Source organism: Drosophila tropicalis, unplaced genomic scaffold, assembly GCF_018151085.1.
Source record: "Drosophila tropicalis isolate 14030-0801.00 unplaced genomic scaffold, ASM1815108v1 contig_859, whole genome shotgun sequence".
NCBI classification, from domain to species: domain Eukaryota; kingdom Metazoa; phylum Arthropoda; class Insecta; order Diptera; family Drosophilidae; genus Drosophila; species Drosophila tropicalis.
In genome coordinates, this window is record NW_027173353.1 from 4,883,474 (window position 1) to 4,938,925 (window position 55,452).

Here is a 55,452-nt window from a genome sequence, read left to right on the forward strand (position 1 = left end):
TAAGGATTTAACGCATTCCTGCCTATCGTGTCCTAGCATATTTATGATATTCGTAGGATATATACGCAGTTTGATTTGTGAAGATTCTGTTTTTCAGATATTTATATTATCTTTTTAACCTTGGATTTAATAATGTCTTTTTTGGACGTGAGTGAGTTTGGGGATATAAGGATTTAACGCATTCCTGCCTATCGTGTCCTAGCATATTTATGATATTCGTAGGATATATACGCAGTTTGATTTGTGAAGATTCTGTTTTTCAGATATTTATATTATCTTTTTAACCTTGGATTTAATAATGTCTTTTTTGGACGTGAGTGAGTTTGGGGATATAAGGATTTAACGCATTCCTGCCTATCGTGTCCTAGCATATTTATGATATTCGTAGGATATATACGCAGTTTGATTTGTGAAGATTCTGTTTTCCAGATATTTATATATTCATTTTAACCTTGGATTTAATAATGTCTTTTTTGGACGTGAGTGAGTTTGGGGATATAAGGATTTAACGCATTCCTGTCTATCGTGTCCTAGCATATTTATGATATTCGTAGGATATATACGCAGTTTGATTTGTGAAGATTCTGTTTTTCAGATATTTATATTATCTTTTTAACCTTGGATTTAATAATGTCTTTTTTGGACGTGAGTGAGTTTGGGGATATAAGGATTTAACGCATTCCTGCCCATCCTGTCCTAGCATTTTTATGATATTCGTAGGATATATACGCAGTTTGATTTGTGAAGATTCTGTTTTTCAGATATTTATATATTCATTTTAATCTTGGATTTAATAATGTCTTTTTTGGACGTGAGTGAGTTTGGGGATATAAGGATTTAACGCATTCCTGCCCATCCTGTCCTAGCATTTTTATGATATTCGTAGGATATATACGCAGTTTGATTTGTGAAGATTCTGTTTTCCAGATATTTATATATTCATTTTAACCTTGGATTTAATAATGTCTTTTTTGGACGTGAGTGAGTTTGGGGATGTAAGGATTTAACGCATTCCTGCCTATCGTGTCCTAGCATATTTATGATATTCGTAGGATATATACGCAGTTTGATTTGTGAAGATTCTGTTTTCCAGATATTTATATATTCATTTTAACCTTGGATTTAATAATGTCTTTTTTGGACGTGAGTGAGTTTGGGGATATAAGGATTTAACGCATTCCTGCCTATCGTGTCCTAGCATATTTATGATATTCGTAGGATATATACGCAGTTTGATTTGTGAAGATTCTGTTTTCCAGATATTTATATATTCATTTTAACCTTGGATTTAATAATGTCTTTTTTGGACGTGAGTGAGATTGGGGATATAAGGATTTAACGCATTCCTGCCTATCGTGACCTAGCATTTTCATTGTAATCGAAGGATATATACGCAGATATTTATTAATTCATTTCAACCTTGGATTTAATAATGTCTTTTTTGGACGTGAGTGAGATTGGGGATATAAGGATTTAACGCATTCCTGCCCATCCTGTCCTAGCATTTTTATGATATTCGTAGGATATATACGCAGTTTGATTTGTGAAGATTCTGTTTTCCAGATATTTATATATTCATTTTAACCTTGGATTTAATAATGTCTTTTTTGGACGTGAGTGAGATTGGGGATATAAGGATTTAACGCATTCCTGCCTATCGTGACCTAGCATTTTCATTGTAATCGAAGGATATATACGCAGATATTTATTAATTCATTTCAACCTTGGATTTAATAATGTCTTTTTTGGACGTGAGTGAGATTGGGGATATAAGGATTTAACGCATTCCTGCCCATCCTGTCCTAGCATTTTTATGATATTCGTAGGATATATACGCAGTTTGATTTGTGAAGATTCTGTTTTCCAGATATTTATATATTCATTTTAACCTTGGATTTAATAATGTCTTTTTTGGACGTGAGTGAGTTTGGGGATATAAGGATTTAACGCATTCCTGCCCATCCTGTCCTAGCATTTTTATGATATTCGTAGGATATATACGCAGTTTGATTTGTGAAGATTCTGTTTTCCAGATATTTATATATTCATTTTAACCTTGGATTTAATAATGTCTTTTTTGGACGTGAGTGAGATTGGGGATGTAAGGATTTAACGAATTCCTGCCCATCCTGTCCTAGCATTTTTATGATATTCGTAGGATATATACGCAGTTTGATTTGTGAAGATTCTGTTTTCCAGATATTTATATATTCATTTTAACCTTGGATTTAATAATGTCTTTTTTGGACGTGAGTGAGATTGGGGATGTAAGGATTTAACGCATTCCTGCCCATCCTGTCCTAGCATTTTTATGATATTCGTAGGATATATACGCAGTTTGATTTGTGAAGATTCTGTTTTCCACATATTTATATATTCATTTTAACCTTGGATTTAATAATGTCTTTTTTGGACGTGAGTGAGTTTGGGGATATAAGGATTTAACGCATTCCTGCCTATCGTGACCTAGCATTTTCATTGTAATCGAAGGATATATACGCAGATATTTATAAATTCATTTCAACCTTGGATTTAATAATGTCTTTTTTGGACGTGAGTGAGTTTGGGGATATAAGGATTTAACGCATTCCTGCCCATCCTGTCCTAGCATTTTTATGATATTCGTAGGATATATACGCAGTTTGATTTGTGAAGATTCTGTTTTCCAGATATTTATATATTCATTTTAACCTTGGATTTAATAATGTCTTTTTTGGACGTGAGTGAGTTTGGGGATGTAAGGATTTAACGCATTCCTGCCTATCGTGTCCTAGCATATTTATGATATTCGTAGGATATATACGCAGTTTGATTTGTGAAGATTCTGTTTTCCAGATATTTATATATTCATTTTAACCTTGGATTTAATAATGTCTTTTTTGGACGTGAGTGAGTTTGGGGATATAAGGATTTAACGCATTCCTGCCTATCGTGACCTAGCATTTTCATTGTAATCGAAGGATATATACGCAGATATTTATAAATTCATTTCAACCTTGGATTTAATAATGTCTTTTTTGGACGTGAGTGAGTTTGGGGATATAAGGATTTAACGAATTCCTGCCCATCCTGTCCTAGCATTTTTATGATATTCGTAGGATATATACGCAGTTTGATTTGTGAAGATTCTGTTTTCCAGATATTTATATATTCATTTTAACCTTGGATTTAATAATGTCTTTTTTGGACGTGAGTGAGTTTGGGGATGTAAGGATTTAACGCATTCCTGCCTATCGTGTCCTAGCATATTTATGATATTCGTAGGATATATACGCAGTTTGATTTGTGAAGATTCTGTTTTCCAGATATTTATATATTCATTTTAACCTTGGATTTAATATTGTCTTTTTTGGACGTGAGTGAGTTTGGGGATATAAGGATTTAACGCATTCCTGCCTATCGTGACCTAGCATTTTCATTGTAATCGAAGGATATATACGCAGATATTTATAAATTCATTTCAACCTTGGATTTAATAATGTCTTTTTTGGACGTGAGTGAGTTTGGGGATATAAGGATTTAACGCATTCCTGCCCATCCTGTCCTAGCATTTTTATGATATTCGTAGGATATATACGCAGTTTGATTTGTGAAGATTCTGTTTTCCAGATATTTATATATTCATTTTAACCTTGGATTTAATAATGTCTTTTTTGGACGTGAGTGAGATTGGGGATGTAAGGATTTAACGCATTCCTGCCCATCCTGTCCTAGCATTTTTATGATATTCGTAGGATATATACGCAGTTTGATTTGTGAAGATTCTGTTTTCCACATATTTATATATTCATTTTAACCTTGGATTTAATAATGTCTTTTTTGGACGTGAGTGAGTTTGGGGATATAAGGATTTAACGCATTCCTGCCCATCCTGTCCTAGCATTTTTATGATATTCGTAGGATATATACGCAGTTTGATTTGTGAAGATTCTGTTTTCCAGATATTTATATATTCATTTTAACCTTGGATGTAATAATGTCTTTTTTGGACGTGAGTGAGTTTGGGGATATAAGGATTTAACGCATTCCTGCCCATCCTGTCCTAGCATTTTTATGATATTCGTAGGATATATACGCAGTTTGATTTGTGAAGATTCTGTTTTCCAGATATTTATATATTCATTTTAACCTTGGATTTAATAATGTCTTTTTTGGACGTGAGTGAGTTTGGGGATATAAGGATTTAACGCCTGCCTGCCTATCGTGACCTAGCATTTTCATTGTAATCGAAGGATATATACGCAGATATTTATTAATTCATTTCAACCTTGGATTTAATAATGTCTTTTTTGGACGTGAGTGAGATTGGCCTGCCTATCGTGTCCTAGCATATTTATGATATTCGTAGGATATATACGCAGTTTGATTTGTGAAGACTCTGTTTTCCAGATATTTATATATTCATTTTAACCTTGGATTTAATAATGTCTTATTTGGACGTGAGTGAGATTGGGGATGTAAGGATTTAACGCATTCCTGCCCATCCTGTCCTAGCATTTTTATGATATTCGTAGGATATATACGCAGTTTGATTTGTGAAGATTCTGTTTTCCAGATATTTATATATTCATTTTAACCTTGGATTTAATAATGTCTTTTTTGGACGTGAGTGAGATTGGGGATGTAAGGATTTAACGCATTCCTGCCCATCCTGTCCTAGCATTTTTATGATATTCGTAGGATATATACGCAGTTTGATTTGTGAAGATTCTGTTTTCCACATATTTATATATTCATTTAAACCTTGGATTTAATAATGTCTTTTTTGGACGTGAGTGAGATTGGGGATATAAGGATTTAACGCATTCCTGCCTATCGTGTCCTAGCATATTTATGATATTCGTAGGATATATACGCAGTTTGATTTGTGAAGACTCTGTTTTTCAGATATTTATATATTCATTTTAACCTTGGATTTAATAATGTCTTTTTTGGACGTGAGTGAGTTTGGGGATATAAGGATTTAACGCATTCCTGCCTATCGTGTCCTAGCATATTTATGATATTCGTAGGATATATACGCAGTTTGATTTGTGAAGATTCTGTTTTCCAGATATTTATATGTATATTCATTTTAACCTTGGATTTAATAATGTCTTTTTTGGAGGTGAGTGAGATTGGGGATGTAAGGATTTAACGCATTCCTGCCCATCCTGTCCTAGCATTTTTATGATATTCGTAGGATATATACGCAGTTTGATTTGTGAAGATTCTGTTTTTCAGATATTTATATTATCTTTTTAACCTTGGATTTAATAATGTCTTTTTTGGACGTGAGTGAGATAGGGGATGTAAGGATTTAACGCATTCCTGCCTATCGTGACCTAGCATTTTCATTGTAATCGAAGGATATATACGCAGTTTGATTTGTGAAGATTCTGTTTTCCAGATATTTATATATTCATTTTAACCTTGGATTTAATAATGTCTTTTTTGGACGTGAGTGAGTTTGGGGATATAAGGATTTAACGCATTCCTGCCTATCGTGACCTAGCATTTTCATTGTAATCGAAGGATATATACGCAGATATTTATAAATTCATTTCAACCATGGATTTAATAATGTCTTTTTTGGACGTGAGTGAGTTTGGGGATATAAGGATTTATCGCATTCCTGCCTATCGTGTCCTAGCATATTTATGATATTCGTAGGATATATACGCAGTTTGATTTGTGAAGACTCTGTTTTTCAGATATTTATATATTCATTTTAATCTTGGATTTAATAATGTCTTTTTTGGACGTGAGTGAGTTTGGGGATATAAGGATTTAACGCATTCCTGCCTATCGTGTCCTAGCATATTTATGATATTCGTAGGATATATACGCAGTTTGATTTGTGAAGATTCTGTTTTCCAGATATTTATATGTATATTCATTTTAACCTTGGATTTAATAATGTCTTTTTTGGAGGTGAGTGAGATTGGGGATGAAAGGATTTAACGCATTCCTGCCCATCCTGTCCTAGCATTTTTATGATATTCGTAGGATATATACGCAGTTTGATTTGTGAAGATTCTGTTTTTCAGATATTTATATTATCTTTTTAACCTTGGATTTAATAATGTCTTTTTTGGACGTGAGTGAGATAGGGGATGTAAGGATTTAACGCATTCCTGCCTATCGTGACCTAGCATTTTCATTGTAATCGAAGGATATATACGCAGTTTGATTTGTGAAGATTCTGTTTTCCAGATATTTATATATTCATTTTAACCTTGGATTTAATAATGTCTTTTTTGGACGTGAGTGAGTTTGGGGATATAAGGATTTAACGCATTCCTGCCTATCGTGACCTAGCATTTTCATTGTAATCGAAGGATATATACGCAGATATTTATAAATTCATTTCAACCTTGGATTTAATAATGTCTTTTTTGGACGTGAGTGAGTTTGGGGATATAAGGATTTATCGCATTCCTGCCTATCGTGTCCTAGCATATTTATGATATTCGTAGGATATATACGCAGTTTGATTTGTGAAGACTCTGTTTTTCAGATATTTATATATTCATTTTAACCTTGGATTTAATAATGTCTTTTTTGGACGTGAGTGAGTTTGGGGATATAAGGATTTAACGCATTCCTGCCTATCGTGTCCTAGCATATTTATGATATTCGTAGGATATATACGCAGTTTGATTTGTGAAGACTCTGTTTTTCAGATATTCATATATTCATTTTAATCTTGGATTTAATAATGTCTTTTTTGGACGTGAGTGAGTTTGGGGATATAAGGATTTAACGCATTCCTGCCTACCGTGTCCTAGCATTTTTATGATATTCGTAGGATATATACGCAGTTTGATTTGTGAAGATTCTGTTTTCCAGATATTTATATATTCATTTTAACCTTGGATTTAATAATGTCTTTTTTGGACGTGAGTGAGTTTGGGGATATAAGGATTTAACGCATTCCTGCCCATCCTGTCCTAGCATATTTATGATATTCGTAGGATATATACGCAGTTTGATTTGTGAAGATTCTGTTTTCCAGATATTTATATATCCATTTTAATCTTGGATTTAATAATGTCTTTTTTGGACGTGAGTGAGTTTGGGGATATAAGGATTTAACGCATTCCTGCCTATCGTGACCTAGCATTTTCATTGTAATCGAAGGATATATACGCAGTTTGATTTGTGAAGATTCTGTTTTTCAGATATTTATATATTCATTTTAACCTTGGATTTAATAATGTCTTTTTTGGACGTGAGTGAGTTTGGGGATATAAGGATTTAACGCATTCCTGCCTATCGTGACCTAGCATTTTCATTGTAATCGAAGGATATATACGCAGATATTTATAAATTCATTTCAACCTTGGATTTAATAATGTCTTTTTTGGACGTGAGTGAGTTTGGGGATATAAGGATTTAACGCATTCCTGCCTATCGTGTCCTAGCATATTTATGATTTTCGTAGGATATATACGCAGTTTGATTTGTGAAGACTCTGTTTTTCAGATATTTATATATTCATTTTAACCTTGGATTTAATAATGTCTTTTTTGGACGTGAGTGAGTTTGGGGATATAAGGATTTAACGCATTCCTGCCTATCGTGTCCTAGCATATTTATGATATTCGTAGGATATATACGCAGTTTGATTTGTGAAGACTCTGTTTTTCAGATATTTATATATTCATTTTAATCTTGGATTTAATAATGTCTTTTTTGGACGTGAGTGAGTTTGGGGATATAAGGATTTAACGCATTCCTGCCTATCGTGTCCTAGCATTTTTATGATATTCGTAGGATATATACGCAGTTTGATTTGTGAAGATTCTGTTTTTCAGATATTTATATTATCTTTTTAACCTTGGATTTAATCATGTCCTTTTTGGACGTGAGTGAGATAGGGGATGTAAGGATTTAACGCATTCCTGCCTATCGTGTCCTAGCATATTTATGATATTCGTAGGATATATACGCAGTTTGATTTGTGAAGATTCTGTTTTTCAGATATTTATATATTCATTTTAACCTTGGATTTAATAATGTCTTTTTTGGACGTGAGTGAGATTGGATATATTAGGATTTAACGCATTCCTGCCTATCAAGTCCTATAATTTTTAGGATATTCGTAGGATATGTGAGATTTGGGTTTTTAGATAATTCAATATTCATTTTAACCTTTGATTTTTTAAAGCATTTTCATGGTATTCGTAGATCATGATTGCTCTTATTTTGATAAATTTTAAATTAATTATGGGACAATGTATACAAAAATCAAAAAAGAGATATATATTGATTGTACTGTGATTATGTTTTGCGGTCAATAATATAATTTGTTTGATGCGGATCATTCAGGTAGCTGTAAAGTGTATGATATGAACAAGTTTTATATATGTGGAGCACTCAAATCAATATCCTTTTCTTTTGGTGACACTTTTCGTTGAATATTTTTGATATGGTACTGACGTTTTTCAAATCGCTGGCCCTTCCTTGGTGTGTGGCTGTTCGAAAAGTTTTACCGATTATTTGTTGATCTAACTGAAATTGAATTGTAGCTTAGAATAAAAAGTATGACGACGAGAAAATGTTTCGAGATTTATTTTTGGAATATATTTTCTTTTAGTACTTTTTTTCATGTTTCTTTTCTATGGTCAGCTTTTTGTTATCTTTTTCTGTTTTCTTTTCTCTTTTTTTTTTGCTTTTCCATTTCCTTTTTTTCAGTATCGACAAGTAAAATTTACAATTTGTGTAATTCTTAAAAGTTTTAGCAACTTTCGCTAGATAAGAACACAAGATGACAAAGTGTTGTTGGTATTGGTTTAAAGTTTTGTGTATATAACAAAGAAAAAAATAAAAATTCAATGCATTTTTAGATATTTATATATAAATATAACCATCTACCGTCTATGCCTCAACATGGAATCGTTCAGTTTTTACTCCAGATATATTGATGGTAGATAAAAGGACAGTTTCAACGCTGGGCAAACTCAACCGATTGATGCGAAAACAGAGAATATGTATATAAATCTGTTTGGTACACCGATCTTTCGTTTGTTATATCTCAACTGAAGGCCACACGTGAGAGACTCTTAGTGGAGCAGAGAAGTCGATACACCAGTGTTCCTACAATCAATCCGTCAGAAATGATGTAACCTGCACGCCGCCCATGACAACGATAATATTAATAACAGTATCATCGCTGGCAAACTCGAACCCCACGCGGCAAATCGGACTTGACTGAAATGTGCTAAATTGCCATTAGCCATCATTTCAAAGACCCATGGCATTTGCGATTGCCATTGCCATTGCGTGGGAGTTTGCGCTTAATTCTTGGATCGATCGCGCGTATCAACTTTCAACGCCCAACTATAAAGTTTAGAGAAAGAAATACATATTGCTTGGTTAACGTGTAAAAGAATGAGATTTGCAAATACTATAATAGAGATTAACAGCTAAATGTTATAAACAACAATACAACTTATACATAGAAGGAAAAAACAAAAACAGTTTTATGCCAATTTAAACGATCGAGAAAGCAGAGAAAAATATTCGCCTAACAATCAGACACAGGGGGGTGAAAGAGAAAAGATTACTGAGTGTTCAGGTAGGTAAGAAAGAGAAGAGAAACAAAGAACGTGGGAGAACAGAACGTATTAACGTCACTTTTTGTGAGTGTGTGTGTGTATGGATGTCGATTGCAATCGTATCTCGCAAGTGGAAGCGAGATGAAGCTACATTTACATGTAGAAAAACAACAACTGTTATTTTTAGAGCAGCAGCAGCAGCAACTGCTGGCCTCAAGACACAAAGGTTCTGTGTGTGAGAGGAGAGAGAGAGAGCAACGGGGCGTATGGATTTCGAGAATTTTCGACAACGCGTTGCTTTGTAAGGGGTGGAAAATTTTTACAATCGAAATGACATTACGCCATTACATGTAATTATTAATGCAAATTTGAAAGAAGATGTTTACTTTTACATTTAAAAACTTGTATAATGAGTTTTTTTTTTTTTAAATTACGCCTTAAACTTTAATTTTTGCTTACGACTTAAAAGAAGCCTAGTTAGCGCTTGCTGTGTGTGTATACCTGGCCAATCCTAATCCACAATTTAACAAATCCGCAGTCACCTCGAACTAGCTACAAGAGTTTCGGACAGCTGCCTCAACATCCTGGATTTGCCTCAGCCTGCCTAGGAACGAGTTATGCCTGTATGTACTTTCTAGCCATATCGGGAGACTCTGTGTCGTCAACTGGTTTTCGTATTGCGAAATTCCCCATAACTCTTGACAGATGGATGACGTCGACCCGCTTTCTTTTCCTCAACTGTGTGGGGTTTCTTTGTTTCAATTTCAGTGCCCATTTTTCATCCTATGCAACTGCTACGTTGGATTTTCTGCCATACTGGTTACAATGCTGCTTCTGCTTTGACTTTTTACACTTTTCCATAACGTATGACTCATTCTATATGCACAAATAAAAATTCACTCTTAAATATCACACTGTTTCTTTTTTACACTTTGATGTTCACTGTAACACTATAATTTTTCGAATGACATTGCTTGGTATGTGCGGCCCTATTTATACCTGAGCGTTCCCCTCATGGAAATTTCGTGAAACATCTGTCTCGTTCGAGTATTTGCTTCCTTATTTGTGGTTGGTGCGAGCGAGCACATAGTATATTAATGTCTACGTGACTCACTGCTTGTTTCACAAACGTTTACAAACGTTGTCGCTCTAGAAACAGGAGCGGAATACATACTTGAGTTGGTTTTTTTTCTCAAACGAGTTAAAAAACGTATAAAAGAATTACTCTAGGTTTATCTACTGTTTCAGACTTAAACACTATTCTTCCATATATTGTTTGTGTAACACAAATAGTGGGATATTATATCTTTAATTGCATTTCAGTTCCAAATGAAATTGCTTATAGTTTCAAAGTATCTTTTTTGAATTGTTCCATATTTGGTATTAATAAGTTGCGTACACAGCGCAGATGTTTTCGAAACTGATCTCTCTAGGGCTACTAATGAATACTTTTATAAAAATATTTTAAAACTGAAATATGCAACTATATACATATATGTATAATACATATTTCGGCGACATAAGACCTCCACATAATTGGATGCGGTCCTTATTGTGCAAGCGAGATGACTAGAAAATTGTGGATGTTTCTACCACATTCTGGGCGCGCGTTTAAAAATAAAGCCAAAAATCTCAATTTTAGCTATGCCGCCAAATTTAAAAACTGCGAAAAACAAAGCAGTTGACGTAAATACTTGTGTCTAATAATGAAGATAAAATGTTCAACTAAAACGTCATCGTCAAGTGTGTGCTGGTAAAAAAGATATGTCTACATTTATAGTTTTCTGATTCATGAATCAAAGACTGTACTGAAAATAAATTTCAGACATAAATTTAAACCAGTTCAAAAATATATCATTTAAACAAGTTTTCCTGAAATTTTTTGAAACTACTTTTTTATTTCTTAAACCCAAAACCTATTAAAACCGGAAATTTTCCCCTAAATTTGTTCAGTGTATGGAATGTTTGTGAATGTTGAACCAAGCACAAGGTTTTTGAACCTTTGGCTTTTGGCCGAGCAGGAAAGCAGCTGTTGCCAACGCGCGCGCATCCTGTACTCATAAAAGGATATATGGGGGGTGAGTTTTGGGTTCAAGCATGAGAATGGGTTGAGTGGAAAATTGAGTGAGACTGAGTGCATATCCTTGAGCCGTGACGGGTGACAAGTAACGGTGGTGGAGCGCCTATTTCTGAGCGAGTTCAAATGCTAACGAGTTTCACTGCGAAAAACTTGAAAACTGTCATTAAACTTCAAAACAAAAAATATGCTAAAATGATGGACCAAAACTTTTGATTATTGTTTTGGGGCGACAGAGGTTTAATTGCACACCCAGCTTAACATGGATGATATCTAAGTTGACGGAACGGTTGTTAGAGCCATTATGTCTTCATCAGGAAACGGAACAATGAAACTCTGTGACTCTGTGACTAAAAGTACGCAGAGCCATGAAACACGAAACAGCAACGAAAATCTGGCGACAGCAGCCACGCAATTCCATATAATAATACCAAACAATGCGGAAATTGCCGAGACGCGTGTGTGTCTGCAATGATACATATTCAACAATCACAGCATGAAACAATAACAATTGAGGGAAAAGCCCTCTCTTTATGCCATTTGACTCTTACGAGCATATGTATCCCGTGGCTGGGAGCTAGCCGAATAGGCAAATAGTAAATGGCATAATAAACGCATTTATATGTATGTTAGGGATCCAACATCAACATATTTTATGAGCATCAATTTCAGAGCTCGATTTCGAGGATAAGTTTTCTGACAATGAGTAAAGAGTGTTTTTTTTCACGCGATGCTGCACAGCCGCCACAGCTTCTTGTAAATTTTCCCTGACATTTTGCAGTTTTGACCTTGCTTATTGCCAAATGTGGTCCTTCAGTTTTAAGCCTACAAAGTTGTATGCTAAGCCTGTGTGAAGTCCTCGCAACGTCTGCCCACCCGAGTGGGAAACGAAAACTCAGAGGAAGAGGGAAAATAAACATATAGCACAACTCTGTCATTGCATTTGAGGGACATTGGTTCAGCGCTCAACGAGTGAGCATATAGAAGGTAGGTGGGTAGGTAGGTGGATAGGTGGGCAGGTTGGTAGGTAGGTGAGAGCGGGTGGTTAACATAGGTAGTACATAGCCAGTTGACAAGGACGAGTGAGCGACCGATGTGGATCTAAAATGAGCGCACACGAATGTAGCCACAACCATAGCCACAGACAGCTCTAGGCATTTGATGGTAAAACTGACGGCGGGTGCGGTTTGGTAACAGGGACCTACATTCATCGTTCATTTCACTCGTCCTCGTCGTCGTGTTTCTGTATGCTTCTGCGTCGGGTCCTGTTATCGTACTGTCTGTCGGGTAGCCAGATAGCCTGAAAACCGAGCTGGTTGTGCAGCAATGCCAACAGTGCTGCTTCAGTCACGAAACCGTTAACAACGCGGGCAGCCAAAAAGAAAATACAAATTGAATCGTGGTCGACCAACAAAAACCACCCATCACATGGCCGCCCATGGTGGAAAAGCAACACGGAAATGAAAACAACTAACAACGCGTAGGGTTAATATAAACCTTTCTGTATTTGTGTGTGTGCGTGTGTGTGTTTGTTTGTGCGTGTGTGTGTGCTTGGATGCATGAATTGTGTGTAGGAGTTGTTGAAAATTTCTACTAGTGCATTTTTTAATGTTTGCACATCTGTGCAGCATTTAACTTGAATTGGCACTTTTAATTAGTTTTGCCTGGACCTTTAGTCCTTTAGTCTAACGTTTAGTCATACGCCCCCATTGGTGACTCTAGGGGCCAGTGGACAGTGACTACTATCATCATCATCATCATCATTATTAGGAGAACCCAACCACAGAGCCAGCAGCATGTAAGCACAATTAGGTTTGAAGCACTTTCACACTTGCTCTGTCACAGCCAGAGCTGTGAATCCTTGGTCAGGACACAAGTCGAGGCACCAGCTGTGGCAACAAGACCTCTTTTGTCGCCAGTCGCCAGTGTGTCTGCTCTGTTGAAGCATATATATTGGACACAGACACTCCTCCTAACACTAACGAATCGAATGATATGGCTTTTTGGGCTCCCAAAAGGCGCTTGTTTCAAGGCGCTTACTGGCTCTTTTTTTGCTGTTCTTTTCTTGCCACTCAATCGAAGTGTTTTCGTGTGCTTGGCAGTTGTGCTTAATGGAATTTTTATATGCTACCATTGAATTGAGTCAATTGCTCGTTTAGTCGCTGCTTATTCGGCTATATTTGTTACATATTTCTGTGCGCTTTTTCGTCCTTTGAGGTCAAAGTGCAAGCCAACACATTGTTTTTCAATTGTGCCAAACGAAATGGCGTTACAATTAATTAACCCCGCGCATGTGTTGGAGATGCTGCAAAAATTGGTACTACACACAAACATCCATACATATGTATGTACATACAAACATATAAAATGTTCATATGATGAATGATGACCATGTCCCTGAGCCAAACGGCCTTCTTTTTAAGCTGCCGCTCCCGCGAACCATGCGTCCAGGCACCCCAAACATTTGGCCTTATCTGAAATATGCACACAAGTCCTTGAGCCGCTGAGTTTTTTATCCTTTTTTTTCGTTCATCGTAATGCCAACCAAGGCAAAGGCAAAAACAAAGTAAAGCAGCTGACGAGAAAACTTAAACTGAGTGAAATCAAATCCACAAATCTAGATTTCAATCGGCAACACAAAGTTGTATGTAGGTGCAAATTATTTTGCAGCCTTGACAAGTGCAACAGCAACAACAACAACAATAACACACAATTACAAAACAAAGTTTTGGGCAAAAGTTAATTAAATGTTTTTTGTTTTCTTTTTCCTCTTGTTGTGTAATTTTATTTTTTTTTTTTTTGAAAAGCCACGAACTTTTTTCCAACATATCGAACAATTTCAAATGTTCTTCTAAAGCCAACAAAATGCCAAGCGACAATGCCATTTTTATAGACTTTTTCTAATAAAAACAAAAACCAAAAAATTAATAAAATAAAAGCAAAAAACCAACGAAACCAACCCCCAATAATAAATAGAAATAACTATACATATATACATACATATATAAGGATACTCAAGCAGAGATAACACTCACTAATCAAGGCGCCATTGAAAGTGTCATCTAGTTTATCCAAGTCAGCCTGACGATGTCGGCTAACGGGAGGATTCGCAAGCGAAAGCATAAAAACCATACAAGTGGCGTCACATCGACTCTGACGGCAACATCAACATCATCAACAACAACATCAGCAGCAGCAGCAGCAGCAGTAACAGCAGCAACAACAACAACGGCATCAGCAACTATAACATCTAGCAGCAAACCCTGGGCCATAAACGATGAGGACGGCTCTCTCGATGGGGATTACAATAATTTCACGCATAATTTCGTCGATTTGCAGAATCTTCTGAATTTCAACGACAGCAACAATGTTGCCAGTGGCAGCAACATCTACAGCAGCAGCAGCAACAGCACAAACACTACTTCTAACTCCTCAAGCACATCGATTGCCATTAAATTGAGTAACGGTGCCATTATGGAAACACTTTTGGGCACCGTCTTGACCACAGCCACGGCTACAGTATCCCCTGCTGCCACGACAACAGCAGCAGCAGCTTTGGCATCGGCGGCGGCATCCTCTTCCGTTGGGAATCCATTGCCTGGCTTGGCCATTGCCGATGCTACCTCGTCCACCTACTATGCCAACTTGCTGAGCATCTCGCCGGCAACCACCAGTATAATTACTGCAGCAGCAGCAGCCACCAAATCCTACAATGACAGCTCCCTGCACTGGGAGCAAATCGATGGCAATGTGGATTTCGGTTTCGACTCCATATACCGTCATTCATTGACCATGTCCATTGTCTATTGTGTGGCATATATTGTGGTATTCCTGGTGGGCCTCATTGGCAATAGTTTTGTCATTGCTGTTGTATTGCGGGCTCCACGTATGCGCACCGTTACCAACTATTTCATTGTGAATCTGGTAAGAGTTTCTCCACATCGATCACTGGAATCTTCATTATTTTTGGTGTTCCCTTTCGTTTGCTTTCTTCTAATTTCAGGCCATTGCGGACATCCTGGTGATTGTATTTTGCCTGCCAGCCACTCTAATTGGCAACATCTTTGTGCGTAAGTACATTACTTAGACTTGTAAGACGGCGAGATTTATTTGCTGCTATTAACGCCAAAAGACTTGCTTTTTCTGTTTGCTGTGCATATTAACTGAATTTATGTGTTGCAATTAATCGCCGCTTAGATTAGGCTCTCGGGCAAATGACATGGCGTAAATTTGTTGCCCCTCGTCTGTTTGTGGTGATGTTGCCACGTGTCGTATTAGTAATGTGCCGAATCTACCAAATGAGCATAAACATATCTATGTATGTATGTATATACACATAAAAAGCATATATGTACATATATTCTTGTAAAACAGAAGATTTTGAAGCTATTTCCAAATTTCTTGTTACTTGTTTAGTATGACCTCAAAACCAAAGAATGATAAATGAAATCTAATATCTAACAATTTTTTTATGGGCAACCAATAAATATTCAATTATTTTGAAAAATAATTGCTAAGGCCTTGTTTTACTTCTGTGGCTAGTTAACCACTTATAAAATGGGTACTTGTCCTTTACTTGGCCTTTCAAATCATAGATAATTCAGTTGTTAATTCCCTTTTCGTTGGCATTCACCGAAATTGTCCTTAAATTAAATTTAAATTTGTATTAAAAGTTAAATCATAATAGCTTCTTATAGCTGCTTATATAAAGTCTATCTTTATATAGATCTGTCTAAAGACTATATTAGAATAATTAAAGCAAAACAAATTAGCCTAGCTGAAGTTAGTTTTTCTTATGATATTTTCGCCTAAATGCACACTATGGATTTCTACAAAAGCAAACTATTCCTTGGAATATTCCAATTTACGTGGCATTTAATGAGGATGGAACTAATTTACATCCACACAGAGTATGATAAGGCAAAATTGTAAACAATTTAAATAGATTGTCAAAGACAATAATTAAATATATACCTTGTGCAGAAGCTGTATACTTTATTCAACTGTTTGTTTGTCAAGAAACTTGTCACTTGGCATTCTTCAACGCCCAACGGCTCAATTATTAAATGTCCTTGTCAAGACACCTCAATTGTTTTCACCTCTTGTGGATTAGCTAGTCGAAATTACAAATTTCAAATGCGTATAACCAATTAGTTGGAGAATTTCAAAGTACCTGCGACCCAATATAAACAAGGTTAGGCATAATTATTTTGGTTTCATTTAAATAAATTTTCCTGACGTCTGCCTAACTATTTGTCTCTCTGTTGAGGTGCTGTCATACGAAAATTGATTGTCATAGAGCTTCTTATTTGGCAGCAGCAGCAGAAGCGGCGGCAGGCGAGCCAAGAATTCACATGCAAATGGCAAATAAGCAAGTCACAAATCGCCGTCGACATGAAAAAATGATCAAAATCCTTCAGAAATCAAATTTTGATTGTAATGCTTAGCATGTCAGGGTAGCTACCTACAATTCTGGCTACCTCAACATCAAGCCACCTGACCTGGTCCTAGTATTTACATACATACATATTTAGGCTTGTAGATTGTGCCAAGTTTTGCCAATTAAATTTTTTCCTGACTTGTAAAAGTCTTTGGGTCTCTAGCTCTCTTTTTCTCTCCCTTCATCTCTCTCTTTTCTTTTTTTCTTGTTGCTATACCGAAAATAAAGAACTCTAAGAAACAACATTGCACTCAAAACACTGAATAGGGTTTGGGGTTTCTCGGTGGTGGTTGGATAATGGGGAATGAGTTGTGTGTGGGCTTTAGTCCTCCTTAGCCAAAACGAAATGAGCCGAATGTGAAAGGACGAGAAAACGAATGAAGCGCGCAGTGAACACAAAAAAAAAATGAATGAGTCTGCTGCATTGTGGGTCCGTCTGTGTGTGTGTGTGTGTGTGTGACTGTGTGTGTCATTGCGCACTCTCGCTGCTGTCTCTCTGGTCGCTCTCACTCTCAATGTATGTACTCAGACTAGCGTTATTGCTGTTGCCTGTTGTGTGGGGTGGCCCAAAGGATCATCGACACAAAACTGACCTAATTTCACAAATTCATTCTAGGCGCAGGGTTTCTGTGGCGGGCGGACTGCGCGGCATGTCAGAACGAATGGTTCTTAGTGGGTCATAGTGGGTGGTGCTAGTGGCAACCTTTTTGACTTGCCTTTGGCTTGGGCTTGGGCTTGGGCCGAAGACTCGGCCCCAAAACAGCTGAGGCCTAAGCAATAGCAAACAAATTGCAGCCCTTGGGCTGGCATTTTGACTTCTGTATCCCCACTTGCTCTTCCGCCTCTCTTCATGACCCTCTCTTGCTGCCCACCCTTAAGCAATTTCGATTCACTTTCGACAGGTTGCCGAATAGGCCCCCAAAAGGTGCTTAAAATTGAAGCCGATGGATAGAACAAAATGAAAGGTGAAAGGGTCTTTTGAGGGACGGGGCTGGAAGTGGAGGAAAAGAGCCCCAAGATAATGCCGCGTCTATGGCATATTTGCACATGGCTTGGGGTGTATATTATGTATGTATGTATTTCGATTGGACAAAGGGAGAATTATATGAAATCAAATTCGCCGCGTTGATTTCGACGCCAGCTTTGGCCATTATCTAAGCACACCTTTAGCCTCAGAATTGCAATGGAAGGTTGTTTGCATTCAAGGCTCTTTGCGGCTGGATGAATTGACCTAAATATTTCGCATGGCGAACCTAATAGTCAGGGTTATACACACACACACACACACACACACACACGATTGGACTATGTGAGTGTCGTATACCTGGGCTGGGCTCGATTGGGTTGGTTTGGGTTGGGTTGGTTTTGGGTTGAGTTGGTCTGACTTGTGCGCCTTGAGTATGGAATGTTGGCACTAGCCCTTATTTATGTGAATTTCGAAATCCAATAAAATGCGAAATGAATTGATTTCCTAGCAACGAACGCCTTGAGACGAAGGATATTCGCGCTTTGTATTTATCTTTTATTTTCATTGTCTATTATCAATACGAAATGGTTATCATTAAGGCAATTTTTATGCAATTTGTGAATCCGTGTCACGTTTTTATTTATATTTTACTTATTTCTGTTGCTTGGTCTTTGAAGTCACGTTGCCATTTTCCTCATTAAATTGCTGCGTGATTTGCAACCAGCTAAAAACAACAGCAACAACCAACAGCCATCCCGCGATGCCGATAATGAAGTCATTTTTCAGCACTTTACTCTGGCTGATTGTATTTTAATTTAGTTCCTACGTGCCAACCTCCAATGCGCCTGCCGTCGAGTCCTTTTTCTGAGTTTCAACCACTTGGCGCCCATCTTGCGGTATTCAATTTGCCAACAGAACACACAGCAGCTGCTAGAGCAAAAGCATGAGTAGGAGCAGGAGCTGCCGGTGGACGTGACATAAAAGTGATAATCATAACAATAACGCATTTGTCTCGAGTGTTATGCCTTTTCCATGGTCATACCAAATCGAAGTTTTACCCATATCCCCCCCCGCCCACACAACCGTACCCATACCCATGCCCATTTCCCGCTGGCCGATTTGTTACGCCTGATTATTTCATTAACTTTATGGCCTTACTTGAGTACATGATTGGGCCAGGACAGAAGCATGAACAAGACCAAGACCGAGTCTCAATGCCACAGAGCACGAACAATGCGAAGCAAATCCAATTGACTTGGCCTACAATGCGTCGCAAACTTCTCCTGACAAGACAAGAAAACGAATTCCATAGATAAGGTCAGAGGGCGTCCTTTCCGATACCTCTTTTGCATAGACGATATTGATATTTATATAGTCCGTCTGCAATTACTAATTGTCTAAATTTAAATAAATAATAAGCAGCCTTTCGAGCCATAATTAAAAACCAATTATGGTAAGACTAATTAAATTTTTATAGAATTCATAAGCCAAACAATATACCCCCCCACGTGAAAAAAATGGGTGACAGGGTATTAAAAAGGCTTAAGCATTAGTTGCTGGACATTTTTATTCATTTTTTTCTTTCATGAGCTCATTTGAAGGTTGCCTGATAAGCTCAAATATCGATTGGGATTATCTCCAGTAGTTGATCAATATTGAGCAAAAAGCTAATGCTTATAAATAGTAATTTTGTTGCGTTTGTTGTGTTTGTTGCTGCTGCTGCTTCAGCCATGTCTGTTTACCATATGTTGACTTGTCAAAGCAAACTCAACGATTCATCCCACTTGAGACGGAGCAGTGAAAGGGGACTTTGTGGGAAACTTGAGAGATGTTTAACCAACACTTGCTGGTGAATATCTAGCGAAAATTGAGAAACGTTGGCCAAATAAATCATCGCATTTTCATTTCCATTTTTATTGGCAGTCGAAACTTTATTGATTAGGTTTAACACAAAACGTTTATCATCTTAATAGTCATCAGTCTATATTCAGAACATTATTCTTTTTATTACTTCCACTACTTCCAACTAGAAAAGTTCATAAAAACTAAAGCTTTTAATCTGCTTTGACTATGATGAAATTTTAAATGTCCTTGCAAATTCGAGTAGCCCAAAGGCAATGCGGATAGGTCTCGATTTTCGTGGGTAAACATTTTTTTTCTCCCAAGCTAAATTCTCCACCATTCAAAAAGATAAAGTTTTAGGCCTAATCGTCCTTGGGTTATCTGAATAGATGGTCACAAAAGTCTCTTAGAGTTCACAGTGAAACTTTGGGTTTCAAAGAAAACTTTATAAGTATTGAGTTAATAAATTTTGAAGTATTTGAGCTTTTTCCTTAATAGGCACTGTTTTTTGGGATTTCCGTTTCTCAAATATTGCCATAAATTGTCCCTATTAGTAAAACTTTCTTTTTAAGATTTAGGTTGAAATTTAGAATCTTAATAAAAATGATAATCGAAATGGTACAATTTGTATTTACATATGATAAAGAAATCTGAAAACTGCCAACCAAATCAATAAAGTGACAAATAGTCAACGACAATTTTCTTTAACAACTTAGAAAAAGGATTCTTTTATTTAAATCTTCTCCTGACACAACAACAAATAAATTTTAGAATTTGGTTTTTGCTTTTAGCCTCATAAATTTCAATGATATTGTATTTAAATCAATTAAATAGTTGTTAACCCTGATCTAGAATTGAATCTTTTGAAGGTACATATATAAATTTCTATGTTAGTCGGATTTAAAACATTTAGTCTAGTTCGGTGTAAAACAATTAAATTTAATTATTTACATTAATTCCCTTGGACTTGAAACTAAATTGGCACCATAAAGGCTTTATGACAAGAAAGTTGAAGTGGTTTTAACAAAACTTTATCTTGTCAGATTAATAAGTAGAAAGTTTTGCATTAGACTGAAAACTTTTCTGTCCGCCAACCACAAAACTAACCATATACTATATACCAATATATCAAAGTTTATCCTTATCAGCCATAGAACGAAGTAAAAATAAGTATAAAACAATATACATATGTAGCCAAATACTCATATTAATGGCTTCGGTCTCGGTCTGTTGCACTTGCAGGTTGGCCTCTCAGCTTAAAGCCAAACCAATTCAAAAAACAAAAAATAAAAGGATATCGAATGGGACGCAAAAGCAAACAACGAAAAATGAAAACCAAAATTGAAATGAAACGAAACGAAAACCCATTTAAGCTTCTGTCTACTTACATTTGCTCACATTTGAGTGTCTCTTCACATCAGTAGCATTGTGTGTGTGTGGGTGTGTGTGTTGTGTTTGGAGGATGTGTCTCTGTTTGGACGACGTCAACAGAGGCAAAAAGGTTCATAGCCACAAAGTACAAATAATATTTCTATTTTTATGTGCCAAATCATATTAAATTTGGCTTTTATTGGCCTCTACTTGCTACTTGCCGTGGACCACAGTGCGTATGCATAATAATAAAAAGTGAAAACAAATCGAGATAAGACAGGCGAACGAGACAGGAAATTGGCCGTCCGTCCGACCGCCCGCTCGTCCGTCCGTTCTGCTATTCGGATAGCGGTTGAGAAGGCGTCTCCTGCAACGTGCATTGAACTCCAAGCCAACTCCCCACAAAATCCCAGCAAAACGGAACCCATCCTTCGCGCTCTATGTCATCACTGTGCTAATGATGTGTGTGAGTCTGTCTGTTGCTAGTGCTGTTTAATTGCCATTCAATGATATGTCATGCCCGCCAATCCCGGGCCCGGTTTGGCTTGGTTCGAATTGTTATTTCGTCGCTGTCTGTCATCAACCTTAACAAACTTTGCCCCAGGTCTCTCTCTCCCTCTCATTCGCTCTGTATATTTTTATATGGTCGTGTTGTGTCTGAGTGAGTTAAGTATTTGCTTTTAGCATAAAATTCATAACGCATAGTTATATGCGGAGGAGAGATGGGGGCTAGTCAGGCTCGTGTCTTCCATCAACTAGAATAAAAGGAATACAAATTAACTTAGGCAAACAATGCCGGGGAAGGCCCGCCTGGCTGCTTGCACCGACGCCAAGACTCAATATACATGGCTATTGGGTTTTTGGATGGGGTGGGGTGGGGTGTCGTGGGGCGGTCCTGGCCGCAATCTGAGTCTTGTCACCAAATTATGAATGATATGCAGCACATAAATCTCAGTCAGCAAACAACGGCGGCGACGTGGGCGACATGAACAACGTCAACGACGAACATTGAACGCTAACAGGGACAGCGATGGCAACTGGCCACAACCACAACCACGACGACATGACCGAAAGTTACTCAGCATAATTTTTGCATTGTTTATGTACAATATTAACTCCTATATCATCTATGGGTATGCTCTTCTTCTTATTCTTCTAGCTTGGATGCTTGGATGGCTGATGTGCAAGTTTGTGCCCTATATACAGGGTGTTTCGGTGGCGGCATCGGTTTACAGTTTAATTGCCGTATCCTTGGACAGGTAAGTGAAACATTAGGAAGGGGTATGGAAAAGGGCAAGAGTTGGGTGCACTCAACCCAAGTGTTATTGAACCCTTTTCATTGCAATTTGTTGTCCCATTTGGTTATAGTTTATATCACAATGAATAAGAATCCATTTTACAATTCACTTAACTCTCTTTTGGGTGAAAAAAAGTTTAAACAATTTGTTTGGCTATTCATTTTTATTGTGGGATCAGATTGGAATTGGAATGGGATACGGGATGGGAATCGGGGGGTTTGGAAATTGGCTGCAATTGCAATTAATGATGCACAACTAGAGCTGGGGCAGCATGATGCACAGGCACAAGTGGAACCACTGGCTTCACATGATGCACTGCCACCACTGGCTTGGCCACAATTGGGGTGATGACCTTCACGGCAGCTGGATGATGCACAACATGGCTGCAAAGGAAAGGAGACCATGACATGGCAATAAAAATGAAATAAATGGTACGGGTGGGTGTGTGTGTGTGTGTGTGTCACAAAAATGGATTACACGGCTGTCATCGACTTACGAGTGCACTGAGTGGGCCCCATGATGAATGATTGGAGTGTGGACTACAGCAGGATGATGCGCCACGACGGGAGCGACGGCTACTACACCGGGGTAGGCATAGACCTGAGCGGCAGCAAAGGCGGCAAGAACAAACAGCTGCAAAGGCATTGATAAATTAATGATGGCCTAATAAATGGCTTCCTTTCATGAATTCTCCAAAAAAGAATGATACTCACAACTTTGAACATTTTGTTGGGTGAGAAGGATGTATATATTTGGATGCTTAGCAAACTGTAACTATTGCCAATTGACAACTCGGGCTTGGCTTTTATAGGAGTTGTGAGTTCTAACCAGTTGTTGGTTGGTGGCCAGCAGCTGACTAGACTGACTGCGAAAGTGAACGCCGCTGCGGCCGTTGCGCGTTGCATTGATATTTTGCTCAATGCAAGCCGCTGGGAAAACTGGTCAAGATCAAGTTCATCATAGTTGGTTCGCCTTGGACGTATTAGGAATATGTGATGTTTTATGTTTAAATTTTCTGTTGAATTTTTATCTCATTTCAATTATTCTAGAATGCTGTTTTAATATGTGCGCCTTGCCTTGCCTTGTCTTGCCTTGGCTTGCCTTGTAGCTGTTGTCTATTGATTTTGTTCTCGAATGCTTCAATGATTTGCCATCGAAATGTCAAACCTTCTGCTTCCTGTATCGTAAAAATAAAAACAGAAAGATGAAATGGTAATGGGAATGGCAGAGAGTCGAGAGATTTCACTGACCATTTCGAATTCTTGAGCTCATAAAAAAACGAATTGTTGTGGGCGGGCAGCTGACTTATCAAGTGATACTAAAACGTTTTGACGTGTGCCAGTCATAACCCCCAAGGACAATAAGAGGCGCCAAATGTTTGCCGCTTTATGAATGCGTGCGAGAGGGTGTAGATTGGGTGGATGTTGGTTGAATGTGCGGCATTTTCATTTATATCAATTTCAAGCGAAATATCCTGGCCACTGTTGGTGTCATTTTTCAGCCAGCGGGGACAACAACAAGCAGCCATAATAGAAGTACATCATTTGATCATTTCACCGCCCACATGAAATTCGTCCTCCCCTCAAGTCTTGGTACAAGTTAAAGTCCAAGTTTGCTTTACTTATTCCTTGTTTTGCTTTTTTGTGTGTATTTTACGAGCCACTCGTAAACCAAATCGAAATTTAAGATTTATTATCTTTAACAAGAAACTTAAATCTCTCTTTCGTTTGGACTTGTGGTTCGGAGTTACATTCATATATGGAGTGGGTGGGAATTGACTTAGCTTATCACTTGCTTATACTTATGCCAATGCCATTTAATTAGGGTCGTTAGTTTTATGAATACGAATACTGATCCCTACTCACACACACACACAGCGTGTATGTGTATTATCATAAGGACTATATATCAAGGCATTCTTCCATATATATGTATATATAAACATAGTAGTTGTGAGTTGTGGCTTTATGGCAATGAGCCAGTGAGCGTTCCTTTTTGCTTTTCTTTGTGTGTTTTTTCATTGGTGTGTACCAAAATGTCAACCGAGTACCCAGGACACACAGAACAGGACAAGGAACAGAGCCATAAAACCTTATATGTAGCAACAAAGCATACAAAAAGAGAGGGCCAAGTAGATGGGAAGATGGCGGTTGGAGGACGGGCCAAAAGGATCAGCAGAGAAACTGCGGCCAATTATTAAATTTGCTAGATGCTTATGAGCCAAGCGTCGGAATATGTAAATTACTTTCAAGTTTTTTTTGTGGAAAGCGTCGACGAGATGAAGGCACTTCGCCTTCAGCACAATCCAATATATTTGCATATGTATCATAATTCAGTCAACGTCTACATATCTTTCCATTCGTAATCAGCGGAGAGCAAAATTTCCACCCTGCAACAATATAATGGGGTGTATGTCAAGGCAGACCTTAACTTACTCAATAATTACAGTGTTTTAAGGCCGATTTTTAAATATTTCGTTCAAACTTTCTATTTTTATACCCTGCATCACACTGATGAAGGCGTTTGCGACGCCAGCAAAACAACAGACATCTATTAACTAAATCTGAATCAGGGTAATTAATTCCTGCCTCTGATAGTATTTAGCTGAATGGCTAATTACGGGTCCTAAGTGTACTTGATAGTGCAAAATTGGCAGCAAATTTTGATGAGCCTATCGTCGTCGTTTTTATTTGAAATGCAACACATTAGTAGGTAGTACTCAGATTAGTACTCTTCTAAGTGTCTGTCAATGTTAGTCATATTCGATTATTTCAAAATTAAGACATGAGATTACAAGTAAATAGGAATAATTTTAGGGCGTATTAGTAAAGTAGTAAAGAAAGGTAAAGTAAATTAGATTGTTTCTTAATTCAACTCAATAGCTCTTCAACTAAATGAGTTGGACTAATTAACTACTCGAAATTACCTAATCTAATTTTGCTTTTAAATCTTTTCCAACCGATATATTTAAGACAAACGTCTTATTATTAAATATAGATTTTTAATGTAGCAGAGATGAAATTTTTGGACCAACTTTTCGATAGTCAGTGGCAAATTCAAGAATTGAATGTCTTTCACATAAATAATTATTATTGCTAAAATCTGATAAGGGGAAATTAATTGCAGGAAGTTTTGGCATTTGCCATAAATTTAAAATTAAACAAATTCCTCAATTTAAGAAGCCTTTGTACAGGACATCTATCGTCAGTCAGACATTAGTTAAACTAGGCAGAAAATACATTTATAAAATATATTTGTAATTTATATAATCTCCATAGATATCTGTAAATATTTCAATAGTCTTTTGTTTTTTTTGTATTCACTGGTATAATTTATATTTAGTTCGAATGCATTGTTTGTCCTCAAGAGCAAACTCAATTAAATGCTTTGAAAGAATTATGACGATGGCCCCTGCCAGTCTTAACCGCAAATCGCGTAGACAAATTATGTTAATACAATTTGTTGGCATCTATAAATAAACATTATGACAATTTAATATTGGCTTTCATTGAGAGGACAGTGTCTCCCCTGCTGTCCCTTCGTCGGGAGCACCTCCAGACGAGACCAAGTCTCTAGCCTTTGGTTTGCAAGCTTCATTTCCATTTTGTTTGTTGGCTATTTTTGTCCTGAGCTGAGGAGCTTCTTCTCCTTTAATGGAATTACCGTTGTGTTATCTAGCAAATGTTTTGGTGGGCAGGCGACGACCCTGCAAAAATTCTGCGAGTACAAAGCGCAGCCCAAAGATGGAGATGGAGGTGGAGATCGAGGTGCCCCCCTATAATTATGTGGTACCAACCCAGACTAGTGCCCCGTACAATTCTTGTCTATGACTATTGAACAGGCGCCATAATAAGTGGGACTGCACTAAGCTAAATGAAATGAAAAATGCTGAACTCGTTGGCGTTGGCGTTGATGTTGAGGATGAGGTTATTCCATCCCCGCTGTCAACTTTGTCGGCTCCTCAGCTCTTATTCAAATTACAATTCATTATGGCAAGCAAAATAAAAAATTGGTACCAAAACCCAGGCCACCATAGCCACCTTTTTCATAGATAGAGTGTGACATGAAGAGAGAGAGGGAGAGGTGGAGAAAATAAGTGTATGGGAGTAAGAGAGTTCAATAGACGAGATTGGAAAGCGAAAACTCAGCAGAAAAAGGCTTAAGGATGCCACCAAAGGCTGGTATCCTGCGTGTGCAAATTAATCAGGCAAAGCCAAGATATTTGCATGCCAAGCTCTCTGTTGAAACGGTGTCGTCATCGTCATTGTCGCCCTCGTAGCCGACGCCAGATGATTGCTTGCCATTATCCTTGAGTCCGCTGTCAGGCAGAGATGGTAAACATTCTTCACTCTTTGTTGGCACTTCTTTACTTGCAGGTTCATTGCCATCTGGTGGCCGTTGAAGCAGATGACAAAGCGACGTGCACGCATCATGATAATCGGTATATGGGTAATCGCTCTAGTAACCACCATCCCATGGCTGCTGTTCTTTGATTTGGTGCCCGCCGAGGAGGTCTTCTCAGGTGCCCTGGCCTCTGCGTATACACAGCCGCAGTACTTGTGCCAGGAAGTCTGGCCACCGGGCACCGATGGCAATTTATATTTTCTGCTGGCCAATCTAGTGGCTTGCTATCTACTGCCTATGTCCCTGATAACACTCTGCTATGTCTTGATCTGGATTAAGGTGTCCACTCGCTCCATACCGGGTGAGTCCAAGGATGCCCAAATGGATCGCATGCAGCAGAAGAGTAAAGTGAAAGTCATCAAAATGCTGGTGGCAGTGGTCATACTGTTCGTCCTCTCCTGGTTGCCTCTCTATGTGATTTTTGCCCGCATCAAATTCGGCTCGGATATTTCGCAAGAGGAGTTTGAGATTCTAAAGAAGGTCATGCCAGTGGCCCAGTGGCTGGGATCATCGAACAGCTGCATCAACCCGATTCTGTATTCAGTCAACAAGAAGTACAGGCGAGGATTTGCTGCTATTATTAAATCTCGAAGCTGTTGTGGACGCCTCAGGTATGCGAGCTTCATTCTTCCTTTTGTTTGTTTCTTTTGCCCAGCATTAGCTTTTATCTTGCAGATACTATGACAACGTGGCCATAGCCTCATCGACCACCAGCACACGTAAATCCTCGCATTACCAGCAGAACAGTTCACGCAAGAGTGCCAGCAGCAAGGGCAACAATGTCTCCTACATCTATGAGCACAACTCCCTGCGTCGTCACAATCTGATGCTGAAGCAGGACAGTAATCTATCACAACAAATGCTGCTCAAACAGGACTCGCATGGCTCTCGCCAGTTCCTGATTAAGCAGGAGAGTTCTTGCAGCGATGCCTCAGGGATACGTCGCCCCCCTGTGCCAGCAGGACAGCAATGGCTCCAAGATTTCGCTCTCCAAACAGGATTCAATCGTCTCCTATATGGAAGGACGACGAGCAGCTGGACACGGTGCCACACAGATGCAGGGAGACTTCCTGGCCGATAGTGCTTCGAATGAGATGCGTCGCCCTGGTGTAATTCCAGGTTCGCTATTGGACAAGAGGCAAAAGTTTGTCAAACAAGATTCGGTCATCTCGTTCGTAGATCAGCGACCCGAACCGCGTCGACATCAGCTGGTCAAACAGGATTCGGTTATTTCATTTGCCGATCAACGACGTGGACTTCTCCATAAGCAGGATTCCCTGATGGCCAATAGAGCCAGCGATGCGCCGACTCATCATGTTTCGATACTCAAAAAGACCGATTCGCAATTGAGCTATGGCTCCGCTTCACCTCGTCGCAATGTGGACTTGTATGAATAAATTGAAGACGATGAATCACAAGTTAAGTAGATAACTCAATAGAAACCAGCGCTTAGAATAAATTGATTTCAAAATATCCGACCGGATATGTGTCAGTAAACTTCAGTAAACTTTCACTTCATGCCATCTCTATGGCAGGAAAATTCAAAAAAAAATTTAACTATAATTTCTGTGCGGTATTTTGAAATCTTTTATTCTATTTATGTATGCAGTGGCGGATCTAGGAAGGTGTAAAGTGAGAATTTACCAAAGAAATGCAATAGGCAGTCGAATAATTAAAGAATCTGTTGTACCTAAACAATAGAAGTTTCCTGCAACTTTGTAGGAAGCATGTTTTATCTTATGCTCAATATTTCAAAAGTTCTTTATCGAATTTAACAAATTTTTCGACTATCTGTTGCATACTTCATTGGGCAACTCATTTTACATCCCTAGATCTGCCTCATTATGTATGTGTATGCATATAATATAACCTAAACAGCAAAAACCTCCATAATTAACTACGGTATAAATACAAATATATATTTCTATAGACACTAGGAAGACTCAGAGCCTAGAGAGGGGGGAATAAGGTGAAGAAATGGCCTGCGACTGTGATACAAGTCGGCAGTTAGAACTTGGTTCTTGGTTAGGCAGTGCCGCACATATCCGTCATCGTGTAGAGATAGAAGTGGGTATAAGGGTTGGACCAATACGAGCAGAGATCGCTTAGTTAGACAAACCACACACAAAACCAGAGACACACCACACCACAGACATACACACCCACACACACACACACCCACATAGTTAATAGATGTTTTATACGTGTTTCAATGGTACTATACAAAACAAAAACAAAATAAAAAGAAAAATAACTACTCTTGGCTATGGCTATAATATTTATGTACCGTTACGCAGTTTTAAGATTGTTTGTACTCACAATTTGCTATATATAATTATCGAAACAGTTTAAAAATCGGAAATCGAAAGTTAAACCTTTTTGTACGAAAGCAAGAGTGAAAACAGAAACGAAACGTAAAGAAAAACTAAATGAAACGGGAAAGTCCAGTATCATAGAAACAAAAGAAAAAACTAAAGATTAAAACAAAACAAAAATGAATAAAGAACAAACTAAATAACAAAATGAAGAGAGAATGAAACACCGAGGTCTAAAGTAACGTACCTACTAAATTTTTGTATGGAAATTCTTACAATTTATACATATATATTTATATTGATTTTGGAATAAGCAATATGCCATACATATGTACACAAAAAAATATATATACATATGTTATGTACATATGTATGTATGTATCTATCAAACAACAATAATCAATTTTATTAGAATTTTACACAAAACCCAAAAAGCAAAAAGGGAAACCAAGTCGCTAAAGCGGAAATGGCACAACGGTTACGGAATAGTTACGCAAATATCGATGAAAAGTAAACATTACAAACCAAAAAAACGCACACTTGACCATGAATAATGTTGTCGATATGCATACATAGATATGAATGAAAGATCACAAGGAATATGGTGGAACGGTATAGAGATAGAGACCTAGAGCTAGGAGCTAGAGCAGATAAAGGGCGGGTCGGAATCGGGGGTCCGAAGTTGGGTCTTTTCCAAACCCAACACAAACCGAATGTGAGCACAAAGCAGTCAGAGATTTCGCACTAAAGATACGTTTTTAGAAGAAACCAAAGAAAACAAATTGGAGAAAAACAATAATCGAAATTAAATTCGTTAAACATTAAACACCAAATGAACTTTAAACTATAAACTACTTATAATCAATGGTATAACTATATAAAACTAAACAAATGAAAAAGAATATTAACAAAAAATAAATAAATAAACTATGCAATTTTATTGTTAGCCAAAATTTTATAAATGTCAAGTAATAAATGAGTAATATATATTTATACATATGTATACCGAATATATTGAAGATCAAGATCGTATGCAAAACGTATGTATGAACTTAAATTAGGCGCTGATATTGATATTGGTAGAGTTTTGGCACGCTTATACGTATGATGAAAACATCGATTTAGATTCCACCATTTAAATGGAAAAGCTTAAAGCTTCGAGATTAAATGAAAAGCCATCGAATTGGTCTGTACAAAACTCCAGCGCTTAATGCATATAGAAAGCATACCTACATATATTAAAAGAGAATTATCAATAATAAATATAATACGAAATGTATATTTATGTACTACAGAATATATGTAACAAGAAATCATATTATGTATATATACAATATAAGCTATGGACAACCGATAATTTACATGTATATGTATGTAACCATAGAAACTAATATTTTGAGAAAATACCGAAATAGAAATGTCCTTGCCAGCTTTCTATGTATATTATCTCTGTTATTTACCAACCAAAAGAGATAAGATGGAAATGAGTTAGTAGAGGCAAAACGATTGTGAAGCAAATGCAAGTAATATTAAAATATAAAAGACATATAAAATATATCAAATAAACCAAATTGAACTTTAAGTTTTAAAATAAATTTGTAGTGCATACTCGTACACACATACATGCATATACATACAATATTATGTATTTTGTTCGTTATATAAACAAAAAAAAAAAGAAAACGAAAAACACAAACAGATATTTGAAACAAAAATTCAGCGCGTTATCAAGTTAATGAATGGCATTAAATAAAACACCGAGTCTATATATATATATACTCTATACATATACATATGTAAAAGAAAAATGTACTATATGTATTTCTATCACGAACAATACACGCATGTTAGCCGAACTAAAACAAAAATATAATAAAGAAAATATTCAACCAAATTTGTTAGAGTTCTTAATCAAAAACACCGCTTGCAGCTAAAGTCTAATTTGCCAGTGGACCAGGCAGCTCGCTTCCACGGTCGTCAGTGTGATGTTAGCATTGAGCAAGAAGTGATTGATTCCTTTCAATGGATTGAACAAACCTTGGGGGGTTGTGATGTGCTAGTGAATAATGCCGGAATTGTTCGTCGTACCAATATTACAGATTCAGGAAATTCTTCCGATCTACGTGCCGTTTTGGAGACCAATGTTTTGGGTGTCGCTTGGTGTACACGCGAAGCGTTTCGCTCTCTGCAACAGAGACATGTTAATGATGGCCATGTTGTACTCATCAACAGCATTGCTGGCCATAGTGTTCCAATGGTAAATGGGCTAAGTTTTAATATGTATGCCCCATCTAAGCATGCGATTACTGCAATGACGGAAGTCCTTAGACAGGAATTCTTGAAAAAAGACACGAAAATAAAAGTAACAGTAAGTTCCTCATACTTAAAACACATTTGATACTACTAAATTACAAGTAATCTTTTTAGAGCATCAGTCCTGGTGTTGTAAACACCGAGATTTTTGATGAGAGCTCCGTGGAAGTTGCCACCGGAATGCCCATGCTGCAGCCAGAAGATATAGCTAACGCTATCAGCTATTGCATACAAACTCCGCCTAATGTGCAGATCCATGAACTCACTATTAAACCAGTGGGCGAAATATTTTAAAACACTAACTATTTATTACTATGAATTTAAAACAAAAAGGCTAAAATAATAATTGTTATTTTGAAAATATTGGGTAAACATTTACTTAAGCTACTAAAATACGCGGGCTTTTTGAAACTTTTGTTCGCACTATTCCCAACAAACAAAAATATGTTGAGTTAACAATATTTCTTGATTTTATAGAACAAATATAGTTCAGAATACAATAATCCTCGAATTTACAATTTAGAGTAAATTATTTGGCTACCAGGGCGGTCAAAAAACGCGCCAAAAAAATAGCGTTTGCCAACATTGAAATCTACCTTTAGCCGATTTTTTCCACTTTTCAACACTTAAGTCTCGAGTAGTTTGAGTAAATATTTACCATCATCGCAATAAGCGCCACCGTGTAACCGACCACCCCCTAAGTGTGACCGTATATACAGTATGTTTTTGCCAGCAGTTTGAAGTGCGTGTCGGGATTTGTTTTCAATTAAATTTGTTTTGTTTTAATAATTGTTTAGCATTTAAAGTTTAATTTATTTGATTGGGCAACTGCTTCGAAATCGCCTACGAATTAACTTAGTTATATTAGTTTCACGGTTCTCAGTGCCGAGGCGCTTCCTTGCTAATTGAATTACATTACACGAACACAACCACAAAGGCTACGTCATAGGCTATTTCTATCCAAACATACTCGAGTTATGGAACAACAACAAAAACAAGAGCAACAAATGGCAACCGAAGTGGAAACCGCAACACCCACCGCCCACACAGCTGAGTTGCAGGAGCAATTGGAGCATTGCTTCGAGAATTTAATTGTAATCGATGTGGGGGCAAATTTGACCAATAAAAAGTATAGCCGTGATCTGGATTCCGTGGTGCAAAGAGCAAGAGACGCAGGTTAGTGTCTCTCCTTATAGTTGTTGTTGTTGCTGGCCAATTGAAAGAAGAGAGCAGCAAGTGCGATAAGACTAATAATAAATAAGACGCAGACAAGACATCTCGTTGTCTCGTCTTGGGCGAGGCGAGGCAAATGGTCATCAACTTTGAGCACGCACACTCAGCCAGAATACCAGAAGGTCAATTAATGAGAATTATGTATGTGTGTATGCGAAGTGTGTGCGATATGTTAGAGTGTGTGTATGTGTTTGTAACTGCAGTGTGCAGTCTATCTAACTTTCTCTTTGTTTTTTGTTGTATTTTTACCTGGGCAGGTGTTCAAAAACTTATGGTCCACGGCACTTCGGTCAAATCGAGCAAGGAAGCGCTGCGCCTTTCGCGCATTTATCCCGACATAATCTACTCAACTGCTGGCATCCATCCACACGACTCGAAATCCATTGTGGAGGAGCCGTCCACATGGTTTGATTTTGAGCACATTGCCATTGCCCAGGAATGCGTCGCTGTGGGTCCTTGCGGACTGGACTATCAGCGGGATTTCTCTGAACCCGATGTCCAGAAGCAGATCTTTGCCAAGCAACTGCAATTGGCAATTCGACTAAAGAAACCTCTACTAATTCACGAGCGGTCGGCTCAAACTGATCTACTCGAAATCCTCGACAAGTAAACTGCAGTCCTGCATTATTCAATTCATATTTCATAAATCTCTTACTATTTATGTATATTGTAGATTCGAAAATTTGCCGCCTGTGATTATTAGAGGTTTCATGGGCACAGCCGAAGAAGCCCTTAAGTATTTGGATCGTAGATTCTACATCAGTTTGACTGGTTACTTGTGCAAGGACAAATCGGACACTGGAGTGCGCAGGTTGTTGGAGAATGGCACCCTACCCTTGGATCGTCTGCTGGTAGAATCGGATGCACCATTCATGTATCCAAATACCAGAGCATCCAAATTACCCCAACATGTTAAGACTGGCATCACAGAACGTTCTCTCCTGTACTTACACAGGTTATTATTTGGAATAACACAGAAATTGTTTACTTATTGATATTGTTTAACAATCTCTTGCAGATATTGCACCTTCCAGCGTAACGAGCCTTGCAGTTTGCCTGCCATAGTGGAAATGATAGCTGCATTCATGAAGAAAAGTCCCGATGAGGTAGCTTTGGCCACCGCATTTAACGCCTTGAAACTTTTCGGCTTGTCCTAGAGGTGCACTAACTAATTCATACCGACAGAAATTCAACGAGCCTGAGATTCACCATAGAGACTCACATCATGTGCCTTAAACATTAATCGAATTCGACTTCATACACCAACACACAATTACGAACTACGTATACTCTACATAAAGTATACTTTTCACTCCTATAATACTATATTGCATGGCAAATTTTCGATCGTAAATTTGCCAATTTAATTTTAAGTTGTTGGAATTTTCCCCTAATTCGTGTGGGGGCCAGAAGGTGCCAAGGTGGTGCCACGTTTCACGCTTCGCAGCACGCGCGTGCTAATTGTATGTTAAATGCTGCAGTTTGTCTTGTGTTTTTTTTTTTTCATCTGTATTAGTTTAAGGGTTCTTGTTTTAGTCCTAGTATATAGTAAAATTTTTTTGTAAATATTTATTCTTGTTGTTGATGATGATTGAGATATGATGATAATGATGATGTAAACGTAATGTGATCATTTTACGAGCTAAATATTTATGTCATATAGAAGAAAAGCCACACTTGTTAGTGCTATGATTGATGCCTATATATATACACATATTATAATAATGTCTACTATATACTCGTATATATATATATTTTTGTTAACTTTACATATACACACAACGTTGTACTGAACTGATCTGATCAACTAATGGAGCTGCAACCGCTATGTGCCCTTTCGTTCGCACACAAATACAAAAACCTATTTTCCATTTGAATAAAGCGACTTTAAAAAACCAACAAAACAAATAGAAAGAAAAAGTTATGTGGAGATTCATTTGCATATTTGACTTGGCGCATATACAAACATTTATATATTTTTAAAAGCGCTGGATTTTATTCAAGTCCTCGAACTGACTTAGTCTGTGTAAATTGTCCCACCATTGTTTCAGCCGGTGTCGCAATATTAGAGAAAACCATGGCGTCAAAGGGGCATGGAACTTCGCTACTGCATCGTCAATCTCATCGCGTTTGAGATAGCGCACCTCACTGACCTCATTGCTGTTTGGCCTTACCGTTACATCTTTCTGTAGAAATAGAATGTAATCAATTTCATGCTCACCCCAAATGCCATCGCCCTTGTCGGCGTAGTGGATTCGAGTGAGGTAATGAAAATCCTTTGGCTGTATCTCATCTTTGGGTATACCCAGTTCATAATTTAGCCTACGTTGGGCAGCCAGTCTTATGCCCAGGGCTTGATCCTCTTCCCGTTCCTGGGATATTTCATGCAGAGGATGACTGCAACAGGCATTGGTGTAGGTGTCGGGAAAAGTTATCTTGAATTGTGCCAAAAATAGTATCAAGAAGCCTTATTTAGCCACTACTATACGCACCTTGTGTACGGACCGCCTCTGGACCAGCATCTCGCCTTTGGTATTAAACAAAAACACGCTGAAGGCGCGGTGCAGTCTTACATCATTCGTTTGGGGATCTACTCGATGACAGTCAGCCTTGGAAGCAGCCCCAATGGCCTTGTCGTTTTCATCTACCAATATGCATTGCTCTTTCAATGCTATCGTCTGTAAAGGATCGTGAACATCAAGACGCGCCTCCTTTTGTTTGCCCACCTGTGTGGTGGAACAATGACGGAGCCATTGTAGGCGCAATGACAACAGATTCCAGCGCGATGTCAACATTTTTTGGTAATTGAGGTGTTAATGACTAGCTTCAAAATATATGTCTTGCTTAAATATATGCAAAAACAAAAAAAAAGTGAAAACGTCGCGGGCAGAGTTGCCACCCGGCCGCCGAACAGTGTTGAGCAGTGGTGGGCGGCAAACAGCTGTTCAAGGCTGACAAAAGTTATACAGAATTTGTTCATAATCAGTTTTTCGCTTCCGTTGTAGCTGAAAATTGAAAATAGTGAAGTAATTACTAGAGTAATTACAGCCACACACCTATCAAAATGGTGAGCTTATTTGTCTAACTGTTTTAAAACTGAAATAACTTCGTTTTTGCTACTCCCGCGTAGATTCGCTTCATACTTATACAGAACCGAGCTGGCAAGACTCGCCTGGCCAAATGGTACATGAACTTTGATGACGATGAAAAGCAAAAACTCATAGAGGAAGTGCATGCCGTGGTCACAGTGCGAGATGCCAAGCACACCAACTTTGTAGAGGTAGTATGGTGCCAAAAACAATTTGGGGGCGTCTATGCAATCTAATCCCTTCTCTTCTATTCTCATTCTCCCTACCACCCCCTCAATAGTTCCGGAACTTTAAAATTGTGTATAGACGATATGCGGGCTTGTACTTCTGCATCTGTGTGGATGTTAACGACAACAATTTGTGTTATCTGGAGGCCATTCATAATTTCGTTGAAGTTCTTAACGAATACTTCCATAATGTGTGCGAGCTGGATCTGGTTTTTAATTTCTATAAGGTTTATAGCGTCGTAGATGAGATGTTTTTGGCTGGCGAAATACGTGAAACATCACAGACAAAGGTGCTCAAACAGCTGCTAACGTTAAATTCATTGGAATAGAAAGCTGGCGCCAGACGCAGAACGATGCATTCCTCCCCATTGTCCCGCTTATCGAATCTTCTAACATACTATACATATAAAATTTATTATTATTATGTACTATTATTATCTATGATGTGTTCTATATGCAAGCAAGCGCTCTCAAATGTTAAACGACGTGTTTAGAATCAAATACTGTATAATAAGAGATTATATGCAAGTGCAAGTATTAAAAATTAGATGATATGGTTGTTTTTAGCAAAAGGGAAAGGCGGAGCCGCCCCCAAACAAACGAAAGCGATATAGACCTAAAGCGAGTCTAATCGCGTTTGTTTTAATTATACTGTGCTAGCATCTGATTCAACCTTCAAGGGGTCCCAAATGCGTTTAGCATTATAAAGTTTTACAATATTGTTTACGAAAAAAAAAACATTAATAAAAACTTAAATTTACAGTGCCTGCAAATATTTTATACCAATAATCATCTGGCAGCCTTCTGGCAGCAGCGGCGTTGCCAGAGCGAGGGAATTTCTGTTTCTGGCAACTCCAGTGCCACTTCGTCATTTTCAGTCAGTCGCCATTGTTCTCTATAAAACTGAAATTTCTGTGGAAATTAATATTTTCCTTTCATCTCGTTGCAATAAATACAAATACCGTATAATAGCAATAGTCTTTAGTAGTGCGTGCCTATTCCGTATATAAGCGAAACTATCCAGTCAGAGGAATAATCAACAAAAGACCCACCAGCAACCAGACAGAACTAGTAGAAATCGAATATTTGTTCGTGGCAAAAATATACACACATATACATATATACACATCGGTATATAACACACAAGGAAAGGAATAAAAAATAAAAAAAACCTCAACAAAATGTCATCTATGAATCCAGAATAGTAAGTCGCGTCACTTGCAAAATAAAGAAATTGCGCATAAAATACAGAGATTGCGTCGAATTTGTGCCTTTTGTTAAAAACATTTTCGTTCGATAATATTTTCGCTCTACGCGAGTTTTTTTTCCATTTTCTGCGACGTCATACGTCCACGACAACGACTAATATGACTAGTACTATAGCCCCTGTTGTGCCTTAGATTCTCGGTCCACTCCCTTTTTTTGTTTTGCGCGAGAACGTGTTTAAAATGAAAAGCGAATTTAATATTTAATTTACAAAATATACATACAATATGTGTACTTTTTCTCAAACTTTGGACCAAAAAAGAAAAACATGAAAAGAATATAGTCGGTAATTGTTGTTGCCGTTGTTTCTCAGGCTGCATCAATTTGTGTCCCAAAGTTCAGTTTCAATTTAGTTACTGTTACTGGCTGTATTCATGGGGCGTATGAGTCACCTGCCCGAACATCTCCCATAACCCCCTCTCTCGCTCACAATTGGTGTTGTTGTAGTTTGACTGCTTTCTCAGTCATCGTTGCTGCGCTACGTAATCAAAGCCTCTTCTAGCTTTATTGTTGCTTTAATTGCCTGCTCATTCAGAACACTTCCCGCTAGAGCAAAGAGTAGATAGAGAAAGTGCGGTGGAGCGACAAAGAGAAAGAGGTAGAGAAAGAATTCAAGTTTATCCTTTTACTATTGGCCATGTTAAACATATCAAATTTCACTTTTGTACGCCTTCGATTACTTTGAGGAGGAGTGAGCGAGGGTAGTTTAAAGATAAGATAAAAGCATGTGTGTGATTGTGTGTGCGTGTGAGAGTGTGCGGCTATCGCATAGTTTTTTCATGTCTGACTAATTATTCTCATTCTTTTACACTTTGCAGCGATTATCTATTCAAATTGCTGTTGATCGGTGACTCTGGAGTTGGAAAATCCTGTCTACTGCTGCGATTTGCTGATGATACATACACAGAGAGCTATATCAGTACAATCGGAGTAGATTTTGTAAGTTGTCTGAACTACAAAACCAAACCAGTTTATTTTTATTGTGACACTAATTTTTATTGTTTTTTACAGAAAATTAGAACCATAGAACTCGATGGCAAGACCATTAAATTGCAAATCGTAAGTAACTCCAGAGACATTTGATTCATAATGAGTTCTAACAATTCATCTCTTTTGTATAGTGGGATACTGCTGGCCAGGAGCGCTTCCGTACTATCACTTCATCATATTATCGTGGTGCACATGGCATTATCGTTGTTTATGATTGCACGGACCAGGAGTCCTTCAACAATGTAAAGCAATGGCTTGAAGAAATTGAGCGATATGCTTGCGAAAATGTAAACAAGTTGTTGGTGGGAAACAAAAGTGATTTGACCACTAAGAAAGTTGTCGATCATACCACAGCTGCGGTAAGAATCTACTTATATACATGCCTTTCAAGCAGCTAAAAGATAAACAGATTTATGCATTCAGTTTTATTGACAAGAGCTACAAATTTGAATTATACTCTAAATTCGTGGTTCCGAAGTGATAAACAGAATCAAAATCAAAGCATTTAAAATTATGTTCGGAAACTCGATATAAAAATATAGTTCATTACAGTTTAAATCGTTGAGTGAATCAATCTAGAATGGAATTAATCGCTTTCATAGAAATTATCTCGCCAATTAGAATATCAACAACGAAATACATTTGTTTTTAGGGCGGCTCTTAGATTTTACCACATTAATCTCTTACATTTAATTTTAAGATTTAGATTTTATTGGAGATTTTTCTGTTTGTTTTGCAGGAATATGCGGCTCAGTTAGGCATTCCATTCCTTGAAACTTCGGCAAAGAGTGCCACCAATGTGGAGCAGGCTTTTATGACGATGGCGGCCGAGATTAAGAATCGCGTTGGGCCGCCGTCCAGCGCCACTGATAATGCTAGCAAAGTGAAAATCGATCAAGGACGTCCAGTGGAAAATACCAAATCTGGTTGCTGCTGAATAAACTCTGATTGTGAATCATTATTTTATTATACAATTAAACAAAATTTAAATATAATAAATTAAAAACATGAAAGGAAAACACACAACAAACCAACAACAACAAGAAAAAACAACAAACAATAATGATAATAATTATAAAGGAATAATAAAAACGGGCAATTCATAATTATAAATTTGAACTATGTAATAACTATAAATGATAATGCGTATGAGTATGATTATGATTGCATATGATTAGTGCGTTTGTATGATCCAGATAGCTGGCAGTGATCCCATAAGAGGGACGCCTCCACACTTTAAACAATTATGTAATAGTAACCTTATACACACACACACAGCTCCAAATGCATCTACCACTCCTGGAACTAACCCCCTTTCTGATTTCCAACTGTTTTTGTTCATTAGTAGTGCAAAATAAAATAAAGAACTTGTGTAGCAATAAACTTAATCTTACCACAACAGTGTGTATCCATAAAGAGTACTAATTAATCTAAATACTGTATCGATATGGATGTGCAACCATTGACAACAACAACAACAACAACTAAGAAATACTTGTACTGTGTCCGCAGATCTACTTATAACTATGTATACATAAAAATATGAATGTGTTTAAAATTACAATACAACAATTTCTAAAAACAAAAACGTATTTATCTCTAGCGAACTTCGTATAAACATACAAGAACATAATACATTATATACTTAGCCATGTATAAATGTATGTTTGTATGTACGTCTACTCGCCCCCTTTGTCTCTGTCATATTGCGAAATACGAAAAGATAAATTTTATGTAAATCAAAATGAAAACATTTTTAGCATTAACAAGAAGAAAATGATGAAGAAGACCTTTTGGTGTGTTTGTACTTTGTGAAGCAAAGCGATGGATTTGTTTAGGCACATAAAATTAGTGTAATAATGATCAAGATGAAGTTTAATAAAAATTTGCATGATCGTAATGAAGCATAGATACATCGAAAAGTATGGGAACAAGGAATGACATATTTGTACTAAAAGAAAAAAACAAATCATACAAAAAAATATACAATTTTTATTGGCATTGACTTAAAGACTGTTTCATTTGTCATTCTATGTGATTCCACAACAAAAAATTTAACAGGACTGAAAAGATCACTTACCTGACAAACATCATTAATATATTTCAATAAATTAGAATGATCATCTTCAATGAAAAACTTGTTGGAAAAACGTTGGCACGTTTCGGTTTCAAAAACATTCATTTCTAGCTTTTATTGACTTCTTCTGAGGTACTTCAGTCTTGACAAGGTGAAGGAGGAGGTTTGTGTTTCTCAGCTCTTACTGGCTCGTCGCTCATGCAAACAAGCAGTGGTTATGGTGGCCGCCGTTGTCCCTATAATGGCAGCACCCAAAATGCCTCGCTCCCGTTCGCTTAGTCCGGAAACGGAGAGGCTGTTGCTCCGCCAAGTGGATGATGTTGTGCGCTCAGTACCCGATGAGGTGGACATAGAGTTGATCAGAAATGTGGCCTCTCGACGTAGCATGCGACGAGCCTGTTGAGTTTTACCCGAATTTGAGCCAGGAATGGTTGTGCCTTCCTCACCATCTTGGTTTTGCCGTTGTGACGATGTGCGACGCCTACTGCCGTCCGTGGCGAAGGGTTGTCGCTGGTGATGCGACCGATAATGATGATGATGGTGGTGATGATGACGTGGCCCCTGGCCCAAACATGTCAACAGCAGACGCCAAAATCCACTGCGAAACTTTGACGACATTAAATTGTAGAGTATGGGATTCATGGCCGAGTTAAGGTACAGCATGAAGCGCGAGAAATACAATAGATTGTAGTAACCCGCAATGCCCAGGCTTTCCACATCCTCGGCGTTTGCCATAATCACCCACAGCGTGAAGGCACGAAAGGGCAGCAGACACAGAAAGAAACTGGATACCACTGCCACCAGCATGAAGATCACCTGTTTGCGATGTTTCCTCATGCCATTGCTCTGCTGATGACTGTTACCCTTGACGCTGGGCGTTGTGGTTGCATTGCCTGCCGCTTGATTGGATGCCGATGTCTGAGTCTGCGGTGAGGTGGGCCTATGGAAGGCATTATTGGGTCGCAGCAACTTGTAGGCGATGGCCGCATACAGTAGCACCAATATGCCGAAAGGCAGAAAAAAGAAGACCGTGATGCTGCCCACAAAGTAAAAGATTGGCCAAAACCCATCAGCAGCTGTTGTGCAAACGGGGGCGTCTGTGCCGTCGCCATAGGGCTCCACACTATAGCTGGATATGGCGATGATGGGACTGCAAAAAGTATATGTATATGGATGAGTGATATGGTTTTAGTTCGAGCTTTTCTTTTCATCTCGTTGCCTCGATGACAATGTTGCTGTTGTTGTCTGCAAAGTTTTAACGCGTTAGCAGAGAAAAACAAATATTTAAAAGCTACTCAAAACTTCCGAAAGGAAGCACTCAACTTAATCAGAGAACGGAAACGGAAATGGAAATGTCTGCTCATACTTACAAAAAATACTAAATTCTTTAGCTACATACTAGTATGACAAAAACTCAACTTACTACAAATCTACGAAAACAATTTTAACTAATATAAAAGAATGAAATGTAAGGCAAGTATTTACATATAGATATGTACATATAGATTTTATATGTATTTACATAATTTTTCCAAGGTTGCCCTCAAATGTACATATGTATAAAAATAGTCAACCCGTTTGACCAATTGAAATGTCATAAAATATTTTATTTACTTACAAACTCAGCGCGTGTATGTATATGTACGTATTCTTATATTGTATTCATATATTTTTAAGCCAAATATAAATATGTATAGATTTATGTATTTGTGTATGTGTATGTTTTTTTGGTTGTTGTTGTTATATGTACAACTGTGTTGATGGTGATGTACATTTTATTTGAACTGCCGCAAAGTAATACCCTTGCAGAAGGTTTAAGGACATTTACTTTATATTTACTCTCGTATTGCACTCTTAACGTGATTATATAGTGATTCATCACGCCCTAAAATTATATTTATCTATTCTTTGTTCTTTGCAGAAAGGTACTTAAAATAGTTGTCAATAGTACAAACGTTTGATTTGAAAAAAATGTTATAACTCATCTTAGATTCAGAGTTACGGACCGATCTAAAGGCAGATCCCAACCTGAAGACCATTTTAACCAAAAGTTTTTCAGATTTTATTAAAAGTGAATTTTTTACCTGATGATGATTTTACCAAATGTTGCATAATTCACATCCCTTGATCAGTTGGTAAATTTTAATAGAAATTTGCAAGAGTATTATATCTTCGGCATGGCCAAAGTTAAACCAATTCTGGCTTTTTTTTTTTTTGTTATGGCCGCTCGTGTAATGGCTAGGTCCCAAATCGAAAAAAAAGAAACTATTTCAATACACCTAAATCATGTTTATCCGATGCCTTGATGGGGTTCCCAAACGCATATTAAGCCATTTCCATTTGCTATATGTACATATGTATGTATATGCGCCAAACGTTTAATGGAGGCCTTGCCTGGATCATGACTGCCACATTCCTTGACTTGCGTCCTGGCCCCCCTTACACCTCCCGTCGTGTCAGTGGCCAGTAGTTGTAGTCGTAGTTGGAGTTTATTGTAGTGTTTTCTGGGTTGTTCGGCTGTCGTTGCTGTTATTTATCTTTGGCACATTCATTCGAGTTTAATAGCCCGAAAAATTGATTGTTTTTTGTGCGGATATGTCCAAGGAGCAAGACCGACATTTGGCTGCAGCAGAAGCAACTCTAGATGGCTGTCAACGGATGAATGAAATCGATTATGCTTGCAAAAAAGCGTTTAAAACACAATTTCACTACGGTACACAGCAAAGGAGCAGGAGCCATCAACTTCAATACATTCCAGTTAAGTGAAGCGAATGTGTAAACGAGTTACAAGCGATTTTTCACGCCCTTCTCGTCCCATTCATTGGTTCATCTCGAACTCTCGTTGAGATTGGTCCTGCCTTTGGCTAGGGTTTCCTCATCGAAACTGATTTGCTGCTTATGTCGACGCGACTTGGCACTCTTCGGGCCATGCTCCAATCTCAGACCCAGCAGCTGGCTATCACTCTCACGACGACGTCTATCCATTGCCGTTTGCGGCATTGCCGAATTGTGGAGCATGGCCATGACCTCCAGATCGCTTCCGCATGGCATCTGCAATTCAATCTTTAATCGTGTGCGGCTAATGTCCTCGCTGCAGCGACGATTTGAGCTGCGCGACAGAATACTGGAATTGGTAGCAGCCGTGGCATTCGATGAATTTGTATTCGTAGTGGTATTGGTGCCCATGCCAGTAGAAATGGTGCCACTGCGGCCCCGGGAGCTGCCATCGGCCAGTCCATGGGTGCGTCCCAGCGTGAGTAATCTGAGCAGCATTCGGCCAGCGTCGTGACACAGACGGGCGAAACCCTTGCGAAATTTAGTTGACATCAGATTATATAGTATGGGGTTCATGGCTGAATTGAGGTACAGCATGATGCGACAAAAGTAAAGCAGACTATAGTAACGCGTCAGGCCAATGTCGTGCAGTGTTTGGTCCGTGCTCAATATGATCCAGAGAGTAAGTACACGAAATGGCAGCAAGCAGACAAAAAATGAGAGAACAACGGCGCCAAGCATAAGGACCACTTGCTTGCGTGCTTTCAGGCTCAGTTCCGGTTTGGTGGGACGGGCCCGCAGCATGGATCCCTGATTCGAGATGAGGTTCTTGGCAATGATGCTGTACAGTATGAGGAGGGTTAGAAACGGTAATATAAAGAACACCGATATAGTCATCAGAAAGAACGCAATCGTCCAATCCGTAATGGCCTGGGTTAGGCAAACGGCCACCGATGATCCATCAATATACTCGGCCATCTTGTATTCAGCTACCCACAGTATGGGGCTATGGGAAAAGTTTTTGGGAGAGATGAAAGCAAACAAGAAACGTAATCAGGTTGAAGATGGGTCTTGGGAAACTGGATGAGGGAATGGAAATGGATAGATGAAAGGTCGACATATACAGAGGAAAAGACAGAGAGAGAGAGAGTAGAATAAACAGACCAAGCTGAACATGAAAACATATGCTACTCACTTATAGATGAGGCAATGATAGGAAATAAAAGCATCTAATATGAAATGTGTGAACCTTTTTGAAGGGTTTTTCCTAAAATATATTCTTCTTTATATCAGTTTCCAAAGATGACATTATAAGATAGTTAGTGACAATAATGATACTAACAAAATTTAAGTGAATATTACATACATTTATCTTATATCTAGATTTTTTATATGATTGGGGCTTAAATTTATTTTTTGGTAGTTGTCTAAAGACTGTTTTGTGGCCTTAAAGGAAACCTTAAGGATTTTTTTTGCCTACATATGGCAGAGAGTCAACAGGCTGTTGCTTGTACTGAGCTCAGGGCTAAGATGATTTTGGTCTAAATCAGGATATGCGTCAGAGGAACGCACAAGTTCCACCCCTTTCCCATGGCCATGTTCATGCTCATCTCTTGGCCGTGGGCGTCGTAAAGACGCGACTGTTTGAATGTGCTTTTAAAATACTTTTTTTTTCTTTGCTTCTGTTTTGCCTGAATTTTCCTTTTGCTTTTTGCCCACTTGTGTGCCCCGTAATTAATAGGCGAAAAAGCTTAGAGCCATATTGAGAGCTCCATGAGCAACCATGACCCTGCCTACAACTTTGCCAGTATGGTGGGGTCAGCGTCCGCCTTGACAATGTGCTGTTTATTTCATTGTTATGAACGCAGCAAGATTTGCAAAATTAAAAAGGGTCGCTGCTCGTCCTTGGCACCAGGCGGAAGATGGCAGAGGAAGCATGAAGAATGGACATGAACATACAATAATAAAGTGTCAATGAAATGAAATGCCATGATAGCGGACATTGGTGCTTATTAAAGATGACAGCGTGCTGATAAGAGGAGCGAGAAAAAGTTGGACAAAGGCTAGCCGGAAGTTGAGGCCTAGACCAAACCCAAAAAAGAATGAAAAAAGAATGCGAAATGGGCAATGAGAAAAGGCAAAAGATGATGTCGATGAGTGAGAGATGTAAAAAGAAAAACACAGAGAGAGAGAGAGAGAGCAGATAGAGGAGAAATTCTGGCCAATGTTTAGCATGTAAATGGACACGCTAATGCCAAACAAAAGGCCAACACCAAATACCAAATAAACAAAACAAAAACAAGGAAATAGGAAACCATCGACAGCCCAAAAGTGGGGAAAAAACAAAACACAAATCATTAAAAATGACGACGATTGACACTTGTAATTAATGAGCAAAGGGAACTTAATGCTCGGTTGCCCAAAATGAATAAATTGTAATAAACCATAAACCAGATTCATCTAGGATAAGGCACTACATTTATGTATATATGGATAGATAGACATATAAATATGATAGATAATCTATATAGGAAATGAACCAAAACCACAGCATGCTTTAAATTAAAATATTTCTTAAAACTTAACCAATTAAATTTCAATTAGAAAAGAGATGAAGAACAAAAACAGAAAACAGACGACCAGGATCAGTATATATACAAAACAGGACATAACTTACCTCGTGAAAAGCGCAGCTATGCCCCAGGCTAGGACACAGATGAGTATGGCCCGCCCCTTGGTACAGACATAGCCGGCCTTTAATGGCTCGCAGATTGCGTAATAGCGCTCGAATGAGATAGCCAAGATGGTCAAGACACTGGCATGGGCCACAGTTAGCTCTACAAAGGGCACAGCTTTGCCTGTGGGCAGAGTTAATTAGAAAAGAGGGCAGAAAAGAAAGAGAAATATGTGTCCAAGTGGCTACTTACACATCTCATGGCCCAAAACCCAAGTTTCGGGGCGTGTGTTAACCTCCACAAGGACGGTGGGAGTACAGACTAGAAGGACCAACAAGTCGGCAATACTAAGATTGGTTAAAAATATATTTGTGGAGTTGCGCATATCCTTTGTTTTCACAATCACAATGGGCACCTGCAGCAAGGAATGAACGGAATGATGGTGGTCATCACCAACGCAGGAAAGATCACGAGAACTCACCATCACATTGCCCACAACTCCTAGCAGCATGATGGCTATGCAGAAGCACATGGCGGTTGTGCGTATATACGACGGAATCTGTGGCAGCATCTGCTCAGCATTCGTGCCCTCAGGCTCCTCATTCCCTCTCTCGTGGCTGGCGTCACTGGCATTGTGGGCGGAGTGAGTATGGGCGAGGCTATCGTTATGGCCGATGCCGGTTGGAATACTATTAGTTTGGTTGTATGTGCCATTGCTGCCACTAGCAGCGCCACGGGATAACCCAGCGTGCTCTGTCTTCGCTGTGACTGTTGTTGTTGTCCTTTGTGTTGCTGTTGTTGTTGTGGTTGTTGCTGTTGCAGCAGCAACATCTTGGCCTGCAGCCTGTGATATCAGCAGCAGCAGGAGCAACTGTTTGCCTAAGCCTATACCAATACCGGTCAGCCGTGGATGCCGATGCCGCCCGGTCCAGGCCACAGCGATGCCGTGGCTGCCGCTCAATAGTATCGATAGCGTCGTCAAGGGCTTTTTTCGTCGCAATGGGAATGGAGATGGAATTACATGGGCAACATTGCGTTAAGTGCTTTAAGAGCGGAAGTGATACAATGTCGCCTTCCGCCCGCCTGCTGTTCAGGTGCTGGATGCCAATATTTACGCTGAGACTTAAATACGCGCTAATGAAATTAAGTTACCCCAGCAGCCGCACACAAATTTATGGTATGGCTGTTTAGCCTGATCCAATGGGCATTAAACAAATCAATCAGTGTGGCTTTGCGGTTGTCCTGGTCCTAGTCCTCGTCCTATGGCCCGAAGTCTGTAATTGAAGTGAAAAGCAAAAGTGGCAGGGGATTAGCATTTAAGTATCCTGTAGCAGGACCAACATAACCAACAACAACTTGACCATCAAGCCAACTTAACTAACGATAATGAATGAAAAGTTCATTAGGCACTGTCATTTACATAACATTAGACCAAGCGGATACACGCACACACCCACACTCACACACGTATACCACATCAGGATGTGGGAGATGGGTTTTAATTACCAACAGAGTTGTCAATGTCTGGCCGAACTATAAAAATTAATCTAAAGATTCACCACAGTCCTAATGAAAGCCGGTGGAAACCATTAATTGTGACAAAGGTTCTGGCCAGCATATCCCAGACACTCAGCCTTAAGATATAGTTGGATTAAACGTGAATCCTTACCAAGTGAATTCCATAATCTTAAAGTAGATGGAGAAATACATGTATATCTAAAGTGTTTGCCGCCCTCTGTATGGTTCTTTTTAAGTGCCATCACTATCGTCTAACTCGACGATTATCACTAAAAGCTGCCCAAGCAACGTTGGCGACATCGTCTGCTCCTAATCCTCATCAGCTCAATTGCTCCTGCTGCTGCCCGTCAGCCAAAATGGCTTTATTAAGTCCCCATTTTGCGACGAGCAACGCGCTTAATTGTATTATACTCATACACACGAACACGCACACCCCCACATACATATGTGCAATACATTTAGATGAGGATGAGCGCTTTGACTCTAACAAGGACACTCTCATCTCATGCATATGGCATAAACACACGCTTCCGGTGGTAAGGACACTCTTTGCAGTGCCATTTTGATTAATTTGATAAATTCATTATGTGCACACCATATTGGCGTGCTCCTGCTCCTTTTTCCTTATCCAACGGTGGCCACTGGCAAGCTGTGCACTTTTGTTTGTTTGCTATCCTGTCCGAAGAGCCTTCGTCATCGGCATCACCATCATCGTCGTGATGGTCAGAATCTGTGTTTGTCTTTTTCGGGATTGGGTTCAATGTCCCTAAATGACATAACAAGGCAGTTTGTGTCACATTGGTTTTAAAAATGCGACTTTAACGATGTTGACAATGTTGCTCTGACCATCGTGATTAGAGAGAGAGAGCACAGAAAGGATGGCAGGATGGATGGTAAGTGAAAGGAATAAAATGAAATTGGCCAACGGAGGGACAGTTGAAGTGTGTTTGAGTGGGTGGGTGTGTGTGTGTCGGTTTAAGGATAGATAGTTGGCCATTTTGTTTGGCATAATTGTTTGAAAAGTTGTTGAGAAAGAGACAAATGAATCGCTTTTTTCGCAAAAAAGTTCAACTGTAAGCTGACTTGAGTTGAGTTTCAATATAAGTATGTATATGTTTGTGGTAGATACATAGTAGCCTGCCATGTCCATGGGCATTTGTGGCTCATATTTCCATGTTCCCTCTCGATGCCCAAGGGGGAATTGACAAGGAGGGGGGAGGGGCCAACAACAACTGCTGCTGCGACCACAAACATGGCCTGTCTGCCTGCCTGAATGTAAATCTAAAACGGTTTATGGTTACGTTCCGAAATCCCAACTGCTTACATGTCGAGAGTGTTGAGCGGCAATTTGATGGATAACTTGTGGCCAGAGTTTCTATGTGGAGGCGTATATACCAACTTTTACATAAAAACACTTTTGCGAATGTGTGTGTGTCTGTCAGAGAGAGAGTATTTGGTATAATTTTTTGCCGAGATTTGAATAAGGTTCAAAAAGCTGTTGATGATAATGGAAATTGAATGGTTTTGGTCTGAATACATATATGTAAATGTATAAGTAGAGTATCTATGTATGTATGTGAGTGTGCTGGTGATGGTATTGGTGTTGATGTTGCTGTTGGCAAGTGTAACGTTTTTTATGGTATTTAAGATTGAACGAAATTTATTGCTGACACCCTAATAAAATTAACATTGAAATGGCAATTTGAGGCAGCAATAAGAATCAGTAACCGCCGATTCAAGCAAGTTGTCACACTCACGCACACACACACACACACTCACACACACTCACACATCTAATCAATTTATCGTTCAATAATAGTCAAGTCAGAAGCGCTATATGTGATCAGGGACGTAGTAGGAAGTAAGTATTCGGGCCACCGAGGAAGAAATCTCATCTGTCCTTTTCACAAGAAATTTCAATCTTCTTTGAAAATTGTCTAGAGTTTTAAATAATTTTCATTTCAAGTATATCAATATCTTATTCGATCCGACATTAAAACTGTGTTGTGTTGTTTTGAAACTAAATATCATAGGACCTAATGCAATAAAATGTTTGTAGCAAAGACACCTTTCAATACCCAATTCAGATACAATTTTGAGATTTGTTCTTGACATTTTCGACTAAAAACAAAAGACAATGAAAGATTTGTTGTTTAGAGATTTTTCCAGATTAACTTCTTCTATGGATTATTATTCCTAGTCCGAATTTAGAGTATATTGAATAGATCTAAGGCTTAAAATAAGTTTTAAACTGATTTTTTGTTTTAATAAAATCGTTTAATTTTTTAAGGAATTATGCTTTTAACATAAACATTGCTTTCAATCATTAAGTTTGGTAGACGAAAACATGCCATTTCAATTCCATGTGGTTTGGCTTCTTTATATAAATTAGCTCAATATTTTAGACACAAAAATATTCAAATTGTTATTCTGACTACGCCCCTGATGAGGACAATATTCCTGCGCCAGCCACTTTGACAAATCGCTCGGCTAGGCTAAAAATAATGAAAAGAGAAGAACAAAAAACAAAAATGAAAAAAAAAAAAAACAAAACGAAAAGAAAAAGTTAAAGGAAAGCCACCAAATTGATTTGGAACATTTTTTTTGGTTTTCTTTAATCGAGCAGCCTCCGTCGTTTCTAGGGGGACTAATTCACCCCTCCCCCCAAGCTGCTGGCTTATTTCATCCCCCCTGCCACCCATCATTGCCTCGCCTCATTTCGCCTCGCCTGTGGCTGGCTATGGCATTTTACTTTGGGGGTGCCAGCTCGCTAAATAAATTGAAATGACTTCGTAATTGTATTTGTGACTCTGGCTAAATTAATCTAACTAGTTCGCATGCCGGATCGGCGCTCGTGTGGAACCAGCAGCAGAAGCAGCAGCAGGAAAAAACAGCAACAACAATGGCATTACCATGAACAAAGCGCCGTAAAACCAAAAGCTTGTTTTTCAATTGCAACCACCGAAAAATGTGAGTGGCTAGATTGCACTACATCGGTGCTGGGGTGGAAAATTACTTACAAACCCCGAAATGGGGCCACTCCACTCGAAAATCAAATTGATATGTTGCCGATAGCCAAGTCTCCAGGTCTCCATGTCCCTGTTCATGTCCCCTTAATTGACCAGTGAATGGCAATTAGATGTATTTTTGGCTGGACATGCGAAGATGTATTTGTATCCTTGATTTGATTCAAGGAATGGAGTCAAGTACGTTCATATTTGGGATACGTTCTTCACATACTTAAGCTCTTGCGTTGTTGATGAAATGCGCGAATCAATAACTTAATTTATTACTTCAATGGCAATGTTTGCTTCTTGTTTCGGGAATGATATTACGCATACGACATGTTGTTTGCCCAATAAGCAACATGAATGTTAAAACATCAAAAACCGGAACAAGAAACAACAATTCGTTATGCTTAGATCTATAACACTTAACCAGTTAACCAACCATTCTTGTATGTATCATAATATTGGTTAGTTTGATCACTTATCACAAGAGAAAGTGTCAGTTTTAGGTCATTTTGAGCATACATTGTTTCTTTACATAACCCTAAGCAAGCCCTTGATTGAATCCCACTTACTCTCAACAGTAGTAGATTTCTGTTGATAAAAAGATGCAATTATTGCAGGTGCTGATCAATATAGAAAGCATTATGTTGTTGATAGACAAAAGAGCTTGCTCTCAGTTTTAACAGAATCGCTTTATCCTACATCATGATATGAAGGATTTATACGTCTTAGTGCGTTTAGAATTCAATTCATTTACTGAAAAATTTTCAATTATCGCATCCCATATCTGGAATTCCAATGTTGCCTCTGGCATTGGCCAATGCCAACGCCTATGGATGATGACCCAGTAGTTTCCAGTTGTTGTTGGTTGTAGCATCAATAATTCTTTGCCGCAGCCTGTGAAATGCATTGCAAGGAGTCAAGGATAGTCGCCCTGCCTTTAGCAGCCTTTTTGACTTCTCTGACTGCCATTTTCATTTATTTATGTGACTTAGAACATTGTATGTCTCTGTCCGGTCTGTCTGTGAAAGTAACTGCCACAATGTTGTTAGTTTGGTTTCCCACACTAAATGTTCAAACAATACATGGAGCTACATACATACATAGATATGCCATACATTTCTGTTTCTTATGTATGTCTCACCATGTATGTGTATACTCGTGGCATTGTTGGTTGCTTTGGTCGTTCAACTAAATGTTAGTCTAAAGCAAGCTGCTGCTGCTGCTTTCTTTATCTGCCCGCGTTTAAAACGCGCTCCAGTTGCTCATACGCCGCGTGGCCGGTTGCCCGCTTAACTTTGTCAGTTGAATGAAATTGTATATAGTCTTCTTTGGGGTGTGGGGGAGGGGCGTGGAGGTTATTTTTGTAAGCTTGTTGCTGCTGCTGCTCGTATTTAGCAGTGGCCTGACATTGATAAGGCATTGGCCCGCGGAAAGGCGTTTTTATCCATGCCATCGTCCGTGGGTGATGAAAGATTCAACTGGGGGCTGGCCATTGCTGCGGGGCCGATTTGAAGCCGGGAAATTCTGCAGCTGCTGTCAGCGCTCTCAGTCTGTTCAGTCTACTGCCACATACTTGTTAGTATGTTTGTTTGTTTGTTTATTTGCTTGCTATGGGAATTTATACAATGTACATACACATTTTAACACGGTCAAATGGACGGAGGAGGAAGAGGGAGAGAGGGTGTACCATAAGTATAACAGATACAGATAGCATTGGCCATTGTTTTACGATAGCGTGGAAATTGAAAAGCAAAGGAAAAGAATAATATGGCATGCTTTGCCCTTTGATACCCTAATGATGGTCGTCTTCTAGGGGCGGATAATGTTCGAAAGTCTCGATAAAATCTTCGAATGAAATGTTGGTAACACTTTTGCACAGTGTTGGTCAGAGATTAAGACCATTATGTAACTGGCAAATCCATTTCACAGACTGAGAGAGAGACTGGGAGATCCATAATTAATACTCCCAATATACTACCCTGGGGAAATGCCCAGAAAAACTCTAGACTCATGCTAAAGACACTTTAATTGCTCTGCCATAAATACGTATGTTCTTCTGTAAATATGTCTGTTTGTGTGTCTTCGCTGGCATATCGTATGGCATGGCATGGCAGAGCATTTGAATATAGCTTACTAATGCTTATTTAACATTTCACTGACCTTGAAAGTTATCGCATTTCACACATGACTCGAAATCGAGAGAGGGAATGGACCTTTTGAACGATTCTCAGTCATGTGGGAAATGCAATAAGGACACACACACACACATACACCCATACACTTAAGTCCTGTCCATAGTGCAAGCGGAGAGGCATTAGCTGCTGCCTTCCTTTATGTCCTTGTCATTTCCGGAGCACGCTTAAATTGAAAAATGGCGCTTGCCGCACTTCCGTTGGCATTATTGACTTGGTTGCCTTCACATCGTTAACTTGCCACCTCAGAGGCAGTAAATACAAACTTGGGCGTTTCTTCTACGCATTTGACATTTCTGTTTCTTTGGAATTTCAGCACTGCAGCTGCTTCTCCTTCGAAGTTGGTTCATTCCATTTGTCAACATTACGCTTGAAGTGCACGCCCCCTTTCTGCTGACGTCAGCTTAGCAAGCCAAATATAAAAGCATAGAAACTGTGACTGATGGGTCTAAGAAAAGTAGCTGCAGGGGTGACCCATAACCCGTGACCCTTATGGCTTAGTTACGAGCTGCTGCCAGAGTGCAATGGCAGCATTTAAAACTGCATTAACTTGAGCCACTGCCACTGATGCCTGGTGACAGATAATCACACACAGACTGACAATGAGTGGAGGGCCAAATGAGTTGATCAAGTGCCAAGTGGCCAAAGAGCACGACCATAAGGCCGGGGCTAGGTTAGGCTAGGGTCCAAGTGTTGGTAATTGTCGCCTTTTATTGGCTGCAATTTTTATGAGTTGCCTGCATAGTTAAGCATGGCTGACTTTCACTTTTACGAGTTCACTGAACCACTGACAGAACCAGCCGCACCACCCGCACCACCCACTGGTTTAATATGCAAAAATAATGAGTATGTATATATGTATATAACAAAAACATCACGTTATAATGACCGCAGGATACAAATGAAAATGAAAATGGCAGCAAACGCTTTTCGTATTGCCTTCGCTTTTCTTCATCTTCAACGATTTTTTTTTTTGTCGGTATTGGCCATGTTTTTATGGCTTTGTCGGCCACGCGTTTTTCAAGTGCGTAATGAAAAATTGTATTTATTGTGGAATAAAAATATTTATCAGTAAATTAAACATCATGTCAGTCTGCATCTTAACTCCTCCATCCCTTGAAACTGTGAGGGATCACGAAATTGTGGCCAAAATTTTCATCAGCCAAAGAAGAAGAACCAAAATTGGAGATGATGTACTCTCGGCCAAAGATTGCATCATGTAACTTAAAATGCTTTCGGGTCGGCTAAATTTAGATGGTTCTCTGAAACTCAACGATTTTGAAACAAAAGCTGAGAAACTTTACTGTCAGTTGAACGTTTCGCCGTCTCAGACAGGTTGTTAAGATTCATTTCATCTTAAACAAATGCATATCGAAATAATTACCTTTTTGTTTACATAATAAGTAAGACAATGACAAATGGTTTATTGGTTCTAAGAGATTATTCAATGAAATTAGTGCAAAAGTCTCGAATAAAAAACTTATAATTTATTTCATCAGGTTTCGAATCAATCTTGTTGAAATCAAAAAACCAAAAGGCCATAATTGGAATCAATCTTTAAGCACAAATGTTTCAGAATATTCAAGTCAACAAGGTGTCCTTTCGTTAATAATTGGGGAACTATAAAGTCCATTGATACTTCCGCTTCCACTTTTTAAAAACTACCTTCTCCTTCACTATTAGTTGCTATACTTAAACTTATTGGTTATAGATAGATGTCTATCAAATTTCATAAGAATTAAGGTTAGATATAATTTTAGGCAGATGCTTTTAACGATGAGAAGAAGATGTTCCCGACCCCTTTAACTTTATATATTCTTGATCAAAAAGAGAATTCGGTTTGATATCCGTTGTTTTGTTTGTGGGTATCAACATCACTCCCTCAATTAAAAATGTGCTAAAATAAAACTTAGTATTTATCCAACATATATGTATGTTGCCTAATTGAGATCAAGTTTAACAATTTGTCGGGTCGGACATAGAAATCATTTATCGATAGCCTACTTTATTTAGAAATATTTCAGTAAACATAAAGAAAAGTCCTTGGTAATAAGAAATTTTTCATGGTAAAAATCTTTGAAAAACGTCCAATTAAGTGGGCAACTGAAGAACGAGGATACGGGTTGGAGTCCCAGATGGATCTAAGCCGAAAGCCATTGTAGCTAGTGCTTTAAAACTATATACTATACTGATAATAATTAAGATAATGAAAATGTTTGGAAAGCATTACTTATTTCATACATTTTTGAAGAAATAAAGGATATTACAATACATCGCATCAAAAGGGTATGTACAGCCAAATTTATTACCTTCTCGTTACTATTTATTCAAGTCCTTCAAATAAATATTTCAACAAATAATTAAAGTTGATACAAAATTTGGTTATTAATTTAAAACTTTTCGCCTCTGATTCTTCCCCCATAACGATATTTGTTGAGTAATTTATAATTCAATTGGGGACACGTGGAACATGTGTTCATAATTATAATCAGATTTGGCATTACTTGAAGTGCTCAAGGCATTGCGAAACAGTTTGTAATATTCTTCCTGTTTTTGTTATCAAATAAATAAACTCAAGTAAAGCGTTCATATTATTTTTTTTGTGTGCTGAAAAAGGGGAAATGTCATTTACATTTTTACATTAATAAAAAAACAAAAACGGGAGGATCTTTTGTTTTTTTTATGTGCTGCCAAAATTAAGAGAGGGAGACTGAGTGGGAGCACGTCTGTTGGCAATTAGAATTGCAAATGCGAGAATGACGAGCTCCAGAAACCAAGAGGAAAAACCAGAGCGAGTGTCAAAAATAACTACGATAAATAAACGGTC

At 38.3% G+C, this 55,452-nt stretch overlaps 9 protein-coding genes and 1 long non-coding RNA gene across 11 annotated transcripts; 5 read left to right on the forward strand and 5 right to left on the reverse strand.

The window, feature by feature from the left end:
- Positions 1-8,545: 8,545 nt before the first annotated feature.
- LOC137581919 (uncharacterized) lies at positions 8,546-10,495 on the reverse strand. 2 transcript variants are annotated; one of them, XR_011033257.1, is made up of 2 exons: positions 10,044-10,495; positions 8,546-9,324 (listed from the first exon to the last, which is right to left on the reverse strand). It is a non-coding gene; the product is annotated as an uncharacterized lncRNA (long non-coding RNA). The 2 variants fall into 2 exon arrangements; XR_011033256.1 differs by having other exon boundaries at positions 10,002-10,495.
- Positions 10,496-14,877: 4,382 nt separating this feature from the next.
- Positions 14,878-28,549, forward strand: SIFaR (SIFamide receptor; the record flags this gene model as incomplete). Its single annotated transcript, XM_068296560.1, is given in 6 exon segments — positions 14,878-15,543; positions 15,623-15,689; positions 22,399-22,498; positions 26,914-27,552; positions 27,617-27,887; positions 27,889-28,549. Coding segments are annotated over 6 exon segments (2,193 nt in total), but the record flags the coding sequence as incomplete, so codon positions are not given.
- On the reverse strand, positions 22,682-23,352 carry LOC137582413 (uncharacterized). Its single transcript, XM_068296942.1, has 3 exons — positions 23,251-23,352; positions 23,034-23,170; positions 22,682-22,920 (listed from the first exon to the last, which is right to left on the reverse strand). The coding sequence occupies exons 1-3, from the start codon at positions 23,260-23,262 to the stop codon at positions 22,779-22,781; spliced, it is 291 nt and encodes a 96-aa protein (XP_068153043.1). The 5' UTR covers positions 23,263-23,352; the 3' UTR covers positions 22,682-22,778.
- Positions 28,550-31,063: 2,514 nt separating the features above from the next.
- LOC137582122 (farnesol dehydrogenase) lies at positions 31,064-31,863 on the forward strand. Its single transcript, XM_068296566.1, has 3 exons — positions 31,064-31,102; positions 31,187-31,624; positions 31,684-31,863. Exons 1-3 carry the CDS (start codon positions 31,064-31,066, stop codon positions 31,861-31,863), a joined length of 657 nt encoding a protein of 218 aa, XP_068152667.1.
- Positions 31,864-32,298: 435 nt separating this feature from the next.
- LOC137583113 (3'-5' ssDNA/RNA exonuclease TatD) lies at positions 32,299-34,722 on the forward strand. Its single transcript, XM_068298017.1, has 4 exons — positions 32,299-32,745; positions 33,060-33,408; positions 33,476-33,757; positions 33,821-34,722. Exons 1-4 carry the CDS (start codon positions 32,547-32,549, stop codon positions 33,957-33,959), a joined length of 969 nt encoding a protein of 322 aa, XP_068154118.1. The 5' UTR covers positions 32,299-32,546; the 3' UTR covers positions 33,960-34,722.
- A 1-nt stretch (position 34,723) lies between these two features.
- Positions 34,724-35,685, reverse strand: Idi (Isopentenyl-diphosphate delta isomerase). Its single transcript, XM_068298018.1, has 2 exons — positions 35,295-35,685; positions 34,724-35,237 (listed from the first exon to the last, which is right to left on the reverse strand). The coding sequence occupies exons 1-2, from the start codon at positions 35,595-35,597 to the stop codon at positions 34,782-34,784; spliced, it is 759 nt and encodes a 252-aa protein (XP_068154119.1). The 5' UTR covers positions 35,598-35,685; the 3' UTR covers positions 34,724-34,781.
- A 27-nt stretch (positions 35,686-35,712) lies between these two features.
- On the forward strand, positions 35,713-36,665 carry AP-2sigma (adaptor protein complex 2, sigma subunit). The gene is made up of 3 exons (XM_068298020.1): positions 35,713-35,869; positions 35,933-36,082; positions 36,172-36,665. Exons 1-3 carry the CDS (start codon positions 35,867-35,869, stop codon positions 36,445-36,447), a joined length of 429 nt encoding a protein of 142 aa, XP_068154121.1. The 5' UTR covers positions 35,713-35,866; the 3' UTR covers positions 36,448-36,665.
- Positions 36,666-36,971: 306 nt separating this feature from the next.
- Positions 36,972-40,274, forward strand: Rab1 (RAS oncogene family member Rab1). The gene is made up of 5 exons (XM_068298019.1): positions 36,972-37,322; positions 38,203-38,323; positions 38,396-38,443; positions 38,506-38,733; positions 39,114-40,274. Exons 1-5 carry the CDS (start codon positions 37,300-37,302, stop codon positions 39,309-39,311), a joined length of 618 nt encoding a protein of 205 aa, XP_068154120.1. The 5' UTR covers positions 36,972-37,299; the 3' UTR covers positions 39,312-40,274.
- Positions 40,275-40,625: 351 nt separating this feature from the next.
- Positions 40,626-42,490, reverse strand: LOC137582123 (neuromedin-U receptor 1-like). Its single transcript, XM_068296567.1, has 2 exons — positions 42,480-42,490; positions 40,626-41,601 (listed from the first exon to the last, which is right to left on the reverse strand). Exons 1-2 carry the CDS (start codon positions 42,488-42,490, stop codon positions 40,626-40,628), a joined length of 987 nt encoding a protein of 328 aa, XP_068152668.1.
- Positions 42,329-46,772, reverse strand: ETHR (ecdysis triggering hormone receptor). Its single transcript, XM_068298016.1, has 4 exons — positions 46,383-46,772; positions 46,154-46,316; positions 45,904-46,084; positions 42,329-44,232 (listed from the first exon to the last, which is right to left on the reverse strand). The coding sequence occupies exons 1-4, from the start codon at positions 46,470-46,472 to the stop codon at positions 43,278-43,280; spliced, it is 1,389 nt and encodes a 462-aa protein (XP_068154117.1). The 5' UTR covers positions 46,473-46,772; the 3' UTR covers positions 42,329-43,277.
- Between the last annotated feature and the right edge of the window lie 8,680 nt (positions 46,773-55,452).

Excerpts from the sequence above, each read along its gene's own strand:
- LOC137583113 (XM_068298017.1), top strand. The coding sequence starts at position 32,547 with ATGGAACAACAACAAAAACAAGAGCAACAAATGGCAACCGAAGTGGAA. Across the intron at positions 32,746-33,059 it reads GCAAAGAGCAAGAGACGCAG|GTGTTCAAAAACTTATGGTC; the intron begins GTTAGTGTCTCT and ends TTACCTGGGCAG. Across the intron at positions 33,409-33,475 it reads CTACTCGAAATCCTCGACAA|ATTCGAAAATTTGCCGCCTG; the intron begins GTAAACTGCAGT and ends TGTATATTGTAG.
- LOC137582122 (XM_068296566.1), top strand. The coding sequence starts at position 31,064 with ATGTACTATATGTATTTCTATCACGAACAATACACGCAT. Across the intron at positions 31,103-31,186 it reads ATCACGAACAATACACGCAT|CTAAAGTCTAATTTGCCAGT; the intron begins GTTAGCCGAACT and ends CACCGCTTGCAG. Across the intron at positions 31,625-31,683 it reads ACACGAAAATAAAAGTAACA|AGCATCAGTCCTGGTGTTGT; the intron begins GTAAGTTCCTCA and ends TAATCTTTTTAG.
- LOC137582413 (XM_068296942.1), bottom strand. Across the intron at positions 22,921-23,033 it reads GGGGCCCACTCAGTGCACTC|CCATGTTGTGCATCATCCAG; the intron begins GTAAGTCGATGA and ends TTTCCTTTGCAG.
- AP-2sigma (XM_068298020.1), top strand. Across the intron at positions 36,083-36,171 it reads AGCACACCAACTTTGTAGAG|TTCCGGAACTTTAAAATTGT; the intron begins GTAGTATGGTGC and ends CCCCCTCAATAG.
- ETHR (XM_068298016.1), bottom strand. The coding sequence starts at position 46,472 with ATGCTGCCACAGATTCCGTCGTATATACGCACAACCGCCATGTGCTTC. Across the intron at positions 46,317-46,382 it reads GAGTTGTGGGCAATGTGATG|GTGCCCATTGTGATTGTGAA; the intron begins GTGAGTTCTCGT and ends TCCTTGCTGCAG. Across the intron at positions 46,085-46,153 it reads GGTTTTGGGCCATGAGATGT|GCAAAGCTGTGCCCTTTGTA; the intron begins GTAAGTAGCCAC and ends CTCTGCCCACAG.
- Idi (XM_068298018.1), bottom strand. The coding sequence starts at position 35,597 with ATGTTGACATCGCGCTGGAATCTGTTGTCATTGCGCCTACAATGGCTC. Across the intron at positions 35,238-35,294 it reads AGAGGCGGTCCGTACACAAG|ATAACTTTTCCCGACACCTA; the intron begins GTGCGTATAGTA and ends GCACAATTCAAG.
- Rab1 (XM_068298019.1), top strand. The coding sequence starts at position 37,300 with ATGTCATCTATGAATCCAGAATA. Across the intron at positions 37,323-38,202 it reads TCATCTATGAATCCAGAATA|CGATTATCTATTCAAATTGC; the intron begins GTAAGTCGCGTC and ends TACACTTTGCAG. Across the intron at positions 38,324-38,395 it reads GTACAATCGGAGTAGATTTT|AAAATTAGAACCATAGAACT; the intron begins GTAAGTTGTCTG and ends TGTTTTTTACAG.